At 32.2% G+C, this 72,089-nt stretch overlaps 4 protein-coding genes and 1 long non-coding RNA gene across 5 annotated transcripts; 3 read left to right on the top strand and 2 right to left on the bottom strand.

Annotated features, from left to right (window-relative positions):
• The first annotated feature begins 383 nt into the window (after positions 1-383).
• On the top strand, positions 384-1,699 carry LOC112940193 (elicitor-responsive protein 3-like). Its single transcript, XM_069290427.1, has 4 exons — positions 384-587; positions 852-917; positions 1,031-1,386; positions 1,505-1,699. Exons 1-3 carry the CDS (start codon positions 521-523, stop codon positions 1,216-1,218), a joined length of 321 nt encoding a protein of 106 aa, XP_069146528.1. The 5' UTR covers positions 384-520; the 3' UTR covers positions 1,219-1,386; positions 1,505-1,699.
• Positions 1,700-6,595: 4,896 nt separating this feature from the next.
• On the bottom strand, positions 6,596-9,718 carry LOC138339104 (uncharacterized). Its single transcript, XR_011212156.1, has 4 exons — positions 9,192-9,718; positions 8,943-9,008; positions 8,430-8,800; positions 6,596-8,306 (listed from the first exon to the last, which is right to left on the bottom strand). It is a non-coding gene; the product is annotated as an uncharacterized lncRNA (long non-coding RNA).
• Positions 9,719-25,067: 15,349 nt separating this feature from the next.
• Positions 25,068-29,428, top strand: LOC101253837 (homeobox-leucine zipper protein ROC8-like). The gene is made up of 5 exons (XM_069290443.1): positions 25,068-25,154; positions 25,258-25,467; positions 26,270-26,893; positions 27,438-27,527; positions 28,062-29,428. The coding sequence occupies exons 3-5, from the start codon at positions 26,678-26,680 to the stop codon at positions 28,248-28,250; spliced, it is 495 nt and encodes a 164-aa protein (XP_069146544.1). The 5' UTR covers positions 25,068-25,154; positions 25,258-25,467; positions 26,270-26,677; the 3' UTR covers positions 28,251-29,428.
• A 1,675-nt stretch (positions 29,429-31,103) lies between these two features.
• Positions 31,104-34,996, bottom strand: LOC138338685 (uncharacterized). Its single transcript, XM_069289763.1, has 5 exons — positions 33,683-34,996; positions 33,518-33,616; positions 32,729-32,806; positions 31,769-31,966; positions 31,104-31,526 (listed from the first exon to the last, which is right to left on the bottom strand). Exons 1-5 carry the CDS (start codon positions 34,994-34,996, stop codon positions 31,104-31,106), a joined length of 2,112 nt encoding a protein of 703 aa, XP_069145864.1.
• An 18,395-nt stretch (positions 34,997-53,391) lies between these two features.
• LOC101254138 (homeobox-leucine zipper protein ROC8-like) lies at positions 53,392-64,792 on the top strand. The gene is made up of 8 exons (XM_019216032.3): positions 53,392-53,619; positions 54,629-54,746; positions 56,197-56,388; positions 60,535-61,040; positions 61,220-61,312; positions 61,416-63,054; positions 63,666-63,756; positions 64,295-64,792. The coding sequence occupies exons 6-8, from the start codon at positions 62,939-62,941 to the stop codon at positions 64,664-64,666; spliced, it is 579 nt and encodes a 192-aa protein (XP_019071577.1). The 5' UTR covers positions 53,392-53,619; positions 54,629-54,746; positions 56,197-56,388; positions 60,535-61,040; positions 61,220-61,312; positions 61,416-62,938; the 3' UTR covers positions 64,667-64,792.
• Positions 64,793-72,089: the final 7,297 nt, after the last annotated feature.

The following is a 72,089-nucleotide window of genomic DNA, read 5'->3' as shown; positions in this document are numbered from 1 at the left end:
TATTTATGAAAAGTCAGCAATCCATAACGCACAAAAATCACTCAAAGAAACTTGTGTTTTATTTTATCTACATTATTTAACTCAAAATTATACTTTAATAATATCAATATTATCTCGTAATACCTTATACTACATAACTAGGAATTCACGTGCAAAGAACATGTCGAAAAATTAATTTTTTACTTACTATGAAGAACTAATCTGTAATTGAATATTCCAATAAAAATATTAAAAACACAGAAGAAATTCTTTTTGAAGAGTAAGTTGATTTTTGAGGATAACCACTACTACTTCCCATTTATTAATATCATTAAAAGGGAAAAAATTAGTGTTCTATATCCATTGATGGTTGTTCTCCAAATATTTTCGGATCATAGTGAACATGTGTGTTTTTGTGATTGATCTAGTAAAACTATAAATTAAGCAGATCTAAAACTCATAAATCAAAACAATAAAAAAGAATTATATTGAAATATATTTTACTTTCTTCCTATTATCTTATTCTACTTTGAATAGAAAGATGCCTTATGGACAACTTGAAGTTTATATTGGATATGCAAGAGGCCTTGAAGATCAAAATTGGCTCAGTATTTTCCTCACCAACACATTTTCTTTAATTTATTCTAGTTCATACTTATATTTGTGATCGTATTTATAGATGATATTCTAATATGAAGTATATTGTGTGATCTAACTTTCAACATGTTATTGATTTGGATCATACAAATATGCACAACATATAATTAAAATACAAATACTAAAATTTCATGTTCTGAATCCGCTTGTTAATTCTAAAAATCAAATGAATCGATCAACTAATTTAATTATTTTTTTGGTTATATTTACAACAGCTGATATGAATCCATATGCGATCATTACTTGCCATACTGAAGAGAAGAAAACTAGTACTGCATCAGGTTAGTAGTACCTACATAGTTTTAACCTGTAACAAAACGGTCTTTTAACAACGTAAGCTTTTTATGATTGTCAATTCATCATATGATCTATTAACTAAATTCATATCTTATAGGTGAAGGAGAGGATCCTGAGTGGAATGAGTCCTTCTTATTCACTGTTTCTCGTAGTTGTGACGAGGTTCACATCAAGATTATGGATGAAAATACGATTGAAGATGATGATTTTATAGGAGAAACAACGTTAATAATCTCTCTATTTCCCTTCTCAACTACAAACATTAACTTTATATTATGTAAATAATATATAGTCTCTAATACATGGTTCTTTTTGATATTGAATTATCAACACATACTTCAATTAGAAGAAGTATTTCGCGAAGGAGAAGTTGAAGCAACCATGTATGACCTTTACAAGGATGATGAAAATTGTGGATCCGTCAAAATTGGCCTCACTTTTACTCGCGAGGAGGTAACATATATTATGTGTTCTTTAACAACAAAATCGATTATTCTTTTTGTAATTTTGAGTAGTAATTTATTTAAAAGAACTAGATCGGTCAAGATTAATATATTCTTCTCACTTGCAGAGGGATGAATATGACGAGGACTACTAGTTTACGCTGTCCAGTCCAAGAAGTTGAGTTTATGAGAGGGTCGTTGAGTTATCCATACAACAAGAAATAGTCCTAGGAATAAATTATGAAACCATATTGAAATGTTTGTTTCAATTATCAATTTCTTAGTTTTTTGTATGAATAACATATGCATTGGTTATGCTGTAATTTTTTGTATTTAATCGATATGAATTTAAAGTGAAATTGAAATATACGCGTTAGAAAATTCTACATTTATATCATCAATTTTTAATTAGTTGATTGTTGGTATGTCATCTCCCATGCATGTTTACTTCTAATTCTAATACATGTAGTATGCATTTTGAAATTAGTAAATTATTCCAAATTTAAGATGGTTGTAGTATTTCATATATTTGTAATAATATGAAACTATAACTAGCAATTAGTGTTACATAAATGGAAATTTTATGAATGTTAATGTTAGAAGTTATCTCATCTTCTAAATTCAATATTTCTTAAAGAGGCTCGCTATATTTTATTCACTCTTTTGGGGAAAATAACTTTCCAAAAATCTAACATCTCTTGATTCAGTTTCAGTTGTACTTCCATCTTCCTATTCACTCTTTAAATTGTTCAGCGTATCTTATAAAGATATATTTCTTTTATTTAAAATTAGTTAACCAAACTCACAAAGATGATCATATGTGCCGACAATCCCAAGATGGTAAACCATTCAACTTTGTTATATGACCAATCCAAAATTCATAAGTAGTCAAAGATACTGATCTATAAGGTTTTTTATTAAATATGTAGGATGCAATACCTAATGCATCTCCCTAGGAAGAGATAGACAAATTTTTCAGTCATGTTCAACAATATTCTACTCCTTTTAACTACACCATTTTATGGAGGTATACAAGGAATAGATAATTGTTTGATAGTATTCATTTTCGTACATAATTCTTCAAATAGTTTTGATAAATAATCACGTCTTCTATCGATTTTTAAAGTCTTTATACTTATATCTAATTAGTTTTCAACTTTATTCATATATTCTTTAAATCACTCAAGTGCTTCAAATTTTACAAGAAATCCAATAGACATAATCATGCATGGGTTACCCAGGACCAAAAATCTAACAATTTTAGACAAAGCCAAAACATATACGTAATAATCCAAAATCTAACAATTTTAGACAAAGGCAAAACATATACGTAATAATCCAAATGATATATTACTAGCCTCTCGCATATGTTTCCAGAGCTATGGTCCTTTCCCCCATTCAATCACATTGGGCTTTTGTGTTTTACAGTACTTGGTCCACGTATAGTTTGTCCATGGAGACCTTTTGGTCCTAATAATCTACTAGAGCTTACCAAATAATGGTTAGTTCACAACAAATAAAATATGTAAAACCGAATTCCCCTTCTTCTTTGGGTAACCACTTATTGGTCCAAGAAACCCAATGTTTGCATGCTTCTTCCCTTCCCAGAAGAACCTCATGTGCATATTATGAAGAATTCATTCACATATCGTCGAATAACTTTGAAATAAGTAGAGTAAACTTGACTTGAGGTGAGGAGAGTAGAGAAGAGGAAGGAGAGCAGAGAGGGCAACGTAACGATGTTCTAGGTTAGTTTGAAAAACGAAGTGAAAAAATCATGTTGGTTCCTATTACTAAGTTGGTGGACAAATTTGGGATTTGATGCACCACAAGCTTGGTCACACCCGATAGTAATTATGTTCTGAGATGCATCCTGTCGAACATCATCACAATGGGTCTCACACCGCGTCGTCCATCATGTGAGATTCATTCACTACTTGAATCAACTAGAGTGGAAAACACATGAATTGTGATAAGTATTATTACATCAACAAAGATTTTGATAATTGACAAATAGAGGAACATATGAACGAAACACGTTACGCGACATGTTCCCTTCAGACCGAATTCGACTTGAATAAGGAGAACGTCAATCAAGCGAATTACAACATACTTATATAAATGTTCTAAGAGTGTTATTTGTATAACCACAATTCTTCTTCATATATCTCTAATCATCACCCAATTTATGTGGACTCTTATATGATCATATGACTTGTGTAAACTTATTTAATTGATAAATTTTTAAAATATAATTTATTATTAATTAATTGTTGTCTTTTTCAAATCCCAGTGCTTTTGGTCTATATATAACTGTCATATCCCACTATATGCAGTATCGATAATGCATAACATAGACATAAACCCGAATATACCTTACTAATGTCAGAATGTAAATGTCGTTATCTTACACACACCACACACATAGATATGCATCGATAGTTTGAGAGGTTTATATAATTTGACAACCAGTACATATTTTCACATACACACTTCACAACGGTAACAATAGTTCAAATTACTTTGTCAAAGGTAACATCTGCTAATTTTTTAATATAAAATAAAGACAATACCTCATAAACAACTCAAAAATCTTTATTTTTACAATGTCTCAAACATCCAAAACAAAAAAGTCTTACAATTGTCATTGTGGTAAATCAACTACGTTGAGGACGTCACACACCGATACAAATCCATGTCGGAAATTCTTTAATTGTCCAGTTGACATATGCCTGTTTTTTAGGTGGTATGAAAATGAATCATCAACGAATAGCCCATCAAATTTTCAAGGCGTTGCCAAATTTGAGTTATTAACAAAGCTACAGAAATCCAAAGAACATAGGAATATGCTTATGACTTGCTTAAAAGAGGTTGAAAAGCAGATGAATCACATAAAAGTATTGCTAAAAGATGCTGAAATAGATAGAGAGTAACTAAAAAAGGGTTGACTTTGGCAGAAGAAAAAGAAAAACGCTTAAAAGCTTTACTATGTGATTTATTTTTTGTGTTTGCTTTTTGAAAATTTTTAACAAATGAGTAACAGAAATGTAGTGATAAATAAATAAATAAAGTAATTCTCTCTATTTGTTGAACTGTTATATCTATTATTTTTGATTTATCATATTGTGATAACAATTTATAGTATTAGACATACAAGTTTATTAAGACATAGATTAATAAGAAATTTAAAAACCCTTCATAATATAATATTTATTATCAGATGTACATTTTTGTCGTCAAAAACAACAAAACAACATACCACTTGAACCATCTTCTTAGAAACCAACTTGTAAAAAACATATTGTCTTAAAAAATCATAGAAAATGTCTTCAAACCAAGGAACAACCCAACTATCACAAAATCTAACTGTCTTAAAAAATGAACAACTTCACAAATTGTCTTAAAATAACATTGAATAACCATCCCAAAAATCACAACTGCCCTTAATCACCACCAACCTGACCAATAAGCTCCATCACAATATTCATCACGTCCATTTCAACTTCAGTGGTCATTCCTTCTTTTTCAAGCTTCTTCTCTTCTTCATTCTCTGTTATCTTCTCCTTTTGTTGTTCTTTCTCTCCTTCTCCATTTGCTTCATATTCTTCTACTTTCTCCTCTTTTTTTTCTTCCTTGTTCTCTTCCATCGTCTCCTCTATTGTTTCTCTTGTTCTTTCGTCTCCTCTTCATCAACTTCTTCAGCAAAGTATGCATCATTGCAGCAAGACCATCATCCACTATAGTTAATGGAAGGATGTTGTCATCCACTATTGGTGATGAAAAGTTGTCATCATCTACTTCAAGATCAGTGGCTAAGAATTAATACAACTACATTATATTACACAATTAATAAGTATATAAATTTATCTACCTTTGTTTTTCTTTTTCTTTTCATTTCTTTTCAACTTCTCCTCTCGTACAAAAGCAATGATTTCTACCATTGATTGCTCGAAGGATACAAAACGTTCACCCATGCTTCCATATTTAGAAGTACTTGGTGTAGAATTCTCCCCAAGTTGATTAAGAATGTGTTTGTTTGAATACTCATCCTCCCCATGACCTACTACAGAAGTGAGGACAGTGACCTTTCAAGCTGGCCTTTAAGACATTAATAAATGGGTCCTTCACTTCGTTCGTATATGGCTTTAATGTTGCCGTATTATTTTGTTTCTTCTCACAGATACTAGGTACTAGGGATGGATGCACAACCTAACAAAAAAATATAATTACTACAAGACCTTCACTAACTTACAAATATTGTTATATGGAAAAATAAATTTATACCTTTGTATACTTTAATATATCACCTTTGACAATGTTATCACTCTTTGTCGTGTTCCATCTAAGTAAACAGGAAATTGACAGTGGAGACTCCAAAGACCTCTTCGCATAAATATCAAGATGAGGAAAAATATCATATATCCAAACTTGAAATTAATGAAATAACAAATAAATGATGAAAATTAACAGAAACGCTCAAGGGAAGCCATACGAAGCATATGATGCATTCCTTTTTTCCTTGTTCACTCACATTGTTTCTTCAAATTCATTTTGGTCTTCAAATACTTCAGTGTTAAATCAAAACACTCTTTATCCCCACGAATAACTCTTGAAAACCTTTAAATCATCGGTCATCTTAATGTGGTTTGAACACAATCTTAGATTGATCGTAGGCAAGCAATATTGAGTGGACGAACCAAACAAAAGAGCACTTAAACTTCTACTCCTTATTCAATCTGGCACCCTTCATCAAACTCAATTACTTTGAACCATTACTATTCTTATTCCTTGTTACTTTATAGTAAAACTTATCACCTTTGTCAAGCACTTTTTCCATTTTTGTATTGCTGGGGTATGCTCCACAATTCGGACCGTAACCAATGCAAAATCTTTTAAGCCAAAACATGTAGGCTTATCATTTACACAAAATCATATCTCATGCAATTTTTTTATCATTACTGACACGAAACAACAATATGTAATGGACCATCTGTCCCTTAGATTTGTAATATTCTGGAATATGCCTTACATCACCAAAACTACTTTTAAAGTCATTATAATTTTTTTCATTCGGTAAAACATTTCTAAAATCATTATACATTAGTCATTCTTGCTCTCTCAAAAATCTTTGGATGAAAAAGATCCTAACTCATCCATACATGTTGTAGTGAGATTATAGAACTTACGAGATATTTCTCTTGCACAAGTTGGCAAGGATAGATGATCATCATCCTCATCTCCAGCATCTCGGCTATCTCCACTTGTGGACTCGTTTCCACTGCACTCTTCACAAGACTCAACCTCATCAAGACTCTCCTCATAGTTATCTATTGCATCCATCGTATCAGAATTCAAATCATACTTGGGTACTTCAACAACAATCTTTTTCCTCTTTGAACACCTTGAAACTTGAGATTGAGTCTTTATTTTCTTGTTTTTACAAGGCTTAGGAACATACTTTTTAACAAGATCACCTCTAATTTTAGTCATAATTTGAGTAAACCTATAATATTTAAGTAAATAAAAGTCTAACAAAGAGGGCGATGAAAAATACTGCTCTTCGATTTCGTGTAACAACACATGTAAATGAGAAAAAATAAGACCAACAAAAGTAAACAAATACAATGGAGAAAACAACAATTCACAACAAAAGCTAAAATTCAAAAATCAACAGGCGAGATAAACAGAAAATATTTTTTTTAAAAAAAGCAATCAATTGGGTCAAATATTTATATCAGAACAAAAAACATCGTTAGAGACCACAAATATTCATCCAAAACAACAACATGAAGAAAATTCATCCAGAAAAAGGGTTTATTAAAACTACTATGACAAAATAAAAAATCAAATACGGCATCCTAAACAAGAACATGAGGAAAAATATCCGAAAAAGAGTTTATTACACTGCTATAACAAAATAAATAACTAAATACGGCATCCTAAACAAGAACATGAATAAAATCATTCAGAAAAAGGGTCGATTACACTTCTATAACAAAATGAACAACGTAATACGGTTAAAATAACCAAAAACAACCATTAAACAAGAATAAACTTACCAAAGATGAAAATTTTGAACTTGGATAAGAAGAAAGAGATGAAGATTTGACGTTTAGGATGTGAAACGGTTGAAACATTTGCTTAATGGACGATGAAATGATTGAAACGTATGTGGAAGAGAAGCAATGATATGATTTTTCTGGTTTCTCTTGAAATGTTTGGAGAAGTGTATTGGGAAGAGAGGCGGGAGGCGTTGCTATGGTTACTGATTCTCTAGAATCAATGTATGGGGAAGAAGAAAAGCTAAGAAGAAGAAACGTCGAAACAGTCCCAAAAAGATGCTATTTTAATATATATATTTTAACATGTTAAATCAGATTATAATATAAACTAAAATTATTGGGATTATAATATATTTTATAAACATATATGTTTTTCCTTAGTTGTAAAAACACTAAATAAGTCCTTGACCCCACACTTACAAATATACCCCAAGTTTAAAAAAATCAAACAAACCCACGACTCCACAGTTTTGCGCTTTTTAAAAGCTCAATACTAGAAAATAAAGCAAAAATAAATCAATGTTTATAGAATGAATTAAGTTTTATTGGTGTCCCTAATACCAATTCTTCTCAACAAAGTTAACTAATTAAAAATTGATCGATGACACAAATGTAGTATTTGCTATAACTATCACAATTTTTACATTTAATTCATATTGAAATAATACACACACAAAAAATAATTCCTATGTTATTCGAATCAAAATCTAGAAAATAATAACTAAACTAAATTAAACAATTCAATATCATTTCATAATATATTCTCGGGACTATTTTTTGTTGTATGGGTAACCCAAGGACCTTTTCATAAACTCAACTTGTTTGGGTTCGAAAGTATGAGCTAGTAGTCCTCGTCATATTCATCCCTCTGCAAGTGAGAAAAATATATTGATCTTGATCAATAATCTTATTCTTTTAAAAAATCATTACTCAAATTGCAAAAAAAAAATTAAATTTATTTTGTCAATTAAGAACTTATAATATATGTTACCTCCTCACATGTGAAAGTGAGGCCAATTTTGACGGATCCACAATTTTCATCGTCCTTATAAAGATCATATGTTGTTTCAACTTCTCCTTCGCGAAACACTTCCTCTAATGAAATTCTGTTTTTGATCACGGGATATAGAAAAGAAAAAAAATAAAAATAAAAAGAAGCATGCATTAGAGACTAGATTATTCGCAAAATAAAATCAATATTCTTGAAATAGAAAGGAAAGAGGGAGATAATTAATGTTGTTTCCCCAATGAAATCGTCATCTTGAAATGTATTTTCATCCATAACCTTGATGTGAACTTCGTCACAACCACGAGAAATAGTGAATAAGAAGGACTCATTCCACTCTGGGTCCTCTCCCTCGCCTATTATAAAAACAAAACTTATACATTTAAGATACGTATTTAATTAATTTATATGTATTGACAGTATCAACAAACTATTGTATTTATTGTTAAAAAAGTATTTGAAGTTTTTACATTCGATCCAATAATAATTACTACTAACCTGATGCAACACTGGATTTCTTTTCTTCAGTATGACATGTAATGACCACATATGGAATCATATCAGCTTTTTAAATGTAACAAAAAAAAGTAAAATAATTAGTTAACCTATAAGAGATGAAGGATATTAATAATAATGAGCGGATTTAGAATTTTGAATTTTTTTAAAATTATTTGTAAGATCCAAATCGATAACACTCGGAAAGTTAGATTTACTAGTATAAAGAAAGGGAGTTAATGAGGAAAATACTGAGCCAATTTTGGTCATCAAGGCCTCTTGTATGTCCAACATAAACTTCAAGTTGTCCGTAAGGCATAGTCCTTTATTTATTTATTTTTTCGCGATAAAACCAGAATAAGATAATAGACAAGTAAAAGAGATTTCTATACAAATCTTTTAATTGTTTTAATTTATGTACTTTATTAAGCTTTCTTAATTTATAGTTTACTAGTCTAATTACAAATACACACGTTTTATTTGTGATCCGAGAATATTTGGAGAAGTATTAGAGTACAACCAACTGGATGGATAAAATGCTCCGTCTTTTTCATTTTTTCATTTTTTAGTTATTTCGTGTAATATTTTTTATAAATACATTCTCTTATTAGAGTCTAATTTTTTCCACTAATTACTAGGAAGAAGTAGTGATCAATGGTCATCATTCCTGATTATTCAAATTGACATTCAATAATATTTTAATCTTTTTGTACTTTTATCATGTTATTGGATTATTCAATCACAAATCAGGTCTTGCCAAATTTAGAACAAGACACTCCTTCGATTATTCATGGAGGAGGACTAATTTGCATTGAAAACACATGAATATCATAGAAAACCCTAGGTTTGTAGGACTCATACAATGAAGAAATTAGGTTTCTTAGGACGCAATATTATGGCTGAATGGATATCTATTGATGAAATTCCACATACCTGAAATGAAGAACCATAGCTTAAATTCCTCGAATGGATACTTGAAGCTTGGAACCCTAGTTCTTGGTTGACAGGCAACTTAGAGAGTGGGGAAATTTGATTTGGGTTTTGGTCTACTAAGAACCCCTTAATTCAACATTCAAAAAAAGAGTCCAAAACAACGCAATATAATAGTTAAAAGAGATCAAAATGACCCTAACTTAAAATATGTCGGAGGTCATCTACAAACACCTTCTACGGACCATATAACAGTCTACAAACTTTAAAAGTGGTTGTAAAAGACAGTGTCTTCCTGAGTTTATGTGGTCTCATTGTACGGACCAATCTACGACTTATCTGCTACCAATTATCCCATCATAGTCGTTGGTTCCTTACACGATCCATAAGTAGTAAGGAAATATTTGTAAACTTCAGTTTTTTGTATCTTCACAAGGTCTGATATAGAATTAGAAACTTTTGGGGTGTTATTGGACGCTAAATTAAAAAAATTGTTGACAATCATTGACTCAAAATGTCACATATGTAGTCCACATGTTGACACAAATCTTCCCAAACTTGGTGTTTCAATTTTCTTTTAACTACAACCTTTTGGACACTAGTACTTGAAAGGATAACAACTTTCACATGTGCTTTTACATGGTTAATCATGGGTATGATGAACCTATAGGAAATATAATGGTTATAACTAAGCTTCAATGTATGGAGTGTTATATTACTTTTTTTTCTTGGTAACATTCGTCCTCGAGTATGGATCATGGCCTAAAATTTAATAACTCCCAAGATCTTGAAAAACTTTTGCTAGAGATCTATTTTGATAAATTATCTATACAGTTTTTTTATACACCTGTAAAATATACTCTCTTCGTTTTAAAAAGAATGACCTAATTTGACTTGGAACAGAGTTTAAGAAAAGAAATAAGATTTTTTAAGCTTGTGCTTCTAAATTAAAGTTATGTCAAATGTACTTAACGCCCTTTCATCTTGTGGTCTTAAACATGACACGTGGAAAGTTAAAGTTAAAACGTTACAAAAAAAAAAGAAAGGAGACATTCTTTTTAAAACAAACAAAAAAGGAAATAGAGACATTCTTTTTGAAACCGAGGGAGTACAAATTTTTAATAAATAAAAGATAAATGTTTTGTATAGTTAATGAAACTTGTATTCATCTATAATAGATTAATACTCCCTCCGTCCAGAAATGTTTGTCATGTTGCGCTTATCGAAAGTCAATTTGATTAATTTTCAAAGGTAAATTATTAGATCACATTAATTCGATATTTTAAACCAAAAAAATAGATATTCTAAAACTATATGAAAAGTACTATAAATCACAATTTTTTTATATTAATATGATGAAAAAATTCATCTCAAAATGTTAGTCAAAATTTTTATAGTTTAACTCTAAAAATAGAAATCATGACAAATAATATCGGACGGAGGGATTATGATTTACACTTTAAGCTCAAGCAAGAGGCATCCTTGTGTAATGAAAATAACTTGTTTGTATACCTTATTTGGAGCTGTAACCTTACATGGAGCTTCTTGTCATAGTTTTAATTTAACATTAAGCTCAATAATTGAAGAAATCAGAATTTTCCATAAGTTAACTCAAATTAACTGAAATAAAGTTGTGATGTAACTAGTAAACTTCTTTTTATTTGTTAGGACATCATAGGAGGATAATTCTTTTATGTTTTTTCTATTAGAAGCTTTGATGGCGAAAAATTCACATTTATCTATTATTAATAAAATTATTCGCATTTTGCGTGATTATATAAAATATTTATAAAATGATAATATGAAATATATAATATTTAGGTTGGTATCAAATATATAGATAGTATTAATATTTCTCCTCGTTGATATCATAGATTATTTTTAAACAGATAAAATATATTTATTTATTTTGTATATGTATATAATAGAGTTAAATATTCACCGTGGTAAAGTAAATGGAATAAGAAATAATATTGTTGAAATACAATATACTGTATTAGGTTGAAAATATTATATATTATATATGTTTTAATTTTCTCTATCTTTTGAAGAAGTACTAATGTTCTATTCAAACTCTGATTTTGTCAAAACAAAATTAATTTTTTTATTATTACATTTGCTTATTGTATTTTTTTAAACATTACTTAAATATTTATAAGACTTACGAAAAATGAAACATATAAAAGTTATGAATAATTTTTTAATATTAAACGTTACAAGTAAGATGAAGAGACATGAGTTATAAATAATTCAAATATGTAATTTTATTAAACATTAAATGTATTACTAATTATGTATTGATTTTTTGTAAAATAAATAAATAAAAATAAGTGGTGAAAATACAAAAAATGAACAAAGAAAATATAATAATTGGTGACTACATAAAAATTATAAATATATTTCAAAGCAAAAAGAACGGTGACAGATTGTAACATACGCAAAAAATGAGATCATGAAAATAATATTTTATTTTTCAATCACTTTTTATGATTATAATAAAAATCAAACTCCTAATCATCATGTTGTTGTTAAAATGAAATAATTATATTATTTTTTCTTCATAACAAAGAGAAAATAGAATACTAAAGGATCAAATGATTAGCATTGACATATAAATTAAAATTTAATAAACTCTAGCAAAAGTAACTAAGTTAAGTGAAAAAATAATCTCTAATGATGTCCTTCTACCATCTTCCTTTGCAAAGAGATCCGCCATCATTGTTTGATCTATATGTCAAACTCTTCATTATATGCAACCAACTGAATTAAAAAAATCATATACCAATTAAAAATAATATGTTAAAAGAAAGAACTAAATATAACTATATATAATATAGTTGTATATTATCTTTTCAATAGTACTAACAATACTAATAATAATTATTTCTTGAAATGTAACAAATATTATAATCAAACTATATTATATCTGGAATAGTAACTATTAGAAAGAGTCATTGCATACGCACAACACATTGTTAAGAGTTACAGAGATTTTTTTTAGTCATACTTAATAAATGATAATACAAACATAAAGAAAAAATATTAAGAAAACATGCCTAAATACATAAAAATAAAAAGAAAGACTTAAGAATAATATATATATACTACCTTCATATACTTTTTTTGTTACATTATAGTTAATTCACCAACAAGTAAGATGAAGTAGAACAATTATAATTTTGTATGTGGATCTTCATGAAAATAAATATGAAGTTATATAGATAAAATAAAGGAAATGGAAAAATAAGGACTTGAGAATGATATATTTATTAACTTTATGTACTTTTTTTTGTTTCATGTTATTTTCATTCACAAACCAAATACGAATTTATATAGACAAAAATAGAGGAAGTAAAAAATAAAAGTTTGCAATGATATATTTCTTACCTTCATGTACTTCTTTTTTGTTACAAACCAAATCAATATGATGAGCAGAAAAAAAATAATTGTGAAAGTGAATATTCATAAAACTAATATGAATTTATTGACAAAAAAAAAGGAATACCGTAAGACATCATAAACATACAAATTTAATTTGGAGGTTATGACCATAAAAATTATGAGAGTTATGAATATTATTAAAAGTAAAAATTAAAGAGGAGCAAGTCATAGGTAGTAACTTCTAGTGAATAAATTAAAAAATAAAAATAAAATACTTAAAATGTAAAAAAAATATTATTATGATTTCATGATTAAAAGTTAGATAGACAAATAGAAAAAGAATATAGAGAGTTTTTTTAAAAATAAATTTTCCTATATTAATAAAGTATCATATATTTATATAAAAGAGAACATTAGGTCCGCCTATGTGGTGCCACCAGAAACAAGAATTTTTAAGTTTATTTATTTTCAAAACCTGTCTTCTCTATTCATGAAAAGTTTTGACTTTCATGAAAAGTTGTGACTTTTATGAAAAGTTGGAACTTTTTTGAAAAGTTGCGACTTTTATGAAGAGTTGCGACTTTTATGAAAAAATATGACTTTTATGAAAGGTTGTGACCTTTCTGAAGTGTTGTAACTTTTCGATAAGACACAATAAATATCTGTTCACACTACCATATGCTGTCTATAAATAGAGAAATTTCTTGCCACTGTAATTTGTGTGTGTGTGGGGGGGGGGGGGGGGGTTCCCGGGGGGGGTTCCCAGTATAGGATAGTAAAATTCAAATACATTAATTGATTTTTTATGAAGTTTGTTTCATTCTTGAAAATTTTCATGGAGCTTAATCTTTACTATAAGTCACAGTGATTCATCTAACTATGATAATTTTTTTCCATATTTTGGTGACTTTTTTTTAATCTGTTAAAGTGCCAGCAAGGATGAGTGAAGATTGATCTTCTCTTTTGTACCTTTCTACAAGGCTCTTCATATAAACAAATCAAATTGATTTCAATTGCAATGTGACATTACGACTCTTGGACCTCTTAGTTTACAATTCATAACGTTGTTGAAATGGTTGATGGTTGAATTCATTATATTTGGTTCTTAAGTAAACAAATATTTTATTTCTTTCATTATTTTTTTTTTTGAATTCAAATACATTAATTATGTTTCATATAAAGTGTTTCATTTCTTAAAGTTTTCTTGCTCCTATTTCATGAAGTTGAATTTTTTACTAAATAATAGTGATTCGTGTATCTATTGCCACTTCCTTTTTTGCTATTATGGTGACTTTTTTTAAAAGTATCTTTAAAATTTGAATGAGGAAGATAAAAAATTTATCTTCTCTTTTGTCCCTTTTTACAAGGTCTGTTCATGTACTTTTGAGAAAATTCTTTGTGGGTTGTGCTATATTTGATAGCACACAACAATAAATATTTGATAACTAATACGGAACCAACGATGAAATTTGTTAGATGAACCAAAATGATTGCTCTCTTGCTTGCCACAATTAGTATATTATTTTTATTGTTTTTTCTTAGATACAAACATTTGTATGATATTGCACTATTTTTAGAACATTTGTATAGAGACAATTTGTCCACATCTTTTATTGCAAGTTAACTAATTTGTCAAACTTTTTCTTCTCTTCTATTATTAGCATAATAAGAGATCAAGTTTCGTGAAACTAACAAATCTCCAAAATACACTACAACAAAAATATTTTATTGGCAAAAAATATGCACATTTATAAAAAGTGCTACAACCTTTAACGACATTAATTAATTGCCATTGAATTCAATGTTCTTATAGACTTTAGAGACACTTATACAGAGTACCAATTGCCTCTGAACATACATATTTATGATAATGAATTTATTAATTATCATTAAAGATTATTTTTTTTGTAGTTATAACTCATTCTTTTGATAATTTTTTTAACTTTTGATAAAGAACTAATACCTCTTTTTGGCTTCTTTAAATTAAATTTGTGAACAATAAATTTGGATACTACCCGAAAAACTATCTTTTGGAAAATATATTAAGCACATGCATTTTTCTTTTTGATTGTTAGGAAAGTGAGACCTTCTTTATTATTATTTTTGGATATTTATGTGTTCAAGTGCTCACAAAATTATGTTGTGAGATTTTAATATGTTATGTGTTAAAATTTGGTTTAGTATATCCCGTCGTGAACATTCAGATGTCACCTACTACTTAGTTGATAGTTGCATTTATTTTTTATGACTACATACTATAACTATAACAATAATTATGTTTTAATACAAATATGTTGGGCCGGTGATATGAAACCTTAAAAATATTAATGACTATTTTGACACAATGCCAAAAAAATTTATGATAATAACAATTTTAGGGTCATTTTTAGCATATACTTGATATTGCATACAACAATAAAAAGAAATTGATTGAGGTTCATAAAAAGGAGTCCAAGATCGTCCATTTGAATCTAATTAATTATGATCCTGATGGACGTGATGTTCCACATAACTTGGGAGTGTTGTTTTTCAACATTTTCTGGTCTCTTTTTTAACTTCAAATATTGTTCTTTATGACTTCTTAGAATCTAAAATCTTTCATTACATTTTACCAACTATTTTGAGGGAGAATTTCTTAGACTTCTTTTTAATACTTAAAATTAATCTATGACTCATAATTTTTGTATGAAATTTTAAAAAAATATATCACTTTAAGATTTTGGAGAATCGATTTGGCTTAAGATAAAATGTTTTTGCCAATTATGTATTGAAAATTCAAATATTACGAAATAATAATATGTAAGCCTAATAAAATAGTTCAATACCGTGTGAAGCACGGACAATTTACTTAGTTTATTGTGAAAATGAAGTGATATATTTTTATAATAGAATAATTAATTTAATTAAAAAAGTCAACAATAAATAAATTATGTTTCTCCTTTTATTATAGTAAGATAAATAAATAGAAAAATATAAATTTTTTTATCATAAATGATTCTCTATTAATAAAATATTTATTTATAATAAATTTACCTCTGACTCAAAAAGTCATATTCGTATATATATTTATGAAATTTGACGTATGACTCAAAAAGTCATAATTATATTTCCATTTAAGAAATCTAGAGTATGACTCAAAAAGTTATAATTATATTTCCATTTATGAAATTTAATATATGACTCAAAAAGCCATAATTATATTTCTATTTATGAAATTTAGCCTATGATACAATTTACATAGACAATATATAAACAACCAATCATATATATTAATCTCTAATATATATCACAATTTTTATTTTGTGTTCACATTTGTATTCTCTAAATTTTTATCCTTAATTTTTTGTCAGATCAGATTCAATGTTTCAATCATATGTCAAGTCTAACTTGTTTTTTACTATATAAATAGATCATTTACCATGAACTTATGACATCTTTTTCTATCTCTATTCATCAATTAAAAGGTGTGTAAGAATCTCTCTTATACATCTCTTTTCTCTTGGATTTATTTTGTTTGTTTCTTATATAAATTGATTGGTAACAATAGATAAACATACTAACACTTGTTTTTTTCTTGTGTTCTTTTGTTTTATTGAACAAAAAATTACTAAAGAAAAATGACAGATTCGGGAGAATTAACCTCCAAAAAAAAATCAGAAGGGCGAACGCAAGTCCCAAGATCCTCCGTGGAACAAATTCAACAGCTTGAAGAGTAAAAACAATTTTATTACAAAAAAAAAATCTTGATGTTCAATTCTCTTACTCATTTTTTTAAAAAAAAAGATATTAGGCTATTTTCCAAAGAGGCATGAGTGATAAAATCAAAATCCATTAGTTGTATGATCAAATGTTCTGAATGTGTATGTGTGCGCACGGATTTTTTTCAATAATTCAAATTTAATTTTTATTTCTTTTCATGTTTTGCCTTTTTTTTTTTTGCTTAAGACTATTGATAAATATATATGTATTTTTTATTTTGCAATTCAATTTTTTTGATTGAATTGCTTAAAATGGTTCAAAAATAGGTTTTTTTGGATGATAAGATCTACCATGTATATACATCCTTTATTAACGAACTAGTTGTTCTTGATAATTCATTAATAACTTTAACAAAAGGAGATGGGTTTCTTTAATTTTTAATATATTTCTCATATTTACACACAATCTTCCTCTTGGTGTTTAATACCTTTTTATTGGAATCAGCTTATATTTACTTACGTCAAAAAATTTTACTTTAGGTTTCACTAATCCAGATTCACATTAAAATATTTTACTTAGAGCTTAACTAATTAATCTAAAATTATATTGAAAAAAACCCACTTTAGGGTAGGATAAATTCATATTCACAAAGTCTCACTTTTGAAAATAAAACACTCTTGGCCAAACCAAACGACTGCGAACATCAAGCCTTTGTTTAAGGATACACGAGAACATACCACTCTTCAATGTCCTTGGTCAGCTAGTACCCTCTCTAGGGACTAGCTTAATTATCCAAATTTACATTGCAAATTATATCCCGGGTTAAACATTTTCTATCAAGGATGACTTTAGTTCAACACTCGAACTTGGAGATCTCGGTTAATAATAGAGAAATATTTTCTAATATAACACATCTGCAATAATATATAAAAAAAATTCTTCTTTTTTATTTTTAGGTTTATTGTTTTAAAAAATTTGATCAGTAGTAATGATTTTTTGTGTGATTTTTGAAATGAAGATTCTTCAAGAGATGTGACCATCCAGATGAGGACCAACGAGAACAATTGAGTAGAGAAGTAGGGCTTGACCCTAAAAAGATCAAGTTTTGGTTTCAAAACAAAATAACTCAGACAAAGGTATTTTAATTTATTTGTCTTTTTACTATAATTATAATTATACTTAATTGATTGTTTATTATTATTTTATTATTATTAATTATGATTCTTCTTCTTATTATTATTATAATAGTGAAATTAATATTCCTTTTTAACATATTATTAAAAAATCAAGGAAAATGGCTAGTTAAAAGTAGTCTCGACCCATGGCAGGCCCCTGAATCTCTTGTTTTAGTTCCCAAATTTGCTTCTCTAAATTTGGTTAAATTACGATATATTTTTCCCTATACATTAATTCGTACATTCACTTTCTCTCATTTTTTATTTCCCCCCTAAGTGAATTTTTTTTTTTTGTATTTCCATTAGGTTTGAGAATTTAGTCAAAGAAAATATGATTTTATAATTAGGAATTAATGATTTCCCATTTTGGATTAATGAAAAATTCCACGCATATTAAATGGCGGATCTAATTAGGTTTACGCCAGTCAAAATGATTTGAACAAATAAACGAATAGGTTAATAGTTTGTTTTGTTTGAGCTGCACTTAGATGGACCACAATCCAATTTCCCATATCAAGATTACCAAACAAAATCATTTTTAATAACATCTTTTATGAATCAATTCGATCTACATTTTTTTTATATATATCAAAGAACTATTAAACATGCATTTTGAGTATCGCCCAAATTGACTTTTGTTAAAATAGGCGTAATCAAATTCATCCAAATTGAAGCGATCGCGAGTTGGATAAATTATATTTTAATGGAATATGTTTTTCACCCATGCAAAAATTAATCCTTCAAAATATATATTGCACATGAGGAAGGTAATGTATGTTGTTCAAAATTAGAACGAAAATTTGAGCTTTTAATCAAAGATGGAGTGACAAAATATTTTTCACACATCTAAAATATGCATATATTGATATCACTCTTAGTTTTTTCAAATGTAATTACATTATAGTGTTGATTCTTGTCATATATAACTATTACCAAATGTAATTAAATTCTAGTGTTGATTCTCGTCATATATAACTAAGTACATACACCTTCAATTAATTAAAATGTGCACTTTTGATTTCTTTGCTTGTGAATATTGACAAATTTATCATAATTATTTATTGCTGAATCACATAATTACCCAATTGTTATGTTAAGCATGTATTATATTGTTACTCTATATTTTATAATGATAAGGTTTTGAAACATTTTCCATAAAAGGACCATAATCATACATTTCAATAAATTGTAATGAAGTTCAATGTTATTCTTGAAATACCACAAGAACCAAGATCAAAATGTATCGAAATTCTTGGGATGGAAAATGAAATTAACATAACAAATATTAATTAAAATCTCTTTATACATTTAATTAACTTATGATGTCTAATATTATTTATTTATATTTTTATATAATTATATTTTAAATATATATATTTATTCAGATAATGAATGAGAGATCAGATAACGAATCTCTTCAAATAGAAAATGAAAGATTTCGTTGTGACAATAAGAGCATGAAAGAGAAATTGGAAAATGTTATGTGCCCACAATGTGATGATCTACCCATTGGAAAAGAAGAAAGGGCACTTCATTTCCAAAAAATGAAAATGGAAAATCAATGGTTGAGAGAGCAGGTAAATTTTATTTTTTTTTCGTTTTAATTTATTTATTTTCCTTGAAAAGAAATAATTAGTTGTTAGGATTTGTTTTCCTCCCCTTTATAGTTGGTTTGGACTTGTATCTGCTTCTATTTCTTTTAGGCTTGATATTCCATTCTTGTTGATGACCTTTTCTTTTAAATATAGATCTACTATATAGCATGATTCAAATTCGAGGGACCTCATATTTAGCTATAATAAGATTATTATAATTTATAGGTAATATTCTTAAAAAGATGATGTATAGTCTATTTCAATCTTAAGTTTAATTAATACTATCTGATTCAATTTTCTTTTTCTCATTAAACTTCAAATTTTCTGTAAAATTAAAATAAGATAAATAGATTGAAACAATAAGAGTATTATATATAAAAAGTGTAATTTTTTCATATAAAAAGAAGAAGAAAAAACTTTGCATCTCAATATAATTTTTTAAAAAAGAATTATACCAACCACTTTGAAGGAAAATATTTTATTTATAAAGTAATCAAAAGTACTTTCAATCTTACTACAAGTTTTCTCTATTTCTTTATATTTCTTTCTCTCTGTATATTTCTTTCTGTTGAAAATAATTAGCAACATTCCTATTTAAAATAATAAGAAACCAAACTAAACTAGGATTAAGAAAATCATTTCCATATGAACTAGGACAAACAAATCCTAACTAGGAATACATTGAAAAAATACTAATTACCAAATTCTAAACAACTTAAGATTTCTACAACTTTGAACTACTATTCCAACATTCTCCTGTAATTCAAAGTTGTATACTGTTGCATTTTTCTTCTTGTGGTTGTAGTCATAGTAGTAGTATTGGAGCACTTCTCTCGAATCTTCATTTTGTTGTTGTAGTCATAGTAGTGTTATTGTTACAATAACTTGTATTTATGAAGTTAATGAACAGAAACAGAAACAAGATGAAGCAGAAAAAATTTAAAATACAAGAATTAATCCGAGTCCGCAGAAACTGCTGTGTGTCCTTAAAAAATTTAATCCCCTCACTGTACCCAAGGTTATGGATTTATTTCTCCCAAGATAAAACGGATTAAACCTGTTAAAGAAATAGCGGTACCTCAAACTTCTTTAACTTCAATGAACTGAAGAATAGCAACAAGTCACACAGACTCAGTCGATCGACACTTTGATTTTATTTTGAGAGAAAAAATAAATGCAGAGAAAGAAAATTTTTTCAGTGTTTAAAAAATCAAAAATTGACTTTCTTTTATAGCCATTTTCAGCAAGGAACATGTCTGTTCAGTGAAATCTGTTCAGACCCATTTTATCCAGAAAGTTGTATCTTTTTGAAAAAATAACAACTTTTCGAAAAATTGTGTCTGTTAGGAAAATAACTACTTTTTGGAAAATAAACGACTTTTCGGAAAAGTAACTACTTTTCTGAATGTTACCGTTACCCGCAAATTTATGAGAGATAATATTAACAGGATTTATTTGATTTAACAAAAATTGATTAAATAAATTTTGTCCAAAAAATTTATCAATCAATCACATCATTTGCCAAATCCAAATCCAAATCCAAAGCCAAAGTAGTTCCCTTACTTTTCATATTCTCTCTTTTCTTTTCTCATTCACACTTGCTAAAACCCAACAAGTAGTAGTATTGGAGCACTTCTCTCGAATCTTCATTTTTATTCTTGTTGCCGTTGTTGAAGTGGAAAAATTGTCTTCTCTTCAATCTTCAATTATTGAAACACTTCTCTTGAACCTTCAATTATTGAAATACTTCTCTTCAATTACCATTAATTTTTTTTCTTAGTTAAGTTGGAACACTTTCTCTCCAACTTCCAAGTGTTAGAACATTTTTTCTCCAAACTCACATTTTTTTCTTGATTGTGCTGAGACACTTCTCTTCAACTTCCAGTGTTGATACACTTCGCACCAACAATTATTTTTTACCTTCCTCCAACTTTTAATTAGAGAAGAGCTTCTTCTCTTATGTCATGTTTGGTTGTACCTCTTTAAACTTGCAATCTTTTTCTAACTCCTTCCCCGAGCATGCATATATCATTAGTCTAGTCTTTGTCAACATAAACATTGGCAAGCGGACGACATTTATGAGTCATAGTCGTCCACCGATAATGGATTCTCTTCAAAAATAATTATTAGGATTGTAGAAGCTCTAATACTATTTTGAAGAAAATATTTTATTCATAATCTCAAAAGATCTTGAATCTTACTACATGTTTTTTCTGTTCCTCTATATTTCTTTCTCTTTCTCAGTATTTCTTTCTATAGAAAATAACTAGTAATATCCCTATTCATAATAGTTAGGAATCAAATCAAACTAAGACTAGAAAACTTATTCCCATATGAACTAGAATAAACGAATCTCAACTAGACATGAATTAAAGAAATACTAAACAACAAATCCTAAACAATTTAGGATTCCTTCTCACACTTCGGATCATTATTCCAACAATATTAATTTGCATCTTAAAAAGGCTATTAAAATACTATTATTATTAAGGCATAGTGTGTTTGTTTGACAATTTGTGTGGTCAATTGCGGAGTCTTGTTCCGTGAACCCTTCTATTTAGAAGTTTATAACCTTACCTTCACTTTTGATTAAGCCTTAGTCGCCTCATATGTCCGTTCTTAGATTATGCATATGAAGTGATGGAGCTAGGGAAGGTCAAGTACTTTGGTAGCTTAAAGCCAAAATTGTTAAATACCCTCGTTGGCATTTGAAAGGGAAATTCAATTCTAATGTATGAAAAAGGGTTGATTTTTAGAGTCTTGAAACAACAAATAGTTCTCTTTATTACAAGTAACGACGTAACGCCTTCCTAGAAGAGTGTTGGAATGTGGGGCTTGGGCGAGGTTAGCGGAGATAAAGGAGAACTTGTGATGAGGGAAAGCCATGATTTCCAGACAAATATGAATCGAATTAAGGATTTAGCAGGAAGTTTCAGTAGGATTTCTCTAAAAGATAGGGAGGAATATTAACGGAGTCAGAATCAGACAATGAGAAATTTTGAGAGAGAATGGGAGGGGGGAGGGGGGGGGGGACAAGAATAAGTTTAGTTGTGGAAGGCAATTTTGGTGTGAAGTTTTGTTTTCAACTAAGATGAATGATCTGGTTTCTTATTACCCAAATAGTGGACAAAATACGAGTCTTGGTATTCAAGGAAACACTTGGTCGGTTTATGTTCAGAATGACATGAATCACTTATTTTTCTCAAAGGGAACAATGTTGTTCCGAGTGGGTTCTTGGGAAACACTTGGTCGGTTTATGGACTTAATGAGTAGCAAGACTACAAAATTTATCAATAAAATAAAGAAGAATTTGATAGTGGTAAGGTATTTCATCGAAGTTCATGAATGTTTCAAGGTATTGAAAAGTGAAGATGTTTTATCAAATTTGATAAAAACATCTTTCACTTCCAATACCTTGAAACATCCATGAACTTTGATGAAATACCTTACCTACTGATCAGATTCTTCTTTATTGTATCGATAAATTTTGTAGTCCACGCTACTCATTAAGTCCGTAAACCTTCCGTTTCTCCCAAGAACCCACTCGAAATGACATTGTTCCCTATGAGCAAAATAAGTGATTCCATGTAAATTTGAACATAAAACGTCTGAGTGTTTCCTTGAATACCAAGACTCTATCTTTTCGTCCACTATTTGGGTCAGAAGAAACCAGATCATTCTTCCTTGTTGAAAACAAAAATTCACTGTTGTTCCTAAATCCAACAACTTGCTCCAAGCCACAACTAAATTTATACGATACAACCTACTCCAAGATTTCAAAACTCTGTACTGCTTAATCACTCATACTTCACATAAACACCATCTATCTGAAAGAGTTCTTTAGTCATTGTGTAAAATATGTACTATAATAATGAATATATAAGAAACCAAAAATAGCGGCGAAACCTACGAGAAGCACTGTCCTTAGACATCACAACTTAACCTATTACATATTTTTTAATTTTTCAGAATGAGAAAAAAAATGGTTGTTAAACCAAAAGGCTCAGATACCATACAATGAAAGAGTTCTTTATTCAGCGTGTAAAATATGTATTAAAATAATGAATATATAAGAAACTAAAAATAGCGATGGAACCTAGGAGAAGTAGTGTCCTTAGACATCACAACTTAACCTTTTACATAGTTTAGATATACTAGAAATCTATATCTAAGAAGCCTACCATTTACACTATCCCCCACCTATACTCGGATGAGGTGAATAGCTTTATATATTTTTCAATAAAAATAATGACAATGCGACTCAAAATTTTATATCCTCTTCTTCATTTACTTCTATTTACATGATACAATCCAAGTTCACTACTTGATAACACTTTTTTTTTATCTCTGTCTATCTTCTCCTTGGTGTTACTATTTCTTTTACTGCCATATTCCCCTTTATTTGTTACTCCACTTAAATCATGTATTCGTTTCTACGCGGTGCCTATGACTTGCACCTGCCCTAGACAAGAGAGATCACCTTCATCTCATACTAAACTAATTGAATGAAAAAAATTTAAATTGTATACACTGACAATAAGTTATATACTCTATCCTTTATTTTTAGGTACTCAAAATTATGTCTATTAATAATAATTACATATTATATATATAACATGTCATGTGACTTGACAATTTTGTTTTTTATCGCAGACCGCAAGATTATCCAAAATCATATCAAGTATCCGTGGGAAGTCTGTTGTGACGGATTCAAATTTGACACCCCCAGCTGATGAAAGTTTATTGAGACAAATTATAAGTGGCTCTTCCATTGGATATCCTCCTCCTATAAATCAAGAAAATAATAATAATTCTACTGATAACATTCGAGCACATTCAATAAATATTAATAATATTCCAATAATTTCCCCATTAACACCAAAAAAGTTTAGTTTTTATCGCGATAACGAGGAGCAATCAATTATTTCTTATGTAGTTGTTCCTGCTATGATTGAAATGTGTGGACTTTTTCATTTGGATAATCCATGTTGGGTAAAATCATCAACTGATGAGAGGTGGCTTATTCATCGCGAGTACTATGACAAAGCATTTCCAAACCCAAATCGACCATATAAATCATCAACTAATCGAATTGAATCATCAAGGGATTGTGGAGTTGTACCAATGACTGCAATTGAGTTGATCCAAATATTTCTTGATCCGGTAAGTTTTTTAAACATTTTCATATTATAATAGTTTTGTTCACAAGTAAGATGAGTTTAAATGACACAAACATGTACAATGAATATTCATATAGCCGACTCTAATTATATGAAATGTTTTTAGGCATGATTATTATTGTTTAAACATTAATCATATTCTAATTGATTTTGTATATGCAGATCAAATGGATGAACATGTTTCCTACTATAGTCACAGAAGCAAGGATTCTTGATTTTCTTGATTCTGGGGATATGGGAATTTCAATTCAACTGGTAAATGTTAATTCATATTTAATATATTTTTCTTAAAAATTAAATGTATATTAAAGTTGCTTCATAAAAAATGATCTATTTTTTTCTTGATTATTGAAAACAGATGTATGAAAAGTTGCATATTTTTTCTCCTCTAGTAGACGCTAGAGAATTTTTCTTCATACGTTGTTGTAAACAACTTGATAATACAACATGGATAATGCTGGATGTTTCATATGATTTATTCAAAGAGATTCAAACTTGTGCACCTTCTTATGCTTGGAAGTTTCCTTCTGGATGTATAATTCAAGATATGGGTGATCGCACGAGTCTGGTAAGAATCACTTCCTCTCACAATAGCTTGAAAACACTAATATTTTGCTATGTGTGTTCTCGATGAGGGCCCGTATCACACAGGCACTGCAGAGATTTACTTTACATTTTTGCAAGAGATTGTTCAACAACTCAAACCTATATATCACTATTCACGTGTAGTTTTTATTCCAAAGAGTGTTACATAGGTAAAATTTTGTAAGTATGGATACATATCTTTTAATATTGTATAAGAATCAAACTATCTTTATTCTCGATTAAATCAATCTTAAATCCTTGTGTTATATTCTTCACACTCTAATTATTTTTATTTTGGATCCTTGTGTTAAATGTTTTCTTGTAGCAATCTAACTTTTGAGTTTTCGAATGGAATTTTGTCAGTTTTATCAGCCCTGAAATGTTGAATTTTATCTAGGAGAGTCGTCGACTTCAGATTCAGAGATTTTTCATGGATTTGACGTCTTAAGATGTGTTGGCTTTTTTCCACGTAATCTGATTGTGTTAGACTTCATTGTTTTTCTTTGCTTCCACATTTGTTGTTATATTTGAATTTTACGCTGACTTGTCTTGGTGGAATAATAGAAGTGTCATCGCATTTTTTTTGAGTCATGACAGTTGATGCCCTAAATGTTCAAATGTTACAAAATATACTAAATAGTTGTATCCTTGTATCTTGAATAATCCTCACATTGTGTGATTCAATACTAAAAAGTATGAATTTGCAACATAGATTCTTATCGAAAATGTTTCCAATTATCAAGATTGTTTTTATAGCTATTTTGATATGCTTTTTTCTTTTGTAGGTCACGTGGATTGAACATGTTCAAGTAGATGAAAAAAATCAGGTTAATCATATCTTTAGAGACTTGTTGTATGGTCGTCAAATATATGGAGCTAAAAGATGGATTGTTACACTTCAAAGGATGTGTGAAAGGTATAATTTTCCAGTGGATGCATTATGTCCTACTAGGCATGGTCTCAAAGAAGGTTCGATTTTATTTTCCATTCTTTGTATTTTTAGGTTTTTAAATTTTAATTTACAAAATAAGATAAGAATATGACAAATACTTTCTGAAATGTACGAGTTCCATCACACCACACACATCCTATTTTGGCAAGTCAATATTTATTTTTCTTTTGTTTATTTTTAATTTTTAGTGGTTAATGATATTTCAGAAGGACTGCAAAATGTTAAACAGATATCTCAAAGGATGGTGAAGAGTTTTTGTGAAATCCTAAGCATGACAGAAAAATTAGATTTTTCAACTTCATCAAAGTTGAATAATATATATAGGGTTTCTATTAGAGAAAATGAAGAAACTACCCAATCAAAAGGCTTCATTGCCACTGCCGCTACATCCCTATGGTTTCCTTTTGCATTCAAAACTATTTTTAATTTCCTCAAAGATGACAAGACTAGATATCAGGTATGTATCGAACTTCTCTATGCCGTGGATAATTTATATATTTTTGTGTTGTTGAATCGAAATAATGTTATAGATAACATGTTAATGTCATATGATATTGATATTAGTTCCAATGGAAGTTAGATGTTATAGTGAAATATATTTGATATAGAAAAGTCTGACGGTATGTATCTTTACGTTGTATATTCAATTTTAATTTAATGAACCAAAATTTTTATAGATATATTTTTTGCATTATTTATTCATATATAACTTGTTTTTAACTAAACATAAATGTACCCTATTAGATTAACTTTTTTCAATTCTTGTAAGGATTTTTCATGTGAAATTCACAAAAATTTCAATATCTATAGCTTTTAAACTACTCCTGAATTTGTCCTATCTACTTATATTGGGCTCCTATGTTATTTTATATGTATGTTCAGCTATTTGCAGTTTTATTTTATTTAATTATAGTCTTACAATATTCATCTCATGAATAATTTTTGTTGATTGAATTATGAGTTTGTAAATTGTTTCAGTTTGATTTTGTTTTTATTTTTAGTGGGATGTTTTTGCTGAAGGAAATAATGTGACTGAGTTAGTTCGAATACTAACCGGAACTCTACCCGGAAACGATATTACAATCATTCAGGTATTTGTCATATTTATAGGCTGCTATTTTCTGAATGAATAGTTGCTCGTGTTTTCTATCTTTTAGGTTAAATATTATGATAAAATATTAGTTGATGACCTGTAGCTAAATATGTTATAAATATTAAGATTATTTGATAATACGTTGTTAGATGGGATAAAAAATAATATTTTTTTTTATTATTGAGGGACAATTATCATACTACTCCCTTCGTCTCATTTTATATGACACCATTTGATCCAGCACGAAATTTAAGAAATAAATGAATACTTAGAATTGTTTACCAAATTGTCCTTCAAAAGTGAACGCATTTTTCTCTCTTTATAAATGTATTAGAGTACTATTTAAAATTAAGCAGGATCAAAAAGGGTTAAAGAGAAATTGTAGGTTTAAATACTTACTATATGAGGAAATTTGACATTCTTTTGGGGATTGATCAAATGGTACCACATAAAATGGGACGGAGGGAGTAATTCTTAATATTTTTAGTGCTTACACTAATACTTCTTAAATTGTTCTAACATATATATGCAGTCTTATATGCTAAAAGAGAACAACATGTTACTTCTTGAAGAGTCAAGCATCGATGAAATGGGAGCATTTTTAATCTATGGACCCATAGATTTACCAATAGTCACTTCAATTGCCATTGGAGGTGATGCCACAAAAGTTGATATTTTCCCCTTAGGTATCATCATAAGTCCCGATGGCCGCCTTGCCTAGGAAAGGGGCAATAATGGAAGTGAAAAAGATGGTTCTATCTTGACAGTGGCTTTTCAAAAATTGATTTGTACTAATAATAATCCAATCTCCGAGGAACAACGTATGGAGGCAGTGACTTCAGTTCTTAACCTTTTGAGCTCTACAGTTTTACATATCAAAGCAGCATTGGGTTGCTTTGATTAAAAATGTGATGTTTTAGTTTTAAAGTTGTTATCTTGATGGATAAAGTTCTAGCCACAACCTTTTGACAATAATGAAGATTTTTGTTGAAAAAATTGTTTCATAGAGGTTCTTCGTAGTGAGACAAAAATTTGATGAAGGAGATTATGGAGAGGAGAAACAAACTGTTGAAAATTATGTGAAGAAGGTGGACAAATCTATTTTGTTGGAAATTCAAGCCATGAGGGAGATTTGTTTAACATTATTTACCCTAAGTTTCTTATCATAAATAGGGTTTCCCTTTAGGAAAAGGTTTTGTGTTGGCTAGTTTGTTTTCTTGTAGGAAAATGTGTAGGACTCTATAAATATAGTTTTGTTCCTTCTAACTTAACCAACATTCATAATGTAGTCTTAAAGGTTTTGAGAGTTTTGTTTAGGGTATAAATCTATGGGACACAAGATTGATACGTTATCACTTGTGTCAACCTCCCATGTATTCTGAGTGAATTAGTTGAGGTTATTTTTTCTATATTTTGTACTCTCATATTTATAGTGGATTGCTAATCTCTTTTGTGGATGTAGGTCGAATTGACCTAACATTAAGTCTTTGTGTCTTTTGGTATATTTCTCGTTTGACTTCTCACTCATGATCTTTCAAGGTTTGTTTTGCTAGTTTCCACATTATACCTAATTATTTTTCACTCCAAACAGAACCAACTACCATCCCAAGGCTAACCTATAAAACTATTTTAGAACATAAAATGATATAAAACACTAGGAGAATAGTTTATAAGCAACTAAATGTTTGAGTTTGCTTTAACTCAACTTGTCAATTAAAAGTGGCCGTGGAATAAGCTCCCTAGAACCTAAAAGTCATAGTACCAAAATATCTAATAGTCTAGCATAAGGGATGCAACCCAAAAAAACAATAGAAATAAAGCGTACATTTTGTCTGAGCCCTAATAATGGACTAAGAAGGAAAAGAAGAATCCTTAGTAACTTTGGAGGAAGAAGCACGCCCTTGGATTCAGATAACGGAACTCTCATAGCCGAGGACTCAAAAAAACCACCGGAGTTTATGCCTTATACTCAACAAAGAAAGAGCAAGTGTAGTAATAGTACACAATCACAATGTGTTTGTAAGATCATAGGATAGATCCAGTAAATGAAATATGAACAAAGACAAATAGTGCTAAAAATTAGTGCATCTTCAGTGTTTTACTGTTTTACTTCTGTGTTGTTTAGTTTACTTAGTCAAATAAATTAGTTCCTATTTCGCAGGAAGTCTATCTTGACAGGTGTCTTAATTAATAGTCACTTTTGGAGTCTAAGTTAGGGACATATTATATACATCTGCTGCGTATTTGTTGTAAAAACAAGGAGCCTTGAGTTTGAGAAAATATAAAGTTCCATTTTCTGTTCGACTGGTGCACTTATTCTTTTTTTTTCTCTGAATGTGCTTTTGTTTTATGGTATCAGGTTATTGGCTTGAACGTTCTTTCTTTCTTCTTGTTTATCAAGTTTGTTAAGTCTTGTTGGAGGAGATTGAAAGTTCCAGAGAAAATGTTTGTGCAGTATGGAGTCAATAAATGGAGGAAATAGTTCAAACACAGTTTGGTGTCGAGAAGCTTATGGGGACAAACTACAAGCACTGCAGAATGTGTATGGAAGCTTACCTTCAAGGTCAAGACTTATGGAATCTTATTGCTGGTGCTGAAGCAAAGATTCCAGTAAATACTTCAGAAAATTTAGAATCACGGAGAAAATAGAAGATCAAATGCGGTAAATTAAAACACTTTTTGCTTTGAGAACATCAATTGGAAAAGGGCTCATCCATCATGTACATGATGTCACCAAAAGAAGTCTGGGAGATACTTGAGCGGTTGTTTACTAAAAAGAACACCACTGGGATGCAACTACTGGTAAATGAATCGGCAATGCTAACACATGCGTGCATGTCTATACCTGAGTATTTCTTATGAGTTAAAATTCAGATCCCGATGAGAAAATTGCTGAAGTAGAATATTCGAGGATTGGACAAAGTAACCTTCAGTTGAAGAGTTTGAAAATTTGCTTCCCAACTAAGAGGCATTGGCAAAGTGTAGAATTGTATATGGAAGATAAATACAATGGCTTGGTTTTCCATTAGCACAACGAGATACATATAGTTATATAATTACAGTGGGCTGAAGTCCAGTAAACAGAATCTAAACCTAAACCTAATCTGGGTCAACACTCCTCCTCAAGTTGGAGCATGAACATCGTGAATACCCAGCTTGGATAAATAAAATGAAAAATTAGGATGAGTTAAAGGTTTAGTAAACAAATCAGCTCGCTGGAGTTGCGTGGGAACGTAGTGGGTCAAGAGCTCGTGACGTCATACACATTCACGTACGATATGGCAATCAATGTCGACATGTTTCATCCGCTCATGAAATAGTGGATTAGCTGCGATATATAGGGCAGATTGGTTATCACAATATAACCTCGGAACTGCGGTAGTCGCAACTCCAATACATCCGAGGATATGCTGAATCCACCGAATTTCGTAGCAAGTGTCAGCCATAGCCCGGTACTCAGCTTCGGCGGAAGAACGAGAGACGGTAGTCTGTTTCTTGGTCTGCCAAGATATGAGAGATCGCCCCAACATAACAAATAGCCGCTGACAGACTTTCTGGAGAGAGGACATGTAGCCTAATCCAAATCACAATAAGCCATAATCTGTAAGTTACTATCAGCTCTGAGAAGAATGCCCTGACCCGGATGACCCTTGAGGTAACGCAGCACGTGCATAGCAACATTGAGATGGTCAACTCTGGGCTCGTGCATAAACTGGGATAGGAGATGAACTAAATAAGCCAAGTCCAGGCGCGTAATCATCAGATAGATTAGACGACCAACCAGTCTTCGATATTTGCTGGGATCGCGAATCGTTGCACTGGTCGACGTGGCCAAGCCGTGACCAGGGAGCAAAGGAGTCGAGGCTGATTTACAGTCGGTGAGTCCGGCCTCCTGCAGAATTTCCAGTGCATATTTGCATTGGCACAACACTAAAACAGTCGATGAACGGGCACATTCAATTCCCAGAAAGTATTTTAAAGGCCCCAAATCCTTCAGCTGAAAACAATTGTGCAAATATTTTTTGAATGAAGCGCATAGATTGAGGTTGTTACCTGTGACTAAAATGTCGTCGATGTAAATTAAGATGGCCAGAAAGTCGGCGCCGCGTCGAAAAATGAAGAGCGTGTGATCCTTATGAGCTTGTTTGAAACCATAACGCCTCAATGCGATTGTTAGTTTTTCGAACCAATTTCTGGGTGATTGTCGGAGACCATAGATAGATTTTTCAGTAGACATACTTTGCCTGGGTGTGCATTAGAATATTTGGGTGGAAGTCGCATGTAGACCTCTTCAGTAATATCCCCATGTAAAAAGGCGTTATTTACATCAAGTTGGTGAATCTCCCATTTCTTGGCAACGACAACGGACAATAAAATTCGTACAGTTCCCATTCGGGCAATTGGAGCAAACGTATCCGTGTAATCTGTTCCAAATTCCTAATGATTTCCCAAAACAACCAGTCGTGCGTTGTACCATTCTTTAGATCCATCAACATGGAATTTTGTCTTGTACACCCATTGGCACCCCAGAGCCCGTCTACCTGCTGGAAGATCAGTCAACACCCAAGTCTGATTGTTTTCTATGGCTCAAATTTCTGATTGTATAGCCTCCCTCCAATTTGCTAATTTAATAGCATCCCGAAAGTATCGGGAGATGTTTGTAGCAGAGATGTCTGCCAAGAAACCACGATACCTGTCGTGCAATTTTTCATAACGAATGTAGCTAGTGATAGGGAATCGTGTACCTGAACGAGGAGTGGTCGAAGGACGAGTAACGGGAGGTACATGAGTAGCAGATTGGCACACATATTCAGAAAGGTAGCCAGGTGGATGACGAACGCGACTCGAAGTCCGGGAAGGTGGTGGAACCACGCCCAGGTCGACGGGAGGTACGGTGGTTGTAGGCTTTGTGGAGGTAATGAATTCGGGCTGCTGTGGCGCAATGTTGGTCTGCTTAGTAATTTAAACAGCGCTTGGGTTGGGTGACATGGTGGAAACAACGACGGGAAAGTTTGGGTTGGGTGACATGGTGGAGACAGCGACGGGAAAGTCTGCTACTTGTTGGACTGTCTATGTGTGGACTGTCGGTGTGTATTTCGTGGGCTGTGGGTTGGTAGGCGTAGGTGCGAAAGGAAAAATCGTCTCATCAAACGCAATGTCACGCGTATGAAAGAAACGGTGAGTTTCTAAATCGTATACCTGCCAACCTTTCGTCCCGGAAGGATAACCGAGGAACATACATTTGAGACTGCGGGGTGCGAATTTATTTGGTGGACGCTGTATATTTTGGACAAAACACAGGCACCCAAAAACACGTAACTGGGAAATATTGTGGGGTTTTATTTAGCATTTCGAATGGAGACTTGCCACCGAGGACACGGCTAGGGGTGGGATTGATGAGATAAACTGCAGTACGTACACATTCCCCCCAAAATTTGACTGGTAGAGACGCCTGGAACATTAAGGAGCGTGCCATGTTTAATATGTGACGGTGTTTGCACTCGACCCTCCTATTTTGTTAGGGGTTCCGACGCATGATGTTTGGACAAGGACGCCCATGTCGTGGTAAAACTGACGAAGAGGGTTATTAAGAAATTCGGTACCATTGTCAGATCGGATAATTTTTATAGTTTTATGGTACTGAGTTTGGATCAAGGTAAAGAATTGTTTTAATCAAGTTGTGACTTAACTTTTATCACTTAAGAGGTATACCCATATAACTCGATAGTAATCATCTACAATAGTCAAAAAATAATGTGACCCAGAAGATAGACAGGTAGAGTAAGGACCCCATAAATCACAATGAATTAAATAAAAAATGGAAACAAATTTATTAGAACTAGAAGGAAAACTTGAGCAAGTTTGCTTGGAATAAAAACAGATCTCACACGACTCTAATTGTTTGATATCTAAGGGGGTTTTATAAAAAGGAGGGGAACATAAAATTATAGGAGATGGATGACCCAGTCGCTTGTACAACAACTCGACCTGGTCGACTCTAGAAGCGGACACGAAAGCTTGAGACTGGAACACGTATACCCCGTTACGAGCTGTACCCCGACCAATCTCCGTTGTCAAAACACGGTCCTGTAACACACAACAACAATCATCAAAAATCACACGACAATTGTTGGACTTAATCAGGCATCAAACAGAAATCAAGTGGCGTTTCAGATTAGGGATGAACAACACATTTTTCAATATTAAATTGGAAGAAATCTGTACACTACCACAATAATTTGCCACAACATGAGTGCCATCCGGGAGATCAATAGAACACTCAGGGACAGACATAATATCATAAAGTGATGAAAAATTACCCGTCATGTGATGTGAAGCACCACTATCACTTAACCAATCGGGTGACAAAGCATGAACCGTACCCGTGTTATTTCCTGATTGTGTAGGAGTGTCGAGCATATTCAATAATCGAGTCATCTGCTCAGCCGACAGCCCTGGAAAGTTCCCGCCTTGGCTGCTGCCGGTCGTCACTGCTAGTGAAGTTGGACTGTCTGCGTGTGCAGCCATGCCATCACCGCGGCCTGCAGATTGTTCACGGCCAGATGGTGGACCACGACCTCTTCTACCCCCGCGTCCTCCCCGACGACCCCTTCTTCCTCCGCTGGGAAAGCCAATCAAAAGAAAGCACCATTCAGCAGAATGACCATTTTTCCTGCAATGGGTGCATTTGTATTTCAGAGGTGGTGTGGATTGGGTTTCAACCGCGAATGCTAGTCCATCGGTGTGGTCATCGCGGTTACGCACAATCGACTTGTGTCTTTCCTCTTGAGAGACAAGATAGTAGGCTTCATTGAGAACGGGAAGTGGACGGGTGCCGAAGATCTGGGAGCGAGTGGCTCCGAACTGTGCATCATCGAGTCCGAGAAGAAACGCATGCGTCTTCTCCTGACGCATTCTTGCAGCTACAGGACATATACACCCGCAGGTTGGATCAATCGAACCATACAATTGGTTCCAAATAGTTATAAACTGATTGTAGTACGAGACTACATATTGACCTCTTTGTCTCAACATTTGTAGATCGGACTTTAACTGCCACGATCTTGGAGAATTCGTGCCTCCGTACTTTGCCGTTATATCAGTCCATAATTCGTGGGTAATTTTGTGAGCAACGATACTTGGCTGGATTGTCTCGTCAGCTCTGTTAAAAATCCACGAACTTATGATTGAGTTGTTTGCTTTCCAGGCATCAAGTTCCAACTCGTTCGTGGGTTTTGGAAAACCTTTTTCATATAAAACACCAATCTTGCTTCTGCCTTCGAGTGCATTACAAATAGCTTGCTCCCAAACATCAAAATTATCGCCCTTCAGTAAGTATTTGGTTAGAGAATTGCTTGGTCCTTCTGACGGGTGTAAATAGTAGACGGAGCTCGGATCATGGATCGGTCGAATCTTCGCAGCAATCGTTACGGAAATAGAGCTGGGTTGGGTAGATTCGACGGTCATGATTTAACGTAGGGGCTATGGCGATCAGCAGTTGGGCAGGTTTATTGTGCGAGAATGCAACGACGATCGGGAGGTCGTATGTTGGCAGTGGCAGTGGTCGACTCTCGGCTAGGTTTTGAATCCTAGTCGAGGCTCTGATACCATGTAGAATTGTATATGGGAGATAAATACAACGGCTTGATATTCCATTAGCACAACGAGATATATATAGTTACAAAAAAATCTAAACCTAAACCTAATCTGGGTCAACACAAAGCAAATAGCAAGAAGCCTTGAACCAGATGCGACTCTCTTATCAAGGGATAAGAATAAAAAGAAAAACTCATCATTTGAGAGTGGGAACAATGAAAAAGAATCAAATGGTGAAAAAGCTATTGGTGACAACTTTGATAATAAGAAGTTCACAGTTTTCTTAGTCAAATTGATAAAAGGAGACGAAATAGACGAGAACCCTATACGAACCTTTTATAATATCCATTCAAACCCAATAAAATCCTAATATTAGTTGGAGATGCAGGTTTAGGTAAGTCTGGCAGCGATACCGGAACCGGGTGAGTCGGTTTGGTAAGTTTCGGAACCGGGACGGAACCGGTACTGTGCGAACCGGTACCGTTCCCGAACCGGGACAAGACCAGACCGGGAAACCGGTAAAATTTGTACTGTTCCGTCCCGGTCCGGAAGGGAACTTTAAGATTTAAAGCTTTAAGATTTAATTTTTTTAATTAAATATAATTTTTATAAAAATAATTTAAAAATTAAAAATTTAAATTTCAAACTTTAAAAGTTAAAAAAAAATAAAAAAATTCAAACTTTAAAGTTATAAAATTTAAATTTCAAACATTTAAAGTTTGAAATTTTTTAAATTCAAACTTTAAAGTTTAAATTTAAAATTTTCAAACTTTTAAAGTTTCAAATTTAAATTTTATAAACTTTAATGTTTGGAAATTTTAAATTCAAACTTTAAAGTTTGAAATTTTTAAATTCAAACTTTTAAAGTTTGAAAATTTAAATTCAAATTTTAAAGTTATAAAATTTAAATTTCAAACTCTTAAAGTTTGAAAAATTTAAATTCAAACTTTTAAAGTTTGAAATTTTTAAATTTAAACTTTTAAAGTTTTGAAAATTTTAAATTCAAATATTAAAGTTATAAAATTTAAATTTCAAACTCTTAAAGTTTGAAATTTTTAAATTCAAACTTTAAAGTTATAAAATTAAAAATTGACAATATTAAAAATTAAATTTAATACAACAATATTAAAAAACAAATTAAGGCGAATAGCCTATATTTTTATTAATATTTATTTGGTATTACAATTACATTTACAAAAATATTAGTAGATTATTAAAAGATTTAATCTACACAACTACCTTCTAGGAAGGATTCTGTTTGAATTAAATCTTGAATTATCATACTTCTACTAATAGTTGGTGCCACAATATAAATCCCTTCGTAAATTTTTCAACATTTCTTTGGTAGCATGTTCGAGAATTGGTTAAATAGAAAGATCTCCATTGCTTCTATCCCGTCGTCACTATAATCCTGCATTACTTCATCAACGTCATCTTGAAATTTGGTCGGTAGTGGTTCACGAACCAAATTTCTTCTCTCGACATTAATCCAATCTCAAAATAATATCGATATCTCCAAGTTGTCGGCTGCTATTGAATGCCTATGTTCTCCAAGTTGAAACCTTGCTGCACTAATGACGTCTTCCAAAGATACCGACGATGCTTGCATTGCTAATATATCTTGAGCCATAGGTACTAGTTTGAAAATCCTTTGCCTCAATTTCTACCATGCTAGAATATCTTTAGTAGCTTTTGTATTTTGATTAACATAGGCATCAAAATCATTTCTATTATCGTGAGAAAGTTCAAGATAATCCTGTAAATAATCATCAATATTATTTTCATCAAATCTACTCCTAGAGTTTTGAGGTTCATTTTCACTTGATAAATTTATATTAGCATTATATAAATCATACAATTTTCTAGCTTCAATTGTTATGCTATCTTTAACTTGTTGACAACTAGGAATTTCATCTAATACATCATTAATATCTAAGTTAAAATACATTTTTCAACCATTTTTGATGCACCTACATCTTTATACGTAGGGTTTAACAAACATGCAGTTAAATAAATTTGAGGATTAGAAATATAATATTTTGTAAATTTTAGAATTATTTTTTCAATGGTTTATTGAAATCTTGGTTTATTTTTAAATTTAAATATCAGACAAAACAGTACAAATTGATGCACTATAAAGTACAATTATTCTTTTTGTAGTTAAGTAAAAAACTTTTAGGAAATATATAAGTTCATTTATATCACGCCGATCATTATCATGTAGTCCATTGTCATATCAGAATTATGAGCATTCCAAACCATTTGTAGGGTATTCGATATTCATAAGCGACTACAAGCATTTCATATAAAGCATTCCATCTAGTAGCCACTGTTTTTGGAATTTTTCTAGGTGGAAGATTATTTTCAAAACAGCGATTTTGAAAATATTTACGCCTAGACTTAACTTGACATTTAGATATAAAATGACATGCATTTTCAACTTTCGTACATTCGTTATTATAAATATGTATACCATCTCTAACCATCAAATTATATATATGTGCAGTACACCTAATATGATAATTATCACCATAGAAAGGACAAAGTTTAGGTTTTAAATTTTCAACAACAACATTATTACTTGAAGCATTATCTAAGGTTATACTACTTATTTTATCACATATTCCATAACTTTGTAAAATGTTTAAAACAGCTTAAGCAATATAACTATCGTTTTTTGCATTTGACAACATTTATAACCTAAAATTCTTTTTTGCATATACCAATTTTCATCAATCCAATGTGCAGTAACAGTCAAATAATCGTTACCGTTTACACTACAACCCATATCAGAAGTAATAGCTATTTTACAAGTATTATAATAAAATAAAAAATGAAGATATTGAAAATGTTGTGCATGATAATCAAATACAACCTTATTTTTAATTGTATTTCTAGCAAAACCCTTAAAATTAGGATTACATACAATTTGTATATAATGTATAAAACCAGAATTTTCAGCAAATCTAAATGGCAAACCCATAACACATCATTTTAGCTAGTTCTTTAAGATATTTTTCTGTATTATATAAAAGTGGTAAACTAGAGCCAGAAACATTAGACTGATTTAATTGTGTTTGTACCATGATAGAGCCACCTACTCCTACATTTTCAGGAACGGGGATACCATTTTTTTTAGCTTCCGCTACCGCTTTAGCATGCAAAAATTCATTTTTACAACAAGACATTTAATGACTACTCAAATGTCCCGTCCCACCAGATTTACCAATAGTTTTATGATTTAATCTATGTTTACATTTATTACAAAGTGTTTTATATTCATTTGTGTCATAAATTGCCAAACAACCAATTTTTTAACACGTTTTACCTTAGGCATAAGATGTACTGGGGGAACAGGGGCAGGACAACGAAAGGGAGCGGGATTGGGAGTATTAGTAGTCGTAGGTGGCTAAGTTTCATTATCATCATCATCATCATCATCATCAAAGGCATACAGACGTTTTGAATTTAACTTTATGAAGGCATATTCCAATCTTTTCGATCAGGTAATGGATTGATTGGATTAGCATATGTAACAAGTAATGTATATGGCTTGTAAAGGTCATAACAATACGGTTCAGGATCAAGAAATTTCTTCTTTAAAACAGCCCAAGCGTGCGAACATGGTATTTCATCCACTTGAAATCTCCTACATGTGCAAGTTTTTTTTTTCAAGACAAACAATAAATGTTTCCCCTTCATGACGAACATTGTGCACATAATTACTTGTTGCAACTACCTATTACATAAAGTTAAAAGGAATTTAATTCATACCAATTAAACAATCTTTACTTTTTACTGAATAAAATGCAAAATACAACACTTTTAAGGAAGCATAAACATACCATCATACGTAGTGAAAATTCTTCATTTTCAGCGAGCATTTCTTGTGCTTTACCATAAAGTGTCGTGAATGTATTAGAAGCAGATGTATGATTTTTGAAATTCCATCGACCAAATATTTGTCTAATTTCCTCAAGAAAATCATATATAGGTAATTCTCTTGCTTCCACAATGCATGTATTTATGCATTCAGCTATGTTTGATGTCATCACATTGCCTCGATCAAGTGTTGCATACACTCTTGCCCATTTATCATAACCAGCCAATTGCAAATAATTCTTCACCCTAATATCAACATGTTCTACTTTTTTCATCAGTTCATTAAATTCAAAATGTCAGTATGCCTTTGCTATTGCATAAAACACTTCTGAAAGACTGTCATGTGACTTTTTGTAAAGTGTCTTCATGTTCTTTCAAAGATGAAACGTGCAAGCATAATGTGGTATATTGTATATCCTCGAAACTGCTTTTATAATACTCTAGTTTTTGTCTGATACAACACACATTTTATCCTTTAAACCATGAACTTCTCTAAATTGTTCAAAAAAAAGAAGTCCAAGATGCATTATTTTTCGAATCAATAATACCGTATGCTATGGGCAATATATTTCCTGAATATATACAATGAAAACATTAGGATACATATCGGCAAATACAATAAATACATTTTTAATAAATATAATATTATGCGTAATTCTTTATAAAAATATAAATATCTAATAGTTACCTGCTCCATCCAGTGTGTTTGAAGACACAAATGTGCCATTATAAGTCCCCTTAAATGGCTGTCGTCTACTACAACTATTGGCTTACAACTTTCAAAACCTTTTATGAAAGGAAACAAAGCTATAAAGACATATAGAAATTCATTTTCTTCCGTCTTCTTCATTCTTATATGCGATCTAGGATTAGTGGTGTCCAATATATATAAATAACTAGGTAATTTACTATATGAATCAGATGGTGTCCCCCTTAATGTATTTAGTGCCTTTTCTCTAGCATTCCATGCCACAGAGTAGGATGCATCTACGCCAAGTTCGAGTCTAACATCAACTTGTATGTCTTTCGGTGTCAACTTTTTTTTTATGATCAACTAGCTTGGGCTTTATTATACCTCCAACAAAACTGCTTGTTGCTTGTCTCTGACTATACACCTTATCTTTTAATGAACATGTATGCTCATTTACAAACTTTCTAAATCTAAACATTCCGGATTTATTGATGTTGAAAGCCTTCATTATCCATCCACAATTTTAGATACACAAACAAGTGTATAACTGCTTGAATTATAAAAAAAATAAAATAAAATAATACATGATATTATATGAAATAATTACTATAACAACAAAAGATAAAATCTATATAAATACAAAATACCTAACTAAACTTGATCATTCTACCTTCCACTAAAATCTATATCAATGGCATATTTCATCATCACAGCTTTCAAAGTACGTTTATTCTTATAAACTTGATCCTCAATGACTTCTTTATGATTCATATTGCAGATAATAGAGTTACTTAACTCATTACTGGTTAATGGTGCACTAATAACTATTACTTGGTTATCAGTAGTACTTCCTCCGTTTATCATACACATGCCAATATCTTTTTCATACTGATTTCTACAATATATATCACGATCATTCTCAAATACAGTTAAACAAATGGGGTAGTTTGCGAATTCTCGAGCTTTTTTCTTCAATGAGACATATACTCTCATTCCCATATCGTTGTGTATCTCCAAAGGTACAATGCTACCTTCTATTTTATACTTAAGTTTCAATCTGTTATACCTCAAATCTACCCCAATCTGATTAGAAACTTCATCAACTAAATCTTTATATGATGCATACTCTTTAATCATAATTTCCCCAGTTGTGTAATCAACATAGCAATTATCTTCAGTCCAATGTCTAGAATGCTTTATTATAAAACTAATGCTCCCCATATATGCTTTATAGTAAAAAAAATAATCACATAGTCAATACTAAATACGAAAATAATGACATTATCATTAATTTGTATCAAGAATACAAATCAATAAAGTTACAATAATAATTCAAATAAACGATTCGAACATTATTACTTGTCGAAACAATTGATGCACCAAATACGTATTCTGTTGGATATATAGTTTCTTATACAAAAGTTAAAAAAAAATTTCAAACCAGAATACTATTTATATATATCAGTACAAAATTTAAAGATAATTGCATTGATTAAAATATATAATAATTCAAAATGCAAATAGATATGAATACTTATTATACAAACAAAATCGCATCAAATCACAATCAAATTAAAAACATATAAGGATTAGTTAACTAAAACATACCTGAATTTTAACTTTTTGTTTGTGTTTATTTTCTAAAAATCGTTTACCCAATTTATTTGCCAAAACAATAAACTCGTAATAATTTTTTTTTGGATGAACATCATGAATAATGGCCAGATATATCATTCAGATTTTGAAAAAATTGTAATTGATGTAGAGAGTTTTAAGCATTTGTGTCACGACCCAAAACGAGCCGCAAGTGGCACCCACACTTTCCCTACTATGTGAGCGGACCAACCAATCTAAACCCCAACATTTCAACCATAATAAACAGAATATAATGCGGAAGACTTAAAACTCATTAACGAAATCAAAAATTAACTTCTAAAACTCAAAACTTATCATTATCCCCAAAATCTGGAAGTCATCATCACAAGAACATATGTCCTCAAATTACTAAATCTAAGAGTATCTAAGAAGCTAAAATAAGTAAACAAATGGTCCATGTCCGAACTTCAAGAACATCAAGACATGATTGAGAGAGAATCTAGTCCGAGCTAGGAACAATAGCTCACCCTGAAATCTGACGTGGTGAAGACTGGCTAGAGTTGTGGTTGAGTTGAAGACGACGGTACGTTTGCTGCACTCCACAAATAACAAAGAGAAAACATACAAGTAGGGGTCAGTACAAACAAGTAGGGGTCAGTACAAACAAGTAGGGGTCAGTACAAGCACAAGTACTGAGTAGATATCATCGGCCAACTCAAAATAGAAAGCAATATATATCAAATAATAACATAAATCAACCATAACACTTAACAGGTGACAACAACAAATACCATAACCATTGGGCACAACCCAAGCACATCTATGAGGACTCAAGCCTCCACACCATACTCATTTGGGAAACAGGTTCATTAAATTGAGTATATTAACATAATTCAAGATTCATTCTTTTTACTATCCTGGTGTCGGAACGTGACACTCCGATCCTCCTCATACTATCCTGGTGTCTGAACGTGACACTCCGATCCTGGTGTCGGAACGTGACACCCGATCCATTAATACTATCCTGGTTTCGGAACGTGACACCTGATTCATTAATACTATCCTGGTGTCGGAAAGTGACACCCGATCCATTAATACTATCCTGGTGTCGGAACGTGACACCCGATCCATTAATACTATCCTGGTGTCGGAACGTGACACCCGATCCACTATTACTATCCTGGTGTCGGAATGTGACACCCGATCCATTAATACTATCCTGGTGTCGGAACGTGACACCCGATCCACTATTACTATCTTGTTGTCGGAATGTGACACCAGATCCACTATTACTATCCTAGTGTCGGAACATGACACCCGATCCACTAACCTCATTCTTTTAGTTCATCAAGACTTCTTCTATACCAAGGAATCATCATTAACAAAGAGGTTTTAAGGTTTAAGATTCAACAACCTCATCATGCTTATTTTATCACAATTATATATAATCACATCATGCAAGCGCACAACTAAGCATATAGAAGACTTTACAATACTACGCAATACATATTATTCGCTATTAAGAGTTTACTACGGAATAGCATAAACCATAACCTACCTCCACCGAAGAATCATGATCAAGCAATCTACTTTCCCAAAGCCGCGTTCTTCTCTTTCTCTCGCTAGTTCTCTCTTCCTCTTCTGTTCTTTCTATTTTTCATATTCAAACCCTTTTTCTTTTACCCTAAGTACCATATAATTAAGTATAAAAGATGGTAAAAGTAACCCACTATTTATTCCAAGGTTATCTCCTCTAACCCCCAAGTAATTGAATTATTAACATTAAACCCCTAATTTTATGATGATAAGAAGGAATAGTCCAAAACGCCCCTTAATACTGTTAACAAAAATCCGATCCAGTCAGGGTTACGCAGTCTGTGACGGGCTGTCGTGCCTGCGACGGTCCGTCCTGCTGCTTCCGCCATAAAGTTCAGAGACTAAATTTCATTAAAGAGTATGTGACGGTCCATCGTGCCCACAATGGTCCATCCTTCCATGTCGTCGTGAAGTTGAGAGAGTTGTTCTCAGTACCCAAATTTTCAAAATTCTAAGTGTTTTGGAACGAGACCCCCTCGACGGTCCGTCGTGCCCATTACGGTCCGTCGTGGGATCCGTCGACCCAGACAGTTATTACTAGAATAAACTCTACTGCTTAAAAACGACTAAATAGGTCGTTACAATAGATACCAATTTACCCATCGTTCGTCCTTGAACGATCACAAGAAGAAAAATAAGGGCGAAAGGGAGTACCTGGATCTGAAAACAGGTGTGGGTATCTTTCTTGCATATCAGCCTCCTTCTCCCAAGTGGACTCTTCAACGGGCCGATTCTTCCACTGAACCTTGATGGATGCAATCTCTCTTGACCTCAACTTGTGGACTTCTCTGTCTAAAATAGCAACAGGCTCCTCCTCATAAGACAAATTATCATCAAGAAGAACTGAATCCCAACGAATGATGTAGTTTCCATCCCGATGGTATCTTTTCAGCATAGACACATGAAATACCGGATGCACTCCTGACAGCCCTGGGGGTAAGGCTAATTCATAAGCTACCTCCCCCACGCGCTTCAGAACTTCAAATGGACCAATATACCTCGGACTAAGCTTACCTTGCTTACCAAACCGCATCACCCCTTTCATGGGTTCACCTTCAGCAAAACTTGCTCGCCCTCCATAAACTCCATGTCTCTAACCTTTCGATCTGCATATTCTTTCTGTCTACTTTGAGCTGCTAAAAGCTTTTCTTGAATGCATTTCACTTTATCTAACGATTCCCTCAGAAGGTCAGTACCCCAAGGTCTAACTTTAAATGCATCAAACCACCCAATGGAAGACCTACACCTTCTCCCATACAGTGCCTCAAATGGGGCCATATCAATACTTGAGTGATATCTATTGTTGTATGAGAATTCTGCTAAGGGTAAGAAGTTATCCCAATGACCACCAAATTCTATCACACATGCATGAAGCATATCCTCCAAGACCTGAATTGTTCGCTCAGACTGACCATCGGTCTGAGGGTGAAATGCAGTACTAAGATCCAACCTAGTACCTAACTCGGCATGCAATGTTTTCCAAAATTTAGAAGTAAACTGCGTACCTCTATCTGATATAATGGAAACTGTAACTCCATGCAATCGAACAATTTCTGAGATGTAAAGTTTGGCTAACTTCTCTGCATTATAAGTCACCTTGACCGGAATGAAATGAGCAGACTTAGTTAATCTGTCAACAATTACCCAAATGGAGTCATACTTACCCATTGTCTTTGGAAGACCAACCACGAAGTCCATTGCAATTCTCTCCCACTTCCATTCAGGAATGGGCATTCTCTGAAGTGTCCCTCCAGGCATCTGGTGTTCATACTTTACTTGCTGACAATTCGGGCATTGAGCAACAAAATCAACAATGTCACGCTTCATCCTACTCCACCAAAAATGTTGCTTTAGGTCACGATACATCTTGGTTGCACCAGGATGTATTGAATACCTTGAACTATGAGCCTCCGTAAGAATAGTGTGAATCAAATCATCGACGCGGGGTACACATACCCTTCCCTTAATTCTCAAAACACCTTCCTCATCGATTTTTGCTTCTTTAGCCTCTCCTCGCAACACCTTATCTCGGATCCGGATCAGTTTCTCATCGGTAAACTGCTTTCCTTTAATCTTATCAAGAAAGGAAGATCTTGCCTCCATACAGGCCAAAAATCCTCCCTTCTCATTTACTTCTAGCCTCATAAAGTCATTAGCCAGAGTCTGAACCTCTCTAGCCAATGGGCGTCTAGAAACCTGCAAGTGGGCTAGACTTCCCATGCTCCCTGTCTTTCTACTTAAAGCATCTGCCACAACATTAGCTTTTCCCGGATGATACAAGATAGTGATATCATAGTCCTTCAGTAGTTCCATCCATCTTCTCTGTCTTAAGTTCAAATCTTTCTTAGTAAAGACATACTGTAAACTACGATGATCCGTATAGACTTCACATTTAACCCCATATAGATAATGTCTCCATTGATTTAATGCAAACACTACCGCAGCCAACTTCAAATCATGGGTCGGATAATTACGTTCATGCACCTTTAATTGCCTCAAATCATAAGCAATTACATTCTTCTCTTGCATTAGCACTGCACCCAACCCGAATAGGATGCATCACAATAAACAATGAAATTCTTACCTTCCACTGACAGGGTAAGAATTGGTGCAGTAGTCAACAAAGTCTTGAGCTTCTGAAAGCTTTCTTCACACTCGTTTGACCATACAAATGGAACACTCTGCTTAGTCAAGTTTGTCAATTGGGAAGCAATGGAAGAAAATCCCTTGACAAATCGACGGTAGTAGCTAGCTAAACCAACGAAGCTCCTTACCTCTGTAACATTAGTAGGTCTTACCCAATTCTTCACTGCTTCAATCTTGGAAGGATCCACCATCACTCCATCCTTAGAAACCACATGCCCCAAGAAGGACACTGAATCTAGCCAAAACTCACACTTAGAGAATTTGGCATAAAGCTTTTTCTCCCTCAACATTTCCAATACCATTCTCAAGTGCTCCTCATGTTCTTTCTTGCTCTTTGAGTATACCAGTATATCATCAATGAATACAATGACAAAGAGATCCAGATATGGCTTAAAAATCCCATTCATCAAACTCATGAAAGCAGCAGGGGCATTCGTAAGCCCAAAAGACATTACTAAGAACTCATAATGCCCATACCTGGTCCGAAAAGAAGTCTTGGGCACATCCGTTGCCCGTATTTTCAATTGATGGTAACCAGATCTTAAATCGATTTTTGAGAAGGTACAAGCACCTTGTAACTGATCGAACAAATCATCGATGCGAGGAAGAGGATACTTGTTCTTAACAGTTACCTTATTCAGTTGTCTGTAGTCAATGCACATCCGAAAACTTCCATCCTTCTTCTTCACAAAGAAAACAGGAGCACCCCAAGGGGATGCACTTGGTCTAATAAAGCCTTTGCTTAACAACTCTTGAAGTTGGAATTTTAACTCTCTTAACTCAGCGGGAGCCATCCTATAAGGGGGTATGGAAATGGGGTGAGTACCCGGCTCCAGATCAATACAGAAATCAATATCTCTATCTGATGGCATACCAGGAAGGTCTGCAGGAAACATATTAAGAAACTCATGGACTATTGAAACCGACTCAATTGAAGGTACTTGGGTAGTATCATCCCTGAGGTGTGCCAAGAAAGCTAAACAACCCTTTCTAACTATTCTCTTAGCAGGAAGGAAGGAGATGATACGAACTGGAGTGGAAGTGTAGTCACCCTCCCACACTAATGGATCTGTCCAAGGCTTGGCCAACGTTACAGTTTTAGCATTACAATCTAAGATTGCAAAATTTGGAGACAGCCAAGTCATACCCAGAATTACATCGAAGTCAACCATTTCTAAGATAACCAAGTCTACATGAGTATTGCTCCCCATAAAAGTCACAAGACAAGACCTATACACCTTTTCGACTATCACAGACTCACCCACCGGAGTAGAAACACGAATAGGCATGTCAAGCAATTCACAATGTAAATTAAGACCAGTAGCAAATGAGGAAGATACATATGAAAATGTGGATCCAGGATCAAATAATACAAAATCCATGCAATTACAAACCAAAAGATTACCTGTGATGACAAAATCAGAGGTCTTCGCTTCAGATCTCCTAGGGAAAGCATAACAATGGGCCCTATCACCGGTCTGTCCGTTGCCCCTACCATGTTGTGTGCAGTCTTTCCGGCTTGCCCGCCACCCCGATTGGTTTGGTGACCACCATTACCTTGACCACCGCGTCCTCCAGAATGGCGTCCCCTTCCATGACCACCTCTACCTCTGACTATTGGGGGTCTGTAACTCTGTTTTGGACAATATCTCTTAATATGTCCAATTTACCAACATCCATAATACTCTCTAGGTTCAAGCATAGGTCTCTGTGATAACGACAGAGTCTGGGGATAACCTCCAAACTCAGAGAAATGTTGACCGGTCTGCGGTGGACCCCCGACTACAGCCTGTAGCAAAGACTGAATAGGTCGGGCTGGGTACCCTCTGAACCCTGCCCTCTGGAGTAAGAACCATTAAACTCACCTCCTTTACGAAACTTCTTAGATGTCGATGTCATGGTGAAGTCGTCTGGCTTCACTCCCTCCACTTCTATCACAAAATCTACCACCTCTTGAAAGGATTTTGCTGCAGCAGCTACCTGTAAGGCTGAAATCCGCAAATCTGACCTCAACCCTTTCACGAAACGGCGAATCCTCTCTTGTGGACTGAAGCAAAGTTGGGTGGCATACCTAGATAATGCACGAAACTTAGCCTCATACGCGGTAACCGACATGCTTCCTTGCTCTAGGCTCAGGAACTCATCTTTCCTTCTATCCCTCAAAGTCCGGGGTATATACTTCTCCATAAACAAGCTAGAGAATGATGCCCAAGTCATAGGTGGTGCTTGTGCCGGTTGACACTCAACATACGATCGCCACCACATTTTGGCATTTCTCTGAAACTGATAGGTTACAAACTCAACAGTAAATCGTTCTACTATGCCCATCTTGTGTAGTAGCTCATGACAATCAACCAGAAAATCATAGGCATCCTCAGATTCAGCACCCTTGAAGACTGGAGGTTTCAATTTCAAGAACTTACTAAAAAGTTCATGCTAATCACTTGTCATTATAGACCCTGTAGTCAACCGAGGAAACGTGCCTATTTCCAATGAGGTATCCATGTGGGGAGCCATAGCAGCTGCATGTTGTGCTCCCGAAACCTGAGGTGCTGGTGCGGAAAACACTAGAGGTGTCTGGCCCTGATCAGATAACCCGCTAAGATAAGCAACAACCTGATTAATCATCTCTGGGTAGGTTGGGTGGTAATTCCTCATTCTGCACTTGCTCATTCTCCCCTTCCTCACCCTCTCTTACTACTTCCTCAGTCGGTGGAGGAGTCACCGCCCTAGTACTAGATGGGCCAGGTGCTTGTCCTCTTCCTCTAGAAGACGTCCTCCCGCGACCTCTACCACAGCCTCTTGTCACTGCCTCTCTTCGGGCTACAACCCAGTGGCTGGCTCAGACGCATCTTGTCTTGCCGGTGTTGGTGTTGGCGCAGTTGTTGCTCTAGTTCTAACCATCTACGAAATAGAGTGAAGATGGTCAGATATCAATTTGTATCACCTAGATACCAATTGGACCCAAGTAATAGCACGAAAGAAAGAAAGAATGGAATTTTCTTAAAGTCTTGTAGCCTCTCAAAGAAAATTAAAGGCGTCCCCCTACCGTTCGTCAAGACACTACTAGACTCGTTCTTGTGTGATGAGACCAACGAACCTAATGCTCTGATACCAAGTTTGTCACGACCCAAAACGAGCCGCGAGTGGCACCCACACTTTTCCTACTATTTGAGCGAACCAACCAATCTACACCCCAACATTTCATCCATAATAAACAGAATATAATGCGGAAGACTTAAAACTCATTAACGAAATCAATAATTAACTTCTAAAACTCAAAACTTATCATTATCCCCAAAATCTGGAAGTAATCATCACAAGAACATCTATCCTCAAATTACTAAATCTAAGAGTATCTAAGAAGCTAAAATAAGTAAACAAATGGTCCATGTCCGAACTTCAAGGACATAAAGACATGAATGAGAGAGAATCTAGTCCGAGCTAGGAACAATATCTCACCCTGAAATTTGACGTGGTGAAGACTGGCTAGAGTTGCGGTTGAGTTGAAGACGACGGTACGTTTGCTGCACTCCACAAATAATAAAGAGAAAACATACAAGTAGGGGTCACTACAAGCACAAGTACTGAGTAGATATCATCGGCCAACTCAAAATAGAAAGCAATATATATCGAATAATAACATAAAATCAACCATAACACTTAACAGGTGACAACAACAAATACCATAACCATTGGGCACAACTCAAGCACATCTATGAGGACTCAAGCCTCCACACCATACTCATTTGGGAAACAGGTTAATTAAATTGAGTATATTAACATAATTCAAGATTCATTCTTTTTACTATCTTGGTGTCGAAACGTGACACTCCGATCCTTCTCATACTATCCTGGTGTCGGAACGTGACACTCCGATCCTGGTGTCGGAACATGACACCCAATCCATTAATACTATCCTGGTGTCGGAACGTGACACCCGATCCATTAATACTATCCTGGTGTCGGAACGTGACACCCGATCCATTAATACTATCCTGGTGTCGGAACGTGACACCCGATCCATTAATACTATCCTGGTGTCGGAACGTAACACCCGATCCACTATTACTATCCTGGTGTCGGAACGTGACACCCGATCCATTAATACTATCCTGGTGTCGGAACGTGACACCCGATCCACTATTACTATCCTATTGTCGGAACGTGACACCCGATCCACTATTACTATCCTAGTGTTGGAACTTGACACCCGATCTACTAACCTCATTCTTTTAGTTCATCAAGCCTTCTTCTATACCAAGGTATCATTATTAACAAAGAGGTTTTAAGGTTTAAGATTCAACAACCTCATCATGCTTATTTTATCACAATTATATATAATTACATCATGCAAGCACACAATTAAGCATGTAGAAGACTTTACAATACTACCCAATACATATTATTCGCTATTAAGAGTTTACTACGAAATAGCATAAACCATAACCTACCTCCACCAAAGAATCGTGATCAAGCAATCTACTTTCCCAAAGCTGCGTTCTTCTCTTTCTCTCGCTCGTTCTCTCTTCCTCTTCTGTTCTTTCTATTTTTCCTTATTCAAACCCTTTTTCTTTTATCCTAAGTACCATATAATTAAGTATAAAAGATGGTAAAAGTAACCCATTATTTATTCCGAGGTCATCTCCTTTAACCCCCAAGTAATTGAATTATTAACATTAAACCCCTAACTTTATGATTATAAGAAGGAATAGTCCAAAACGCCCCTTAAAACTGTTAACAGAAATCCGACCCAGTCAGGGTTACGCAGTCTGTGACGGGCCATCGTTCCTGCGACGGTCCGTCCTGCTGCTTCCGTCACAAAGTTCAGAGACTAAATTTCATTAAAGGGTCTGTGACGGTCCGTCGTGCCCACAACGGTCCGTCCTGCCATGTCATCGCGAAGTTCAGAGAGTTGTTCTCAGTACCCAATTTTTCAAAATTCTAACTGTTTTGGAACGAGACCCCCTCGACGGTCCGTCATTCCCATGACGGTCCGTCGTGGGATCCGTCGACCTAGACAACTATTACCAGAATAAACTCTACTGCTCAAAAACGACTAAACAGGTCGTTACAATTTGTTACTTTTTATAATTTTTCTCTTCCCTAAATAGCTCCAATTTGTTCTATAAATTAGGTATTCTTTTTAATTAAACAAAATAATTAAAATACATAATAAGGTAAAATTTTGACATTATCACTAAATATTGAAAGTGTTGACACTATACCCTATTAAATACTAAAATAATGACATTTTTTTTAAAAAAATCTTGAATAATAACTGATGGACCATCTGAAAAAATCTAAAATAGGCCCAAATGTTGACCCATTTCATTATGACCCAAACAAATTGACCCACTAACACAAAATCTAAACATTTAAACAATTTTAAAGATCAAACACAATAATGCAGAAAAAAAAGTAAAAAAAATATAAAATAATAAACATAAAACAAAATAAAAAATAATAATAATACTTCAAGCAACAACATCAACATGATAAACTTAAAGAACATTAATAACATAAATTCGACATCAAACGACTTATATGGTCAAACGAAAAAAGATAATGATGAATTTGGATAAATATTGAGAGGGGGGAAAGATTGACATAACTTCCGGGTAAATGAAGGTCGCCGAAAAACTTTGCTGGAAAATTTTATGATGGATTTTGAACTTAAAATTTATAATGATAGCCCTTGAAGAGCTCTACACATTAATGTAAAGGGTTTGGGATGGGAATGACTGAAACTTTATAAATCTTAGAAAAAAAGTAAAAATTCATATTTGGTTTTTCTTAGATCTACGGAGTTTGGCAATAGATATGGATGAAAGGTTTGTAGATTTAGGTAGAGGAGGGTGAAAGGAAAAAATGTTAAAATTTTAAAGATTTTTCCGGCCAAAAAGGTGGTGGCAGCAGCAGTGGCCAGCCGGCGGCATGGTAGTAAGGGGAAGAAAAAAAAATAAAAAACTTAAAATAAAAAAATGCTAATTTTTGGAGTTTTGTATTTTTGTTTGGGTCCAAAAATAGCCCTTGAATCAAAATATCATGAATGGTTGAGATTCAATCTTAACCATTTCTATTGACCGGGTCAAAATCAACTAGGCCATCAAAATTGATCTAAATCAGCCTAATTTAAACAAAATATGGTCATTTGAGCCAATGAAATAATAAAAACAAATACCCAAAATACAAATAAAAATAAAATTTCTTACTAAAATATTATCGAATTAAAATAAGCACGTCAAAAATTAGGTGTTCACATATAATATAGTTGTATATTATCTTTTCAATAGTATTAACAATACTAAATAACAATTATTTCTTGAAATCTAGCAAATATTATAATTTAACAATATTATAGCTGGAAAATTAACTATTAGAAAGAGCAATTGCATAGGGACAACACATTCTCAAGAATTAGAGAGTTTTTAATCATACTTACTTGATAAATGATAATACAAACATAAAGAAAAAAATATTAAGAAAGCATGTATAAGTACATAAAAATAAAAAGAAAGACTTTAGAATAAAATATATATTACCTTCATATACCTTTTTTGTTACATGTTAGTTAATTCACGAACAAGTATGATGAAGAAGAGCATTTATAACTTTGTATGTGAATCTTCATAAAAATAAATATTGTTATATCGATAAAATAAAGGAAATGAAAAAATAAGGACTTGGAATGATATATTTATCAACTTCATGTACTTTTTTTTGTTTCATGTAATTTTTATTCACAAGCCAAATACGAATTTCTATAGACAAAAATAGAGGAAATAAAAATAAAAGTTTGCAATGAAATATTTCTTACCTTCATGTACTTCTTTTTTGTTGTAAACCAAATCAATATGATGAAAAGAAAAAGGATAATTGTGAATGTGAATCTTCATGAAACTAATATGAATTTATTGGGAAAATAAAGAAATACCATAAGACATCATAACCATACAAATTTAATTTGAAGGTTATGGACATAAAACTTATGAGAGTTATGAATATTATTTAAAGTAAAATTTAAAGAGGTGCAAGTCATGAGTAATAACTCCTAGTGAATAAATTAAAAATTAAAAATAAAAATACTTAAAATGTAAAAACAAAATTATTATGATTTCATGAGTAGAAGTGAGATAAACAAATAGAAAAAAATACATAGAGTTTTTTTATGTAAATGTTCGTACGTTAATAAAATATTTATTGTATAAATGAAAAAATATATTTTTACAATAGAATAATTAATTTAAATTAAAAAAGTCAAAATAAATAAATTATGTTTCTCCTTTTCTTATACATGAGATAAATAAATAAAAAATATGAAGTGTCTTTGTTATAAATGATCTTCCATTAATAAAATATTTATTGTAAAAATAAAACAAAAAAGGAAAAAAGCTGAACGCAAATGGAGGCCATAGAGATGTGTGACATCACCTTGTTTATGGTCCTATATATATATATATATATATATATATATATATATATATATATATATATATATATATATATATATATACATTTACTTGAAATTTATCTATTATATCTATTTATGAAATTTAGCCTATGATACAATTTACATAGACAATATATAAATAGCAAACCATATATATTAATCTCAAATAAAATATTTTGCAAAAGACAAAAACAAATTAAAACATATCGCAATTCTTATTTTGTGTTCACGTTTGTATTCTCTAAATTTTTATCCTTAATTTTTTGCCAGATCAGATTCAATGTTTCAATCATATGTCAAGTCTAACTTGTTTTTTACTATATAAATAGATCATTACCATGAACTTATGACATCTTTCTCTATCTCTATTCATCAATTAAAAGGTGTGTAAGAATCTCTCTTATACATCTCTTTTCACTTGGATTTATTTTGACTGTTTCTTATATAAATTGATTGGTAACAATAGATAAACATACTAACACTTGTTTTTTACTTGTGTTCTTTTGTTTTATTGAACAAAAAATTACTAAAGAAAAATGATAGATTGGGGAGAATCAACCTCCAAAAAAAATTAGAAGGGCGAACGCAAGTCCCAAGATACTCCGTGGAACAAATTCAACAGCTTGAAGAGTAAGAACAATTTTATTACAAAAAAAAATCTTAATGTTCAATTATCTTACTTTTTTTAAAAAAAAAAAGATATTAGGCTATTTTCCTAAGAGGCATGAGTGATAAAAACAAAATCCATTTGTTGTATGATCAAATATTCTGAATGTGTATGTGTGTGCGCGCATTTTTTCAATAATTAAAATTTAATTTTTGTTTCTTTTCATGTTTTGCCTTTTTTTTTTTTGCTTAAGACTATTGATAAATATATATGTATTTTTTATTTTGCAATTCAAATTTTTTGATCGAATTGCTTAAATGGTTCAAAAATAGTTTTTTTTTGGATGATAAGATCTACCATGTATATACATCCTTTATTAACGAACTAGTTGTTCTTGATAATTCATTAATAACTTTAACAAAAGGAGATGGGTTTCTTTAATTTTAAATGTATTTCTTATATTTACACACAATCTTTCTCTTGGTGTTTAATACCTTTTTATTGAAATCAGCTTAAATTAACTTGCATCAAAAAATTTCAATTTAGGGTTTCACTAATCCAAATTCACATTAAAATATTCTACTTTAGAGCTTAACTAATTAATCTAAATTTATATTGAAAAAACCCACTTTAGGGTAGGATAAATTCAAATTCTCAAAGTCTCACTTTTGAAAATAAAGCACTCTTGGCCAAAGAAAACAACTGCGAACATCAAGCCTTTGTTTAAGGATACATGAGGATATACCACTCTTCAATGTCCTTGGTCAGCTAGTACCCTCTCTAGGGACTAGCTTAATTATCCAAATTTACATTGCAAATTATATTCCGTTTTCGGGGCTAAACATTTTCTATCAAGGATGACTTTAGTTCAACACTCAAATTTGGAGATCTCGGTTAATGATAGAGAAATACTTATTAATATAACACTCTGCTATAATAGATTAAAAAATATTTTTTATTTTATTTTTAGGTTTATTGTTTTAAAAAATTTGATCAATAGTAATAGTTTTTTATGTGATTTTTGAAATGAAGATTCTTCAAGAGATGTAACTATCCAGATGAGAACCAACGAGAACAATTGAGTAGAGAAGTAGGGCTTGACCCTAAAAAGATCAAGTTTTGGTTTCAAAACAAAATAACTCAGACAAAGGTATTTTAATTTATTGGTCATTTTACTATAATTATAATTATACTTAATTGATTGTTTATTATTATTTTATTATTATTATTATTATTAATTATAATTATTATTCTTCTTCTTATCATTATAATAGTGAATTAATATTCCTTTTTAACATATTATTAAAAGATCAAGGAAAATGGCTAGTTAAAAGTAGTCTCGACCCATGGCAGGCCACTGAATCTCTTGTTTTAGTTCCCAAATTTGCTTCTCTAATTTTGGTTAAATTACGATATTTTTTTCTTATACAATTAATTCGTACATTCACTTCCTCTCATTTTTTATTTCCCCCCTAAGTGTACAGCTTTTTTTTTTTTTTTTTTTTGTATTTCCATTAGGTTTGAGAGTTTAGTCAAAGAAAATATGATTTTATAATTAGGAATTAATGATTTCCCTTTTTGGATTAATGAAAAAAATCTACGCATATTAAATGGCGGATCAAATTAGGTTTAGGCCAGTTAAAATGATTTGAACAAATAAACGAATAGGTTAATAGTTTGTTTTGTTTGAGCTGCACTTAGATGGACCACAATCCAATTTCCCAAATCAAGATTACCAAACAAAATCATTTTTAATAATTTCTTTTATGAATCAATTTGAGCTACATTTTTTTTTTATATATATCAAAGAACTTTTAAACATGCATTTTGAGTATCGCCCAAATTGACTTTCGTTAAAATAGGCGTAATCAAATTCATCCGAATTGAAGCGATCGCGAGTTGGATAAATTATATTTTAATGGAATATGTTTTTCACCCATGAAAAATTTAATCCTTCAAAATATATATTGCACATGAGGAAGGAAATGTATGTTGTTCAAAATTAGAACGAAAATTTGAGCTTTTAAACAGAGATGGAGTGACAAAATATTTTTCACACATCTAAAATATGCATATATTGATATCACTCTTAGTTTTTTCAAATGTAATTACATTATAGAGTTGATTCTTGTCATATATAACTATTACCAAATGTAATTAAATTCTAGTGTTGATTCTCGTCATATATAACTAAGTACATACACCTTCAATTAATTAAAATGTGTACTTTTGATTTCTTTACTTGTGAATATTGACAAATTTATCATAATTATTTATTGCTGAATCACATAATTACCCAATTGTTATGTTAAGCATGTATTATATTGTTACTCCATATTTGATAATGATAAGGTTTTGAAACATTTCCCATAAAAGGACCATAATCATACATTTCAATAAATTGTAATGAAGTTCAATGTTATTCTTGAAATACCACAAGAACCAAGATCAAAATGTATCGAAATTCTTGGGACGGAAAATGAAATTAACATAAGAAATATTAATTTAATTCTCTTTATACATTTAATTAGCTTATGATATCTAATATTATTTATCTATATTTTTATATTATTATATTTTTATTATATATATTTCTTCAGATAATGAATGAGAGATCAGATAACAAATCTCTTCAAATAGAAAATTAAAGATTTCGTTGTGACAATAAGAGCATGAAAGAGAAATTGGAAAATGCTATGTGCCCACAATGTGATGATCTACTCATTGGAAAAGAAGAAAGGGTACTTCATTTCCAAAAAATGAAAATGGAAAATCAATGGTTGAGAGAGCAGGTAAATTTTTTTATTTATTTTTCACGTTTTAATTTATTTATTTTCCTTGAAAAGAAATAATTAGTTGTTAGGATTTGTTTTCCTCCCCTTTATAGTTGGTTTGTAGTTGTATCTGCTTCTATTTCTTTTAGGCTTGATATCCCATTCTTGTTCATGACCTTTTCTTTTAAATATAGATCTACTATATAGCATGATTCAAATTCGAGGGATCTCATCTTTAGCTATAATAAGATTATTATAATTTATAGGTATATATTCTTAAAAAGATGATGTATAGTCTATTTCAATCTTAAGTTTAATTAATACTATTTGATTCAATTTTCTTTTTCTCATTAAACTTCAAATTTTCTGTAAAATTATAATAAGATAAATAGATTGAAACCATAAGAGTATTATATATAAAAAGTGTAATTTTTTCCATATAAAAAGATGAAAAAAAAACTTTGCATCTCAATATATTTTTTTTAAAAAGAATTATACCAACCACTTTGAAGGAAAATATTTTATTCATCAAGTAATCAAAGGTACTTTCAATCTTACTACAAGTTCTCTCTATTTCTTTATATTTCTTTCTCTCTGTATATTTCTTTCTGTTGAAAATAATTAGCAACATTCCTATTTAAAATAATAAGAAACCAAACTAAACTAGGATTAAGAAAATCATTTCCATATTAACTAGGACAAATAAATCCTAACTAGGAATACATTGAAAAATTACTAATTACCAAATTCTAAACAACTTAGGATTTCTACAACTTTGAACTACTATTCCAACATTCTCCTGTAATTCAAAGTTGTATACTGTTGCATTTTTCTTCTTGTTGTTGTAGTCATAGTAGTAGTATTGGAGCACTTCTCTCGAATCTTCATTTTGTTGTTGTAGTCATAGTAGTAGTATTGGAGCACTTCTCTCGAATCTTCATTTTTATTCTTGTTGAGACGTTGTTGAAGTGGAAAAATTCTCTTATCTTCAATCTTCAATTATTGAAACACTTCTCTTGAACCTTCAATTATTGAAATACTTCTCTTCAATTACCATTAATTTTTTTTCTTAGTTACGTTGGAACACTTTCTCTCCAACTTCCAAGTGTTAGAACATTTTTTCTCCAAACTCACATTTTTTTCTTGGTTGTGCTGAGACACTTCTCTTCAACTTCCAGTGTTGATACACTTCGCACCAACAATTATTTTTTACCTTCCTCCAAATTTTAATTAGAGAAGAGCTTCTTCTCTTGTGTCATGTTTGGTTGTACCTCTTTAAACTTGCAATCTTTTTCTAACTCCTTCCCCGAGCATGCATATATCATTAGTCTAGTCTTTGTCAACATAAACATTGGCAAGCGGACGACATTTATGACTCATAGCCATCCACCGATAATGGATTCTCTTCAAAAATAATTATTAGGATTGTAGAAGCTCTAATACTATTTTGAAGAAAATATTTTATTCATAATCTCAAAAGATCTTGAATCTTACTACGAGTTTTTTTTGTTCCTCTATATTTCTTTCTTTTTCTCAGTATTTCTTTCTATAGAAAATAACTAGTAATTCCCTATTCATAATAGTTAGAAATCAAATCAAACTAGAACTAGAAAACTTATTCCCATATGAACTAGAATAAATGAATCTCAACTAGACATGAATTAAAGAAATACTAAACAAAAAATCCTAAACAATTTAGGATTCCTTTTCCCACTTCGGATCATTATTCCAGCAATATTAATTTGCATCTTAAAAAGGCTATTTAAAAAAGTAATACTATTATTATTAAGGCATAGTGTGTTTGTTTGACAATTTGTGTGGTCAATTGTGGAGTCTTTTTCCGTGAACCCTTCTATTCAGAAGTTTATAACCTTACCTTCACTTTTGATTAAGCCTGAGTCGCCTCATATGTCCGTTCTTAGATTATGCATATGAAGTGATGGAGCTAGGGAAGGTCAAGTACTTTGGTAGCTTAAAGCCAAAATTGTTAAATACCTCGTTGGCATTTGAAAGGGAAATTCAATTCTAATGTATGGAAAAGGGTTGATTTTTAGAGTCTTGAAACAACAAATAGTTCTCTTTATTACAAGTAACAACGTAACGCCTTCCAAGAAGGGTGTTGGAATGTGGGGCTTGGGCGAGGTTAGCGGAGATAAAGGAGAACTTGTGATGAGGGAAAGCCATGATTTGCAGACAAATATGAATCGAATTAAGGATTTAGCAGGAAGTTTTAGTAGGATTTCTCTAAAAGTTAGGGAGGAATATTAACGGAGTCAGAATCAGATGTTGAGAAATTTTGAGAGAGAATGGGGGGGGGGGGGGGGGGGACAAGAATAAGTTTAGTTGTGGAAGACAATTTTCTTTACATTTGGGGATGATAACGGGCTGGGGCGGAAGGAGGTAGGATAGGTTTATATACTTTCAATAAAAATCATGACAAGGTGGGGGATAGATAGTGTTTTATGTGAAGTATGGGTCATGATGAAGCAGTACAAGGTTTTGGAATCTTGGAGTAGTTGTATCATATAAATTTAGTTGCTGGCTAGGAGCAAGTTGTTGGATTTAGGAACAATGGTGAAGTTTTGTTTTCAACTAAGATGAATGATCTGGTTTCTTATGACCCAAATAGTGGACAAAATACGAGTCTTGGTATTCAAGGAAACACTTGGTCGGTTTATGTTCAGAATGGCATGAATCACTTATTTTTCTCAAAGGGAACAATGTTGTTCCGAGTGGGTTCTTGGGAAACACTTGGTCGGTTTATGGACTTAATGAGTACCAAGACTACAAAATTTATCGATAAAATAAAGAAGAATTTGATAGTAGGTAAGGTATTTCATCGAAGTTCATGAATGTTTCAAGGTATTGAAAAGTGAAGATGTTTTATCAAATTTGATAAAAACATCTTTCACTTTCAATACCTTGAAACATCCATGAACTTTGATGAAATACCTTACCTACTGATCAAATTCTTCTTTATTGTATCGATAAATTTTGTAGTCCACGCTACTCATTAAGTCCATAAACCTTCTGTTCCTCCCAAGAACCCACTTGAAATGACATTGTTCCCTATGAGCGAAATAAGTGATTCCATGTAAATTTGAACATAAAACGTCTGAGTGTTTCCTTGAATACCAAGACTCTATCTTTTTGTCCACTATTTGGGTCAGAAGAAACCAGATCATTCTTCCTTTTTGAAAACAAAAATTCACTGTTGTTCCTAAATCTAACAACTTTCTCCAAGCCTACAACTAAATTTATACGATACAACCTACTCCAAGATTTCAAAACTCTGCACTGCTTAATCACTCATACTTCACATAAACACCATCTATCTGAAAGAGTTCTTTAGTCATTGTGTAAAATATGTACTACAATAATGAATATATAAGAAACCAAAAAATAGCGGCGAAACCTACGAGAAGTAGTGTCCTTAGACATCACAACTTAACCTATTACATATTTTTTTATTTTTCAGAATGAGAAAAAAAATGGTTGTTAAACCAAAAGGCTCAGATACCATACAATGAAAGAGTTCTTTATTCAGCGTGTAAAATATGTATTACAATAATGAATATATAAGAAACTAAAAATAGCGATGGAACCTAGGAGAAGTAGTGTCCTTAGACATCACAACTTAACCTTTTACATAGTTTAGATATACTAGAAATCTATATCTAAGAAGCCTACCCTTTACACTATCCTCCACCTATACTCGGATGAGGTGAATAGCTTTATATATTTTTCAATAAAAATAATGACAATGCGACTCAAAATTTTATATCCTCTTCTTCATTTACTTCTATTTACATGATACAATCCAAGTTCACTACTTGATAACACTTTTTTTTTATCTCTGTCTATCTTCTCCTTGGTGTTACTATTTCTTTTACTGCCATATTCCCCTTTATTTGTTACTCCACTTAAATCATGTATTCGTTTCTACGCGGTGCCTATGACTTGCACCTGCCCTAGACAAGAGAGATCACCTTCATCTCATACTAAACTAATTGAATGAAAAAAATTTAAATTGTATACACTGACAATAAGTTATATACTCTATCCTTTATTTTTAGGTACTCAAAATTATGTCTATTAATAATAATTACATATTATATATATATAACATGTCATGTGACTTGACAATTTTGTTTTTTCTCGCAGACCGCAAGATTATCAAAAATCATATCAAGTATCCGTGGGAAGTCTGTTGTGACGGATTCAAATTTGACACCACCAGCTGATGAAAGTTTATTGAGACAAATTATAAGTGGCTCTTCCATTGGATATACTCCTATAAATCAAGAAAATAATAATTATTCTACTGATAACATTCGAGCACATTCAATAAATATTAATGATATTCCAATAATTTCCCCATTGACACCAAAAAAGTTTAGTTTTCATCGCGATAATGGGGAGCAATCAGTTATTTCTTATGTAGTTGTTCCTGCTAGGATTGAAATGTGTGGAATTTTTCATTTGGATAATCCATGTTGGGTAAAATCATCAACTGATGAGAGGTGGCTTATTCATCGCGAGTACTATGACAAAGCATTTCCAAACCAAATCGACCATATAAATGATCAACTGCTCAAATTGAATCATCAACGGATTGTGGAGTTGTACCAATGACTGCAATTGAGTTGATCCAAATATTTCTTGATCCGGTAAGTTTCTTAAACATTTTCATATTATAATAGTTTTGTTCACAAGTAAGATGAGTTTAAATGACACAAACATGTACAATGAATATTTATATAGCCGACTCTAATTATATGAAATGTTTTTAGGCATGATTATTATTGTATAAACATTAATCATATTCTAATTGATTTTATATATGCAGATCAAATGGATGAACATGTTTCCTACTATAGTCACAGAAGCAAGGATTCTTGATTTTCTTGATTCTGGGGATATGGGAATTTCAATTCAATTGGTAAATGTTAATTCATATTTAATATTTTTTTCTTAAAAACTAAATATATATTAAAGTTGATTCATAAAAAATGATCTAATTTTTTCTTTATTCTTGAAAACAGATGTATGAAAAGTTGCATATTTTGTCTCCTCTAGTAGACGCTAGAGAATTTTTATTCATACATTGTTGTAAACAACTTGATCATAAAACATGGATAATGCTGGATGTTTCATATGATTTATTGAAAGAGATTCAAACTTGTGCACCTTCTTATGCATGGAAGTTTCCTTCTGGATGTATAATTCAAGATATGGGTTATCGCACGAGTCTGGTAAGAATCACTTCCTCTCACAATAGCTTGAAAACACTAATATTTTTCTATGTGTGGTCTCGATGAGGGCCCGTATCACACGGGCACTGCAGAGATTTACTTTACATTTTTGCAAGAGATTGTTTAACAACTCAAACCTAACATATATCACTATTCATGTGTAGTTTATATTCCAAAGAGTGTTACATAGGTAAAATTTTATAAGTATGGATACATATCTTTAAATATTGTATAAGAATCAAACTATCTTTATTCTCGATTAAATCAATCTTAAATCCTTGTGTTATATTCTTCACACTCTAAATATTTAGTTTTGGATCCTTGTGTTAAATGTTTTCTTGTAGAAATCTAACTTTTGAGTTTTCGAATGGAATTTCGTTAGTTTTATCAGCCCTGAAATGTTGAATTTTATCTAGGAGAGTCGTCGACTTCAGATTCAAAGATATTTCATGGATTTGACGTGTTAAGATGTGTTGACTTTTTTTCCACTTAATCTGATTGTGTTAGACTTCATTGTTTTTCTTTGCTTCCACATTTGTTGTTATATTTGAATTTTATGCTGACTTGTCTTGGTGGAATAATAGAAGTGTCATCGCATTTTTTTTTTGAGTCATGAAAGTTGATGCCCTAAATGTTCAAATGTTACTAAATACACTGAATAGTTGTATCCTTATATCTTGAATAATCCTCACATTGTGTGATTCAATACTAAAAAGTATTAATTTGCAACATAGATTCTTATCGAAAATGTTTCCAATAATCAAGATTGTTTTTATAGCTTTTTTGATATGCTTTTCTTTTGTAAGTTACGTGGATTGAACATGTTCAAGTAGATAAAAAAATCAGGTTAATCATATCTTTAGAGACTTGTTGTATGGTCGTCAAACATATGGAGCTAAAAGATAGATTGTTACACTTCAAAGGACGCGTGAAAGGTATAATTTTCCAGCGGATGCATTATGTCCTACTAGGCATGGTCTCAAAGAAGGTTCGATTTTATTTTCCATTCTTTGTATTTTCAGGTTTTAAAATTTTAATTTACATAATAAGATAAGAATATGTCAAATACTCTTTGAAATGTACGAGTTCCATCACACCACACACATCCTATTTTGCCAAGTCAATATTTATTTTTCTTTTTTTTTATTTTTAATTTTTAGTGGTTAATGATATTTCAGAAGGACTGCAAAATGTTAAGCAGATATCTCGAAGGATGGTGAAGAGTTTTTGTGAAATCCTATGTTTGACAGAAAAATTAGATTTTTCAACTTCATCAAAGTTGAATAATACATATAGGGTTTCTATTAGAGAAAATGAAGAAACTATCCAATCAAAAGGCTTCATTGCCACTGCCGCTACATCCCTATGGTTTCCTTTTGCATTCAAAACTATTTTTAATTTCCTCAAAGATGACAAGACTAGATATCAGGTATGTATCGAACTTCTCTATGACGTAGATAATTTATATATTTTTGTGTTGTTGAATCGAAATGATGTTATAGATAACATGTTGATGTCATATGATATTGATATTAGTTCCAATGAAAGTTAGATGTTATAGTGAAATATATTTGATAAAGAGAGGTCTGACGGTATGTATTTTTATATTGTATATTCAGTTTTAATTTAATGAACCAAACTTTTAATAGAAATATTTTTTGCATTATTAATTCATGTATAACTTGTTTTTGACTAAACATAAATGTACCCTATTAGATTAACTTTTTTCAATTCTTATAAGGATTTTTCATGTGAAATTCGCAAAAATTTCAACATATATAAGATTTGGGACTCATAATTTTAAAACTAGAATGAGTTTAGTATCTATAGATTTTAAACTACTAAGTTTAAATCGTGAATTTGTCCGATCTACTTATATTGGACTCCTATGTTATTTTATTTGTATGTTCAGCTCTTGGCATTAATTGTGCAGTTTTATTTTATTTAATTATAGTCTTATAATATTCATCTCATGAATTAATTTTTGTCGATTGAATTATGAGTTTGTAAATTTTTTCATTTTGATTTTGTTTTTTATAGTGGGATGTTTTTTGCTGAAGGAAATAATGTGACTGAGTTAGTTCGAGTACTAATCGGAACTCTACCCGGAAACGATATTACAATCATTCAGGTATTGTCATATTTATAGGTTGCTATTTTCTCAATAAATAATTGCTCATGTGTTTTCTATCTTTTAGGTAAATATTATGATAAAATATTAATTGATGATGTGTAGCTAAATATGTTATAGATAAAAAGATTATTTGATAATATGTTGTTAGATGGGATAAAAAACAATATTTTTAATTATTGAGGGACACTTATCATACTACTTCCTTCATCCCATTTTATATGACACCATTTGATCCGGCACGGAGTTTAAGAAATAAATGAAGACTTAGAATTGTTTATCAAATTGTCCTTCAAAAGTGAACACATTTTTCTCTCTTTTTATAAATGTATTAGATCTATTTAAAATTAAGTGGGATAAACAAGGGTAAAAGAGAAATTGTATGTTTAAATATTTACTACATGAAGAAATGTAATATTCTTTTGGGGATTGACCAAAAAGGAAATGGTACCACGTAAAATGGGACGGAGGGAGTAATTCTTAATATTTTTAGTGCTTATACTAATACTTCTTAAATTGTTCTAACATATATATGCAGTCTCATATGCTAAAAGAGAACAACATGTTACTTCTTGAAGAGTCAACCATCGATGAAATGAGAGCATTTTTAATCTATGGACCCATAGATTTACCAATAGTCACTTCAATTACCAATGGAGGTGATGTCACAAAAGTTGACATTTTTCCCTTAGGTATCATCATAAGTCCTGATGGCCGCTTTGCCTCGGAGAGGGGCAATAATGGAAGTGAAAAAGATGGTTCTATCTTGACAGTGGCTTTTCAAAAATTGATTTGTACTAATAATAATCCAATCTCCCAGGAACAACGTATGGAGGCAGTGACTTCAGTTCTTAACCTTTTGAGCTCTATAGTTTTACATATCAAAGCAGCATTGGGTTGCTTTGATTAAAAATGTGATGTTTTAGTTTCAAAGTTGTTATTTTTGTTTTTTGGATATTTAAACTTTGAAAATTTCATATGTTTGAAGGATGATATATTCGCTTTCTTTGACTTATAAAATATTAAGATTATGAGATATGTTATTGCTATAATTTTTTATATTGATAAACTATCTAGCCAGATTAGAAAAACCTTTTTAAGTAGAAATGTGTGGTTTTGAAAAAATATATATTTCAAAAAGTAGCAGTTTACATTTGGCTAATCGATTCGGAATATGGTTTTTTTGGTCATTATATTTGTTCTTTGTCATATTACAATTATAAGTGGAAGTCTCATTACACATTCATTTCAAATGTGTAAAACAAAAGAAGAAGAAAATAATATTGATGAGTTATGAATTACTACTATACATGTGAGCTTTAGAAGTGTAATGACCATCTTGGTCATTTTCTTGTTTTTGTGTGTTTTGACTATTTTGTCCCTTTATGTAGCTTCTATATAGTTGTCATGATCATAACCTTTTGTGAGTGACACCAATACCAACCCTTTAGTAGGAGAATCTGTTGGGTATTATTTTCATGAGTTCTTATTATAAATAGGCTTTTATTTTAGAAAAAAGTTTTGGATTGGCAATTTCTTTTCATTTTGAAAAAAGTTTAGGACTCTATAAATATAATATTGCATCTTCTAACTTGATCAACATTAACAATGTAGTCAGAGTTTTGCTTAGGGGGAGAAATTGTGGGACACAAGTATGATAAGTTATCACTTGTGTGGACCTCACATGTATACTGAGTGAATTGGTTGATATTATTTTCCTTTATATTTTGTACTCTCATATTTATAGTGGATTGCTCATCTCTTTTGTGATTGTAGGTTGAATTGATCGAACCACGTTAATCTTTGTGTCTTTTGGTATATTTCTCGTTTGTCTTCTTACTCATGATTTTTCGAGCCTTGCTTTGCTAGCTTCCACATTTCACTTAATTATTTTTGGTCCTAATAAGTGGCATTAGGGACATATTCAATCATAGAGTCAGGTCCAGTGATGGTTCAATAATCGACGATTGAACCAGGTTAGAAAGAGGTGTTCATCTTGATGGATAATGTTCTAGCCACAACCTTTTGGCAATAATGAAGATTTTTGTTGAAAAAATTATTTCATAGAGGTTCTCCGTAGTGAGACAAAAATTTGATGAAGGAGATTACGGAGAGGAGAAACAAACTGTTGAAAATTATGTGAAGAAGGTGGACAAATATATTTTGTCGGAAATTCAAGCCATTAGGGAGATTTGTTTAACATTATTTACCCTAAGTTTCTTATCATAAATAGGGTTTCCTTTTAGGTTAAGGTTTTGTGTTGGCTAGCTTGTTTTCTTGTAGGAAAACATGTAGGACTCTATAAATATAGTTTTGTTCCTTCTAACTTAACCAACATTCACAATGTAGTCTTAAAGGTTTTGAGATTATTGTTTAGGGTATGAATTTATGGGACACAAGATTGATACGTTATCACTTGTGTCAACCTCCCATGTATTCTGAGTGAATTAGTTGATGTTATTTTCTCTATATTTTGTACTCTCATATTTATAGTGGATTGCTAATCTCTTTTGTGCATGTAGGTTGAATTGACCTAACATTAAATCTTTGTGTCTTTTGGTATATTTCTCGTTTATCTTCTCACTCATGATCTTTCGAAGTTTGTTTTGCTAGTTTCCACATTATACCTAATTATTTTCACTCCAAACAGAACCAACTACCATCCCAAGGCTAACCTATAAAACTATTTTAGAACATAAAATGATATAAACACTAGGAGAACAGTTTATAAGCAACTAAATGTTTGAGTTTGCGTTAACTTAACTTGTCAATTAAAAGTGGTCGTGGAATAAGCTCCCTAGAACCTAAAAGTCATAGTACCAAAAAATCTAATAGTCTAGGATAAGGGATGCAACCCAAAAAAACAATAGAAATAAAGCGTACATTTTGTCTGAGTCCTAATAATGGACTAAGAAGGAAAAGAAGAATCCTTACTAACTTTGGAGGAAGAAGCACACCCTTGGATTCAGATAACGGAACTCTCATAGCCGAGGACTCAAAAAAAATTACCGGAGTATATGCCTTATACTCAACAAAGAAAGAGCAAGTGTAGTAATAGTACACAATCACAGTGTGTTTGTAAGATCATAGGATAGATCCAGTAAATGAAATATGAACAAAGACAAATAGTGTTAAAAATTAGTGCATCTTCAGTGTTTTACTTCTGTGTTGTTTAGTTTACTTAGTCAAATAAATTAGTTCCTATTTCGCAGGAAGTCTATCTTGATAGGAGTCTTAATTAATAGTCACTTTAGGTGTCTAAGTTAGTGACATATTATATACATCTGCTGCGTATTTGTTGTAAAAACAAGGAGCCTTGAGTTTGAGAAAATATAAAGTTCCATTTTCTGTTCGACTGGTGCACTTATTCTTTTTTTTCTCTGAATGTGCTTTTGTTTTATGGTATCAGGTTATTGGCTTGAACGTTCTTTCTTTCTTCTTGTTTATCAAGTTTGTTAAGTCTTGTTGGAGGAGATTGAAAGTTCCAGAGAAAACGTTTGTGCAGTATGGAGTCAATAAATGGAGGAAATAGTTCAAACACAGTTTGGTGTCGAGAAGCTTATGGGGACAAACTACAAGCACTGCAGAATGTGTATGGAAGCTTACCTTCAAGGTCAAGACTTATGGAATCTTATTGCTGGTGCTGAAGCAAAAATTCCAGTAAATACTTCAGAAAATTTAGAATCACGGAGAAAATGGAAGATCAAATGCGGTAAATTAAAACACTTTTTGCTTTGAGAACATCATTTGGAAAAGGGCTCATCCATCATGTACATGATGTCACCAAAAGAAGTCTGGGAGATATTTGAGCGGTTGTTTACTAAAAAGAACACCACTGGGATGCAACTACTGGAAAATGAATCGGCAATGCTAACAAATGCATGCATGTCTATATCTGAATATTTCTTATGAGTTAAAATTATTTGTGTTGAAATTTCATAATAAGATCCCGATGAGAAAATTGCTGAAGTAAGATATTCGAGGATTGAAGAAGGAGTACTCATTCATAACCTTTACTTAGGGCTGGACAAAGTAACCTTCGGTTAAAGAGTTTGAAAGTTTGCTTCCCAACTAAGAGGCATTGGCAAAGCAAATTGCAAGAAGCCTTGAACCAGATGCAACTCTCTTTTCAAGGGATAAGAATAAAAAGAAAAATGCATCATTTGAGAGCGGGAACAATAAAAAAGAATAAAATGGTGAAAAAGCTACCGGTAACAACGTTGATAATAGGAAGTTCACTGTTTTCTGAGTCAAATTGGTAAAAAGAGACGAAATAGACGAGAACCCCTATACAAACCTTTTATAATATCCATTCAAACCCAAGAAACTCCTAATATTAGTTGGAGATGCAGGTCTAGGCCAATTCTGCACTGTCTCTTTTTTCTGAGTATCAACTTTAATTTCCTCTCCAAACACAATGTGGCCTATGAATGCCATGAACCCAAGCCAAAGTTCGCACTAGGAGAAGTTGGCATATAACTCTTTATCTTTCTAAGTCTTGAGAGCTATTCTAAGATAACGAGCATGATTTTTTCATTCCTCGAATAGATTAGTATCTCATCAATGAAAATGATAACAAACATATCTAGATATGGCTTAAATACTCTATTTATAAGGTCCACGAATGCTGCAGGTGAATTAGTTAAACCAAACGACATGACAAGAAGAGGATACTTATTCTTGATGGTTACCTTGTTCAATTGATGCTAATCTATATAAATCCTAAGTGAACAATCTTTCTTTCTCACAAATAAGACCGGAGCACTTAAGATGAGACAGTTGGTCAAATAAAACCTTTCTTTAGGAGATCTATCAACTTCTGTTTTAAATCTTCTAGATCCATTCTCTATGGCAGAATAAGTATAAGGCGAGTATCTGGAAGAATATCTATACCGCATTCTATTTCTTCTAAGGAGGGACTCCGAAAAGATTATTAGGAAGACTTTTGGAAACTTTTTTACTATTGGAACTGACTAAATAGCATGTACCTCAACACTAGAGTCATTAACTCGGACTAAGTGATAGACACCCTCTTTGGAAACTAACTTTCTTTCATTAATAAATCAAATAAAACTGTCACGCCCCGAGCCTACACCCTGAATGTGGCCGACACCCAATGACCATAGTTGGCCTTGAGAGAACCCTTGGTCTGGCTTACTAAACTCAATGTAATAATTAACTTAATCATAAATCAAGAAAACATTCTCAAAAAAAAATTAATTAAACAAAATAGTTTGGCCAAAATGACAATTAAGTCTCATGATAAAGTATCTGTAATAAAAAGAGACTCAACTGAACTAACTGACAAACTGTCTATGAAGCCTCTATAATACTAGGATGAACGTTGGGACCAACCCCACAACATTCCATAAATGAAAAGAGTGGAAAGCAATAAAAGAGTCCTCTAGAATGCAAGGAGGCTCACCTTGGACGAGTGCTCAAACGGATCAAAGAGGCACTGGATGTTGATTCTGGTTACATGTGTTTGAATCATTGAAACGATGCAGGCCAACTAGTATCAGTATATTGAATGTACGAGTATGCGAGTTGGAATTGTAACATAACTTAAGCTTGAAAGTAGTAAGGAGGAACACTTACCTTGGCTCTGCTCAACCCATGAATTCTCAACTCAATATAGATAAGGATGTCAAACACATGTGAAACTTTAAATCAGCTGAAACAATCTTACTTCACTAAAATAAAACAATAACAAACTTAACTTTACTTATTTAAAGTAATATAACTTATGTGGGGGATTATCTAACCGACAACCATCACTGTGATCCTAAGTGATGACAAAATATTTTACCTCATGCTACCACATACCATCCTATACCTTGACATCGGTATACGAACTTACTTAACTTAGTGGATCCTCTAGCTTAACTTACGTGATCATCTAAAGTATGACCCGTTAATACCCATGATGACTACATGGTTTACATGGAGGCTTGAGTTAATATGAACTCTCATCCCCACATCGGTGTTCAATACTACTCCCAAAATATACTTTTGCTCATGCTTTTAAAATAACTTTCTTTCTTTGGGTTGAGATAATTTGCTCAACACTTTAGCTTTAAAAATTTCTCTCGGGATGAATGTCTCCTTTTTCTTGTCCAAAACTCTTTTGGAAATCTTGGGTTCCTCATTAAATTATATGTGAAAATGTTTATAGACTTTAAAGGAGTAGTTAGTTCCCTTATAAAGTTTGAGAAATGAACTTAAAGCTCTACTCTTTGCTTAACTTGAAAACTTGAGTCTTAATAAACTCTTAGGAAATACTTAGTTCCCTTGTATTTATTTGAAGAAAAGACTTCAACTTTTACTCTTCACCTTAACTTGGAGTTGGAGCCTCAAAATGAAGTTAAAACTTTTAATTAAGACTTTTGAAAACCTGTAAGAACTTTTACTTTGACTTACTTCTTAACTTTTAGACTTAACTCTTAACTTATTTGACTTTGATCTTAACTTTTCTTGAATTGGATTATGGATTCAAGGTTTATGATCTCATATTTATGGATGATTTCATGATGTTTAGATGTAACCTAGAGTGTTGGAATCAACTAATAAATATGAGTACATCACTTAGGAACTAGTACGGAGAAACGAAGAATGAATTGGGTGCACAGGTGCCTTGGCTCTTTGAGAGGCATGGGGCACTAGGCCCCATATTTCAGAGGCCAAGTTGGGGCGCTCTGGCTACCGAGCCACCCCAAGGTCTTACGGACAAATACTGTCATGTGGGACTATGAGAGGCGCAACGCCTTAGGGCCGTAAGGACCGGCGTTTCGATTTTTCTTCTTCGTTTATCATCTCTAATCACTCTAAACCTCCGTGGTTCTTTCCTCAAACACTTAGGATCACTAATAACTTAATACCCAATAGATTCGATTTAAAAAAAACAGTAATACTAACCAAATCAACTCTAGGCATGTAACAACTCAACCAACAAGAATTCAACAATATTGTTCTAGAACTTCACTTTTCATAATTTAATCTAGTCAAAATCACTGAATTAAACAAATTGGTGTGTGGGTGAACTAATTTAACATGGAAAGATATCACATACCTTAATAGGGATCACCTTGGCGAATTCCACTCGCAACTCCTTGGCTTTCTTGGCAAAACCTCGATCTTTATCCCCTTTTGTTCTTCTCTTTTCTATTCTCCAAGCCCTAAGCATAAAATAACTTTTTTAATCTGAATTAAAACTTATTTTCACTCCAACTAAATCCCTATAATTAAATAGGAAATAAATTGATGAAAAAACTAGTTTGCCCTTCCTTAAACCCAGATCGTGACCTTCCTCAATCCAACAACCCAACTTCCAATAGGCATATCTCCTTCATATGAAATTGAAAATATTTAAACTTGGTGGAGTTGGAAATATATCTCCAAGGGCTTTCCGACCATATCAAGAACTACCTCTAACTGATCCTGAACTCGACGTTATGGACATTTAAAATGACGAAAACTCACATCTTAAAATTAGAAAGTTTTTTCAGATTTTCCCCTATCTTTCCAAAAGTGATTGTTCTTAGTTTCTTAGATTAATCCTAGAAATTTCGAGTTACGAAATGTTACAAAAAGGAATCATAGGCCTAATGAATTGTTCTACCACTCTACAGCTTGTTCAATGGGAAACTGAAACTTGACTACTCAAGTTCTACAATTTATTGATGATAACAGGCATGGAACCAGTCCATATCTAAAATGACATCAAAATCTACCATATCTAACTCAACTAAGTCAACCAAGGTATACTTTTGATTGAAGGAAATTGTACAATCATGATAGACTCTCTTTGCTAGAATAGACTCACCAACAAGTGTAGAAACACAGAAGGGATCACTAAGTTGTTCAAGAAGAACATCAGAATTGAAGGCTTGGATCATACCAGTGACAAGATTTGGCGAATCCTCTTTCTCTTGGTGACTAGAGATCGCATAAATATAGTTTTCTCCTCCGCCTACCCATGAAGTAGCTCCTCGAAATACTGCTCTATTTGGTGGAGCAACTAAAGAAGATCGAGCTCCATTGCCCCAATTATCATTACTCTACCTATCTTAGGAATCTTTCTCATAAAATGACTGTTCTGGTCGATCTTGAAGTAGCCAGTAAAGCTTACACGACACATCTTTGAGTGGCTCCTACCACACTTAGCACCTGCAGGATTCTTAGTACTCCCTAGTAGAACCAACCTTGTGAATGCGCATCTCTAGCTCTAAAGTTCTGAGAATTCCAACTATTTTACTTACATTTGTTCCTTGGTGCAGGTTTACTAGCAGATGATTGATCAGGTCCTTTCTGCTTATGTTGGAAAGAAGACCGGT

Source organism: Solanum lycopersicum, chromosome 10, assembly GCF_036512215.1.
Source record: "Solanum lycopersicum chromosome 10, SLM_r2.1".
Classification (NCBI taxonomy): domain Eukaryota; kingdom Viridiplantae; phylum Streptophyta; class Magnoliopsida; order Solanales; family Solanaceae; genus Solanum; species Solanum lycopersicum.
The sequence above is the reverse complement of the archived record's forward strand: the minus strand, read 5'-3'. Positions and strand labels throughout refer to the sequence as shown.

Coding starts and splice junctions, on each gene's coding strand:
- LOC101253837 (XM_069290443.1), top strand. CDS start 26,678: ATGGTGAAGAGTTTTTGTGAAATCCTAAGCATGACAGAAAAATTAGAT. Junction 26,894..27,437: donor ATGACAAGACTAGATATCAG/GTATGTATCGAA, acceptor TTTTATTTTTAG/TGGGATGTTTTTGCTGAAGG. Junction 27,528..28,061: donor ACGATATTACAATCATTCAG/GTATTTGTCATA, acceptor ATATATATGCAG/TCTTATATGCTAAAAGAGAA.
- LOC112940193 (XM_069290427.1), top strand. CDS start 521: ATGCCTTATGGACAACTTGAAGTTTATATTGGATATGCAAGAGGCCTT. Junction 588..851: donor TGAAGATCAAAATTGGCTCA/GTATTTTCCTCA, acceptor TATTTACAACAG/CTGATATGAATCCATATGCG. Junction 918..1,030: donor GAAAACTAGTACTGCATCAG/GTTAGTAGTACC, acceptor CATATCTTATAG/GTGAAGGAGAGGATCCTGAG.
- LOC101254138 (XM_019216032.3), top strand. CDS start 62,939: ATGAAGAAACTATCCAATCAAAAGGCTTCATTGCCACTGCCGCTACAT. Junction 63,055..63,665: donor ATGACAAGACTAGATATCAG/GTATGTATCGAA, acceptor TGTTTTTTATAG/TGGGATGTTTTTTGCTGAAG. Junction 63,757..64,294: donor ACGATATTACAATCATTCAG/GTATTGTCATAT, acceptor ATATATATGCAG/TCTCATATGCTAAAAGAGAA.
- LOC138338685 (XM_069289763.1), bottom strand. CDS start 34,996: ATGACCGTCGAATCTACCCAACCCAGCTCTATTTCCGTAACGATTGCT. Junction 33,617..33,682: donor TGAAACGCCACTTGATTTCT/GTTTGATGCCTG, acceptor TGTGTGTTACAG/GACCGTGTTTTGACAACGGA. Junction 31,967..32,728: donor CCGGGACGAAAGGTTGGCAG/GTATACGATTTA, acceptor GGAAATCATTAG/GAATTTGGAACAGATTACAC.